The sequence below is a fragment of the Nicotiana sylvestris genome, chromosome 4 (genome assembly GCF_000393655.2).
Source record: "Nicotiana sylvestris chromosome 4, ASM39365v2, whole genome shotgun sequence".
NCBI lineage: Eukaryota > Viridiplantae > Streptophyta > Magnoliopsida > Solanales > Solanaceae > Nicotiana > Nicotiana sylvestris.
Window position 1 is genome coordinate 141843820 of NC_091060.1, and position 72089 is coordinate 141915908.

General features: G+C 39.3%; 1 protein-coding gene across 5 annotated transcripts; it reads right to left on the reverse strand.

Annotated features, from left to right (window-relative positions):
* Positions 1-22193: 22193 nt before the first annotated feature.
* Positions 22194-25906, reverse strand: LOC104211003 (uncharacterized). 5 transcript variants are annotated; one of them, XM_009759991.2, is made up of 7 exons: positions 25819-25906; positions 24172-24264; positions 23891-24088; positions 23251-23367; positions 22984-23148; positions 22731-22760; positions 22194-22617 (listed from the first exon to the last, which is right to left on the reverse strand). In XM_009759991.2, the coding sequence occupies exons 3-7, from the start codon at positions 23897-23899 to the stop codon at positions 22276-22278; spliced, it is 663 nt and encodes a 220-aa protein (XP_009758293.1). In that variant the 5' UTR covers positions 23900-24088; positions 24172-24264; positions 25819-25906; the 3' UTR covers positions 22194-22275. The 5 variants fall into 5 exon arrangements, with proteins under 5 accessions (XP_009758293.1, XP_009758294.1, XP_009758292.1 ...); XM_009759992.2 differs by lacking the exon at positions 23251-23367; XM_009759990.2 differs by having other exon boundaries at positions 23266-24088.
* Between the last annotated feature and the right edge of the window lie 46183 nt (positions 25907-72089).

Below are 72089 nucleotides of genomic sequence, written 5' to 3' on the forward strand. Positions count from 1 at the left end.
AACTTTTAGATTTTAGTGAAAAATGTAGACCATTTGTGTGTTGAATCTATTTGAACAACCATGTGGGGTAAATATGAAGTGGGTAGACTGGTAAAATGCTCTAAGGAGAATGGGTAAATTGATTTTCATGCTTAGATATTGTTTCCATGTCAAAATTTTGCAAAAATTTCAAGCCCTAAGTAAAAATGACAGTCTATTGTAATTGTTTGAAATTTGCGGCCGCATAAGAAATTGTGCGGTCCGCAAAAGCTGAAATTAGGGCACTTTAGTAAGGCATGATTCTGCGGCCGCAATGAAAAATGTGTGAACTGCAGAAATCCTATTGCGGTCACAGAACAACTCTTTTTCTGTTATCAAAGAGTTGTCAATTTGTTGACTCACATGTGCGACTGTAATAGAAAATGTATGGACCGCAGAAAACTGGTTGCAGCCACAAAATAGACAATTCTCATGTTATCAGAGAGTTGACAAATTGGTGGTATCTGAGTTGCGGCCGCAATGAGAATTGTGCGGACCTCAATCCATTTCTATAGCCACAATGAAAAAATTGTTCGGTCTACAATTCCCATTCTACGGCCGCAATGAAAATTCTGTGGACCGCAACTCCCTACCTTGCAAGAAAGTTTCCACTATGTTTTTCACCGTATCTTCTGGTATGTCCTTACATTCATTCTGTGTCTGAACTTGAATTGAAACTAGAAATCGCTTTTGCTTGGTACAAAACATGGTTCGATCTAGAGGCAAAGGCCACACTTCAAAGAAAGGGGTGACCCTTCTCGGGGACGAGGGAAGAGACCCTTACCTAGTGCCCAATAGCCTAAAATGAGAAAGAAAACAGCTGCGGGCAGAGGGAGAGGTGCAGACCCCTCAGAGACCAGTTCTTATGTCCCGTCAGGGACGTATCAGAAGGTAGCTCAGCCTCTGTACATGAGCAATCAGCCATCCAATCAAGGCCGCTAGAGAGATATCAGCTCAGGAATGAGTCATCATCATCTCAAAGCACCTCCGAGGGTCGGAGAGTGCTAGTTAGGCTTCTGAGCCTTCCACTCCACCTGTTCCACAAGCACCAGAGCGTGGGGGGAGGAGGGAAGGGGGAGATACCACAATTGTCGGCCTTGAGCGGTCGAAGAAGAAAAAGGTATGGGAGGATTGTTTTGTCAGTTTGGCCGCTTTCTCTAGCTTCCGTGAGTGGTTGCCAACGAGGTCGCTAACCCTTGGTGACATTTCCAGTTGAAAGATCTAGAAAAGTACAACCTTGCAGTTTTGAGGCAGTTTAGAGAACGCAACGTGTGGATATGGTTTACCTAAGGCGTGGTGGATGCTAAGGAGTACATTGTCTGGGAATTCTACGCCAGTGTGACGCACACAAAAAAAGGGACAAAAGTGAGAAACCTCAAAGTGCGATTTAACTAGAACACATTGAACACATATTTGGGGTTTGATGATGTCGAGCCCACAAAGTACTTAGAGAAGTTTGCACTTGGGGGGGCAGCTCGTCCTTGGTTGGCATAAATTTTAGCAGCTCCTGGACCACCACCACCATGGATCACAACAGGGGTTCCTATTCAGAGGAACACTCTGAACTTTGAGGTGAAGGGGTGGAAGACCTTTGTCTACAGCAGATTAGACCCGTGCTAGAATGAGACATATCTTTCGATTCCACGGGCAGTTCTAGTTGCTTCTATCATGGCCGGGTACTCGATCAATGTGGGTGCCGTGATGTCGACCAACATCTCTATGATTGCTAAGCAAGCAGACTCATCCAACTTGTATCCCAACACTATTATAGAGTATCTCATGGATGCAGTGGTAGAGCCAAGGGATTATGATACGAAGGTGCGGCCAAAGAAACCTTTCTCTTGGTATTCTCTGATGGGTGATACAAACCCAAAGAAGAAGGTTCAACCTCCTACTATAAGCCAGTTTGACAAGCCAGCTATGGTAGTTATGGAGGTAGTTGGTGGTCCATCCACTTCGGCCGAGCCTTCCTCCAGTGCCGCAGCAATGCCTCAACCACCATCTTCAGTTCCCATTGTATTTCCTGCTACAGGTTCCACCTCGGCTTTGAAGCCAGTGCCCATGACTACTGCTCCACTTTCTGCACTGTAAGTCTTCGAAACATTGGCGAGCCTCAACAATTGGATGCAGACAGCCACTCCAAAGCTATCTGACATATACAGTACTGTTGTAGCACAATCGTCCATTCCGGCACCTCAGGTTCCTCCTACAGTGGAAGATACATTGAAGAAGCTCCTAGAGAACTAGACTACTATCATGAACACTCTATTACAACATGGGTCGGTGATTGAGGAGCTGGGAAAAGAAGTAAAGAAAGAGAAAATCCTACGCTTCTAAGAAGTTAGTTAACAAACTCCGAAAACAGGTGACCAAGATTGCAGCAGTCGGAGATCTCCCATTTGAGATGCTGATTGATCTAGCTCTTATAGCACCAGCAACACTAGCAGCTCCATCGGCACCAGCTGGCTAGTCTGAGGAGCCAAACATGGATGCCGACACTGCCGAGGCAATGCGTAAGGTTCACTAACCTAGTTACTCCCAGAGTTGATGGAGCACCAGCAGCTCCATTGACACCAGCTGGCTAGTCTGAGGAGCCAAACATGGATGCCGACACTGCCGAGGCAATGCGTAAGATGTTCACTAACCCAGTTACTCCTAGAGTTGAGGATGATGAGATCCAATTGGAGGAGACTCAGGGCGGTGACGTTGTTGTGGACACAGAGATGTACAAGGAGCCATATGGAGTCTTCTTCACTCTTTCCCTTCCTTTACTCTTATTTTGTGTAAGGCCTCGTGAAAATTTCTACGCAAAACCCAAAAGCTTGTAGTGCTAAGTTAGGCATATGCGTTAGAGACCGCGGTTCGGACCCTTTGGATTGACCTGTGTATTAAAAAGTTAAGGAATAATATTTTCCAAAAAAGTGTGTTTCTATGGTCCATTATGCGACCGCAAAATAGCTATGTGGGCCGCATAGTCGTCGTAGAGTCAGGCAGTATGATGGTTAATTTGAGGTCAACTATGCGATCGCATAGACACTATGTAGGCCACATAGTCATCGCATAATCCCTTTGGAATTTTGTAAGGGGCAGTTCTACGGTGCATTATGCGACCGCAGAACAGGTATGTAGACCGCATTTCTGTCGCATACCCAGACAGTTTGTTCAGGTTTTGGGGCCATTTTTGCGGTCCATTCTACGGGCCACATGTCCATTATGCGATCGCAGATCGTGTTGGGGCTCCTATTTTCTAACTTTTAAAACCCGACCCCATCCCATTAAAAATACCCCATTAGACCATTTTTCTGTTATTTCACGACATATAGAGTGAGAGAGGGAGTGATCTTCATCAAGTCCCCACTCAATCCTTGCCCCAAATCCTTGAACATTGTCAAGTGAAATTGCTAGGTATTCACCCTAAGAGGTAAGAACTTGTACCTTCATCTATAATTTCGAAATTTCTATAAAAATAAGTGATTAGCAAGTAGGTTCATGGGTATAAGGGCTAATAATCTTGCATGCATAAAAGATAATGAGGTATGGGGAGGTTGTGAACCAAAAAGATAACAATTGTGGTATAGGATGATGAAAATCTCTCACAAAAGGGTCCTAAAAAATCACTGTGCACACTTAGTGCTTGATAATTTACTTAAATGAGCTAGAATCTTATTCATGCCTCTTATTTTTGGTTCAACTTGTAATTTTCATAAAATAGATCAAGGTTGCTAGGAAATTCCGGAATTTATTATAAGGATTTAAGGAAATGTCTATTAAGGTATGTATGGCTAAAAACCCCTGCTCTTAGAAATTGAGCCTCCATGGTGCCCGTGCAAATGTTGTAAGTCCGAAATTTGATTGGTGTAATACTTGTTATGCCAAATGAATTGATGTTGTGAAAATGCATGTGGAAGGTCCTTCTCTATGTGTTTAATGTGTTATTCTTTGTAAACTGAGGATATGTGGTGAACATGAACTATGTGCTAAATGCCTAAATGTCAAGTCAAGGTTACATTGTGATTAATATGTCGAACTAGATAAATGCTTCTCTATGCTTATGACTTAAATTGCTTTTGTGTGCGCCTATGATCTTAAATGGCAAGGTTAATGTTGAAAATGAGAATAATGGGAAACGTGAGTTATGAAATGTGGTAATTGTGGCCCCAAGTGCCGATGAACTAATACATGTGGAACCAAAGATTAAAGTGAGAATGATCTACGAAAAAGGTTAACGTCTTGGTAAGATGGCTTAGCCAATCGGGACGCGATCGGATGCCATGTTATACACACATGGTGGTAATGTATGGATAATTGAAACTGGAAAGTGAGAATGAAATAAGGGTAACATCTTGATAAGACAGCTTAGCCGATCGGGCCGTGATCGGACTCCGCTCAAGGAAGCGGTGGTAATGTGGATGATGATGCAATGATATGGAATGCCCCAATCTAAAATTTCAAAAATTATGTGAAAACTATGTGAACATCTTATATTGTTGATGTGGTGCTTAATTGAAGCTTGTTGTCCTTATGATTTCTTTTTACTCCTATATGATTGTTCTTTCTAACTAGAAGGTGTTTAGTTATACATACTAGTACTATTCCATGGTACTAACGTACCTTTTGCCGGGGGCGCTACATTTTTAAGTGAATGTAGGTGGCTCCATAGCGGATAGTGTCGATAGCGCGTAGCGGAGCATCCTTCTCTCAAATGCTTGGTGAGCCCCTTTCTCCTTCAAGGAGGTTATGTTGTACATCTTTTGTTATAAATATCCACTTTTGAGGTATAGTCGGGGCCTTGTTACCGGGTTATCATTATTGTCTTTTGTATCCTTAGAGGCTCTGTAGACGTTTGTGTGGGTTATGTACAGGTGTTGGATGGGTCAATGAACTATGTTGTAACTTGGTACTCTAGTTCTTTTATACTATAACTGTATGAAATCTTGAAACTTAACCATGGTTTTAGGTTTGGGACATGAAAATGGATTAATAATGTGAATGTTCGATTTTGCTATTGTCTAAATAAACAGAAGCATGGTTCCCTTAACCGTATTGAGTTGGGTAGAAATGTATGAATAAGGCTTGCTCAGATGGTGTTTACTCGATTGAGCGTCAGTCGCGCCTCCCGAGGTTGGGGCGTGACAAACTTAGTATCAGAGGCTAAGATTTTGAAATGTCCTAGGATTTCTCGAAGTCGTGTCTAGTAGAGTCCTTCTTATCGGTGTGTAGTCGACCACATCTATAAGTTGGAGGCTAATCGGGAATTAGGAATAACACATTTCTTTGATATTCTGGATCGTGCGACAAATGTGAAACTATTCCTCCTCTAACTAGTGCATTGTTCTATCTTTCAGTAAATGGCACCTAAGAAGAAAGCGAGAATTGGCCAAGAAGCCAATGCCACCTCAGAAGTGGCTGATGAATCACTGCTTGATACTGCGGGTGAGGGTAGTCGCCCTCTATCACTCTGCCTGGTTCTCCTATTCCAGAGCAGACTACCCCAACTCCTACACCTGCAAAGGGTACTACTATCCCTCCCATTGATACTCTTATTCTGCCTCCAGCCCCAACTTCCAGGTCCGGTATTTCTAATGTGGATCTAAGGGGAGCTATTCAAATGTTGACTCAGCTAGTGGTCTCTCAGTCCCAGAGGTCAAACATTGCACCCAGTTTATCTAGCCAGCAAGGGGATTCCACTAGTTCCAGGGTGAATAGATTTCTTCAATTAGACCCTCCAGTGTTTACGGGTGCCAATCCAGAAGAAGACCCTCAGGATTTAATTGATGAGATGCACAAGACCCTCAGGGACATGCGTGCAACTGAGACAGAGGGAGTAGAGTTGGCTGCCTATCGTCTGAAAGAGGTGGCTATGCGTGGTTTGAGTTATGGGAAGATTCCCGCGAAGAGGGGAGCCCTCGGCGAGATGGAGCGAGTTTGCCAATGCATTTATATCATTTCCTGCCCGCTGAGACAAGGGTAGCCCATGCAGCAGAGTTTGAGAATCTAAATCAAGGTAGCAGAAGTGTGTGGGAGTACCATATAGAGTTTTCCCGCCTGTCCAAATATGCCATTCACATGTTGCCCACAATGGAGGCTACGGTGCGCCAGTTTGTTCAGGGCCTTAATCCTTTGACTATTAATGAGGCTTATACAGCTTCATTAAATTTTGACATGAATTATGGAAAGATGGTGGAATTTGCTCAGGCCATAGAGAACCGCAAATTAAAGAACAGAATGGAGAGAGAGGGTAACAGAAAGACCCGGTCTACGGGCAACATGGATGAGTCACTAGGTGGGGGAAGATCAGCTTTCCGGGGAGGGACATCAGGGTCGTCCCAGTCTGTTTCACGGTCTTCAGCTAGTGCACCGTTATCAGGACCCAGTCAACAATAGCAGTGGAGTCGCTTCAGGCCCAGTCAGGGCAACGAAGGATCCTATCAGCGGGGTCGGTCAGGAAAGAGATCCCAGCAGCAACAGAGGGCCCCGTGCCCCAAGTGTGGGAAAATGCACTCATGGATTTGTTACTTGGAGTTACCCGTATGCTATGGATGCGGGATGAGGGGCCACATTCAGAGGCATTGTCATACATCCTGCCAGGGAGCGGGTAGGGGCACAACACAGTCATCTAGTCCAGTAGTTGCTACATCTTCAGTCCCCTCTCCAGCTCGAGGTACCCCAACACCCGCGGGGCGAGGTACAGCTAGGGGTAGTGCGCAGAGTTTGGGAGGACCCAGCCGGTTTTATGCCATGAGTGGTCTCCAGACTGCAGAGGCTTCTCCAGATGTTGTTACAGGTATTCTAACTGTCCAATCTTATGATATGTATGCACTTATTGACCCCGGTTCCATCTTGTCCTATTTTACCCCTTTTATTGCTATGGAATTCGGGATAGAACCAGAATAGCTTCATTAACCATTCTCGGTATCTACTCTGGTTGGTGAGTCAATTTTGGCTGCTCGAGTTTATAGAAGTTGTGTTGTCACGGTGCATGGTAGAGATACCATGGCCGATCTTATTGAATTATGGATGGTTGATTTTGATGTAATAATGGGTATGGATTGGCTTTATTCATGTTTTTCCAAGCTGGATTGTCGGACTAGAACTATGAGGCTTGAGTTTCCTAATGATCCCGTTTTTGAATGGAAGGGAGATAATGTAGTGCCTAAAAGTCGGTTTATTTCTTACCTTAAGGCTGCAAAGATGATCAAGAAGGGGTGTATCTATCATCTAGTCCGTGTCACGGTCACTGTTGCCGAGGCACCTAGCCTTGAGTCTGTACCAGTTGTGAATGAATTTCTGGATGTCTTTCCAGATGAGCTCTCTGGGATTCCACCAGACAGGGAGATTGACTTTAGGATTGACGTGATGCTAGGCATACAACCTATATCAATTCCACCTTATAGAATGGCACCGGCAGAATTGAAAGAGCCAAAGAAACAATTGAAGGATTTTCTAGCAAAGGGTTTCATCCGGCCGAGTGTGTCACCATGGGGCATACCGGTCTTATTTGAAAGGAAGAAGGATGGGTCACTACGGATGTGCATTGACTACTGGCAACTCAACAAAGTCATAATTAAGAATAAATATCCTCTACCAAGGATAGATGACTTGTTTGATCAATTGCAAGGTGCACGTGTTTCTCAAAAATTGACTTGCGGTCCGGGTATCATCAATTGAAGATAAGGGAGCAGGATATTCCGAAAACAGCTTTCAGGACTCGTTATGGGCACTTTGAATTTCTAGTGATGTCCTTTGGGCTAATAAATGCCCCAGCAGCTTTCATGGATCTTATGAATTGAGTCTTCAAGCCTTTTCTAGACTCCTGTGTGATAGTGTTCATTGAAGACATTCTTGTGTATTCCCGAAGTTGGGAGGACCATGCTGACCATCTCAGAGCAGTTCTGCAGACTCTCCAACAACATCAATTGTATGCAAAATTTTCAAAATGTGAATTTTGGCTTGAATCTGTCGCGTTCTTGGGTTATGTCATCTCCAGGGCCTCAAAAGATCGCGACAGTGAAGAATTGGCGTAGACCTACCACTCCAACAAAGATTCGTAGTTTCTTAGGTTTGGCTGGATACTACAGGAGATTTGTGGAGGGGTTTTCCACTCTTGCCTCTCCATTGACTAAATTGACGTAGAAAGCAGTTAAATTCCAATGGTTCGATGCTTGTGAAAGGAGTTTCCAAGAATTGAAATCAAGATTGACTACAGCACCGGTATCAGCCCTGCCAAAGGGTACAGAGGGATTTGTGGTGTATTGCGATGCTTCAAGGATCGGGCTTGGGTGTGTGTTAATGCAACACAGCAAGGTTATAGCATATGCTTCTAGGCAACTCAAGAATCATGAAAAGAATTACCTAACCCATGACTTAGAGCTTGCGGCAGTGGTATTTGCGCTAAAGATTTGGCGACATTATTTGTATAGGGTCCATGTGGATGTATTTATGGATCACAAGAGCCTTCAATATATTTTCAAGCAGAAGGAGTTGAATTTGAGACAAAAAAGATGGCTATAGGTACTCAAGGACTATGACATTAATATTCTCTATCACCCGGGAAGGGCTAATGTTGTGGCAGATGCTCTTAGTCGAAAATCTATGGGAAGTTTATCAGAGGCTGTTGGCCAGGGAGGTTCGCCAGTTGGCTACTTTGGGAGTTCTCCTTGCGAACTCTAATGAAGGAGGAGTAATTGTGCAGAATATGACGCAATCATCTCTTGTAGCAGAGGTGAAGGAGAAGCAATTTGACGATCCATTATTAGCACAACTGAAAGAGGGGATTCATAAACACAAGACCACAACTTTTTCCCTTGGCATAGATGATGGTACCTTATGGTACCAAGGCTGCCTATATGTTCCAGATATCGACGATCTTCGAGGAACGATCATGGAAAAAGCTCACACTTCCAGGTATTCCATGCATCCAGGATCTACAAAAATGTATCATGATCTCGCAGAAGTTTATTGGTGGAATAACATGAAAAAGGATATGGCAGATTTTATGGCAAAATGTCGAACTGTCAGCAAGTGAAGGCCGAACATCAAAGGCCCGGTGGATTGGCCCAAAGCATAGAAATTCCAATGTGGAAATGGGAGATGATCAACATGGATTTTGTGATCGGGTTATCGCACAATCCGTGCAAGTTTGACTCAATTTGGGTAATCATGGATTGACTCACGAAATCAGCGCACTTCTTACCAGTTAGATCTACCGACACAGTAGAACAATATGCTCAGTTGTATATCAAAGAAATAGTCAGGTTGCATGGCACTCCAATCTCAATCATTTCAGATCGAGGGGCTCAGTTCACAACCAACTTTTGGAAGAAATTTCAGCAAGGTTTGGGCACGCAGGTAAATCTTAGCATATATTTTCACCTTCAAACCGATGGGCAAGAAGAACAGACTATTCAAATGCTTGAAGATATGTTGCATGCTTGTAATCTTGATTTCAAAGGTAGCCGGGATGACCATTTACCACTCATAGAGTTTTCTTATAACAACAGCTTCCATGCTAGTATCCATATGGCATCATTTGAAGCATTGTATGGTAGGAGATGTAGATCTCCCATTGGGTGGTTTGAAGTTGCAGAAGCTGAATTGATAGAGCCAGACCTCATGCATTAGGCCATGGAGAAAGTCAAGATTATTAAGGAGAGGTTGGAAACTACTCAGAGTCGCCAAAAGTCTTATTCGGACGTTCGTCGGTGAGATTTGGAGTTCAAGGAGGATGATTGGGTATGAAAGGTATCATGCGATTTGGAAAGAAAGGGAAATTAAGTCCGAGGTATGTCGGACCGTACAGAATCATTTCGAGGATTGGTCAGGTGGCATACAAGCTCGAGTTGCCACCCGATATGTCATTGGTACACCCAGTCTTCCATGTGTCTATGTTGAAGAAGGTAGTGGGAGATCCGTCCGCTATTGTGCCAGTTGAAACTATTGAGGTTAATGAGGAACTGTCATATGAATAAGTTCCAGTTTCCATTCGTGACAAGCAAGTCTGGAAATTGAGAAATAAAGAAATTGCCTCCGTAAAATTGTTATGGCGGAACCAGCAGGTTGAGGAAGCCACTTGGGAAGCAGAGGAAGGAATGAGAAAGAAGTACCCACATTTGTTTGTATAGCCATGTAATATCTTTTTATGCATTTGGTCCTTATGAACTCTTATCTTTTGATTTGATCTATGTAAAACTATTCTATTTTGGTTATATGTTGCATATGCGGCCATGTTTAGTATTGTACAAGTTATGTTATGTCTGTGGTTGTGTACCTACTGTTAGGATATGTTTCTGGGGCTTTCTGATATGTGGATAGGCCTAGATACAAAGGAAACTCTGGCAAAATTTTTAGAAATTTAGGGAGTTAGCCAAATTTGGGGTTGTGGATATGTTCATGTTGTGAAAAGCTGAGGTTGCCTAAAAAAATTTCTAATAAGTGAACCTTGACCCTCATTCGAGGATGAATGATCTTAAGTGGGGGAGGATGTAAGTCCCCTTGAAAATTTCTACTCAAAACCCGAAAGCTCGTAGTGCCAAGTTAGGCATATGTGTTAGAGATATGTAAAATCCCGGTTCGGACCCTTTGGATTGACCTGTGTATTAAAAAGTTAAAGAATAATGTTTTCCATAAAAGTGTGTTTCTCCGTCCATTATGCGATCGCAGAATAGTTATGTGGACCACATAATCACCGCAGAGTCAGGCAGTGTGATGGTTAATTTGAGGTCAACTATGCGTCCAATTATGCGATCGCAAAAACACTATGCGGGTTGCATAGTCATCGCATAATCCCCTTGGAATTTTGTACGGGGAAGTTCTGCGGTGCATTATGCGACCGCAGAACAGGTATGCGGACCGCATTTCTATCGCATACCCAGACAATGTGTTCAGGTCTTGGGGACATTTTTGCGGTCCATTCTGCGGGCTGCATGTGCGATCGCAGATCGTGTTGGGGCTCCTATTTTCTAACTTTTAAAACCCAACCCCGTCCCATTAAAAACACCCCATTAGACCATTTTTCTGTTATTTCACGACATATAGAGTGAGAGAGGAAGTTCTAGAGAGAGAGGGAGTGATCTTCATCAAGTCCTCACTCAATCCTTGAACATTGTCAAGTGAAAATGCTAGGTCTTCACCCTAAGAGGTAAGAACTTGTACCCTCATCTATAATTTAGAAATTTATATTAAAATAAGTGATTAGCAAGTGGGTTCATGGGTATAAGGGCTGATAATCTTGCATGCATAAAAGATAATGGGGGTATGGGGAGGTTATGAACCAAAAAGATAACAATTGTGGTATAGGATGATGAAAATCTCTCATAAAAGGGTCCTAAAAAATCATTGTGCACCCTTAGTGCTTGTTAATTTACTTAAATGAGCTAGAATCTTATTCATGCCTCTAATTTTTTGTTCAACTTGTAATTTTCAGAAAATAGATCAAGGTTGCTAGGAAATTCCAGAATTTATTATAAGGATTTAAGGAAAGCTCTATTGAGGTATGTATGGCTAAAAACCCCTCCTTTTAGAAATTGAGCCTCCATGGTGCCCGTGCAAATGTTGTAAGTCGGAAATTTGATTGATGTAGTACTTGTTATGCCAAATGAATTGATGTTGTGAAAATGCATGTGGAAGGTGCTTCTCTATGTGTTTAATGTGTTATTCTTTGTAAACTGAGGATGTGTGGTGAACATGAACTATGTACTAAATGCCTAAATGTCAAGTCAAGGTTACATTGTGATTAATATACCGAACTAGATAAATGCCCCTCTATGCTTATAACTTAAATTGCTTTTGTGTGTGCCTATGATCTTAAATGGCAAGGTTAATATTGAAAATGGGAGTAATGGGAAATGTGAGTTATGAAATGTGGTAATTGTGGCCCCAAGTGCTGATGAACTAATACATGTGGAACCAAAGATTGAAGTGAGAATGATCTACGGAAAAGGGTAACGTCTTGGTAAGACGGCTTAGCCGATCGGGCCGTGATCGGACGCCATGTTATACACACATGGTGGTAATGTATGGATAATTGAAACTGGAAAGTGAGAATGAAACAAGGGTAACGTCTTGATAAGACGGCTTAGCCGATCGGGCCGTAATCGGACTCCGCTCAAGGAAGCGGTGGTAATGTGGTTGATGATGCAATGATATGGAATGCCCCAATCTAAAATTTCAGAAATTATGTGAAAACTATGTGAACCTCTTATATTGTTGATTTGGTGCTTAATTGAAGCTTGTTGTCCTTATGATTTCTTTTTACTCTTGTATGGTTGTTCTTTCTAACTAGAAGGTGTTTAGTTATACATACTATTACTATTCCATGGTACTAACGTCCCTTTTGCCGGGGGCGATACATTTTTAAATTAATGTAGGTGGCTCCATAACGGATAGTGCCGATCGTGCGTAGCGGAGCATCCTCCTCTCAAAGGCTTGGTGAGCCCCTTTCTCCTTCAAGGGGGTTATGTTATACATCTTTTGTTATAGATATCCACTTTTGAGGTATAGTCGGGGCCTTGTTGTCGACGTTGTCATTATTGTCTTTTGTATCCTTAGAGGCTCCGTAGACGTTTGTGTGGGTTATGTACGGGTTTGGATGGGTCAATGAACTATGTTGTAACTTGGTACTCTAGTTCTTCTAAATTATAACTGTATGAATCTTGAAACTTAACCATGGTTTTAGGTTTGGGACATGAAAATGGATTAATAATGTGAATGTTCGATTTTGCTATTGTCTAAATAAACGGAAGCATGGTTCCCTTAACCATATTGAGTTAGGTAGAAATGTATGAATAAGGCTTGCTCAGTTGGGGTTTACTCGATTAAGCGTCGGTCGCGCCTCCCGTGGTTGGGGTGTGACATTTTGTAAGCATTGAGGACAATGCTTATTTTTATTTAAGGGGGGAGGGGGAGTTTATTTGATCTTATTTGCTGATTCTTAGACATTTGGCATGTACTTAACTTGATATTATTTTCTTTCTCTTCTCTCATTATGTATATATTCTCTGTCTTCTCTCATTATGTATTAATTTTCTCTTCCTTTCTTATTATGTATATTCATTATGCTTTCAATAGTTTTTGCTTTGTAGCTTCTTTATGTTTGTTTTTTTATAAGTTAGTGTTTAATTAAGTATCTTTTTCTTGAATTAGTAGCTTATTTTTGATTTAGTAGCTTTTTTTTATGTTTTAGTAGATAATAAGCCTTTAGTTTTCTTAATGCCACGGTTCTTTCCAAAGGTAGTTTTCTTTGTGTGAACCGGGTGACTCTTCCTACCGATGGGTGGCGTGACAACCTTCTTAAGAGAATGAGTCCGTTTTGTGTTTAGGTAATAATAGTAGTAGTGATGAATAAAAAAGCCTGATTAAGTCAAACTCGAAGAGTCAAACATGCTTCATTTGGCACCAACATATTTAACCACTTGCTTATGGTTAGAGACAAGGATTTTTAAAAGGAAATAGCTCTAGTTAGTGACTTTCTGACTCTTGTGTTGACTTTGATACCATCAAGGGGTCTAATTAGACCATAGTGATCTTCAATTAGACCGTATTAGAGTGGGGTGGATGAAGTAGATGTTAGCATCTGGAGTCATGTGTGACAAGAGAGTGCCACCGATACTCAAAGGTAAGTTTTATAGAGCGGTGGTTAGACTGGCCATGATGTATGGGGCTGAGTGTTGGCCTGTCAAGAACTCACATATCCAGAAGATGAAAGTAGCAGAGATGAGGATGCTGAGGTATATGTGCGGACACACTAGGATGGATAAGATTAGGAATGATAATATTCGGAAGAAGGTGGGTGTGGCTCCCATTGATGACAAGATGCGGGAAGCGAGGCTCAGATGCTTTGGGCACATTCAGAGGAGAAGCCCAGATGCATCGGTAAGGAGGTGTGAGAGGCTGGCTTTGGAGGGCTCTAGAAGAGGTAGAGGGAGACCTAAGAAGTATTGGGGAGAGGTGATCAGGTAGGACATGGCGAGGCTTCAAATTTCCGAGGACATGGCCCTTGATAAGAAGCTGTGGAGGTCGAGTATTAGGGTTGTAGATTAGGAGGTAGTTGAGTCTTTCCTTAGTTCGTACCTTTGTGAGGCTAGTTTGGCAGGGGTTCTGTCTGAAACAGCTAGTAGCAATGTTGTGTCTTACTACTCTTTCATTTTTCATAGAGCCGAGTCTATTTAATGGTTACCGCTTTTGCTTTGCACCTATTTTTTGGCTTTCATGATGTTGTTATTTTTTCTTATGGTATCTGTTAGTGGTACTGATATTGTCTCTTTTATTTTCTTTTCTTATCATCTTCTTGAGCTGAGGGTCTTTCGAAAATAGCCTCTCTACTCCTCGGGTTAGGGGGTAAGGTCTGCGTACACACTACCCTCCCTAGACCCCACTAGTGGGATTTTACTGGGTCGTTATTGTAGTGTTCTTCAATCTTGAATGTGGTCGTTGTGGGCCCTCGACTCTATCCTCTTTAACAATCTAGTTGCATGAGGGGTGAGATGCTTTGTTGCTAGTCCAAGTACCTGTGCGAAAGGTCTATAACTTACCCTGAATGTGTTTTGAGGTGAAATCGTAAGTTTTGCTTGGCTTGAGAAGTGATTGTAGGCTTTCCTTGGCCCATTTGAGTTTTCTATTTACTACCAATGATGTCGTCCCTAGTCAACCCCTTCGAGTCTTTCTCATTTGAAAACCATGTTACAAGCCTTTACCCGTTCTATCATGACCTTCTCTTGGCAACCGAGCTTTTCTTAACACTCATGTGAAACAATTGGCTAAAAAGCGTAAGTTTGGGGGAGAGATGAGGAAATTGAAAAAAAAAGGTATCAAGGCACAAAAAGAGAAAAGAAATGATGAGAAGGAAAGGCAAAGAAAAGAAAAGAACAAAAAGAGAAATGCAAAAAGCGAATAAATGAAAATGTTGAAGGGATTCAAGGAAAGGCAATGATCCCAAACATGGAGAAATATGAATGTAATGATCAAGAAAGAGTGATGTTAAGTCTCTCTAGTCCCCAAGGAAAAGAAAGTACCTCAAGAATTCAGCAAAGTATGAGCCGAGAATTGAATGATGGAGTGCTTAAGGATGGTGTAACCACTTATCCATATTGTATCCAGCCCTAATCCAAAAGCTTCATTACATCTCGAAAGAAGTCCTACTTGATTTTGAGCCGAGTGAGCTACATTAGTGGTGATCTACATGAGGGGCATGATTATGGTACTGGAAGCAGTACTTGTGACATTCTCTTGAGAAAGATGACTGAACCTTTCATAAACCTTTGAACTGAGTGATATATCTAAGTGAGCTTGGAAAACGGAGAGTAGAGGATGAGGAGTTTGGGATCCACTATGACCTAGAGAGTCCTTGATGAGTAAAGTCAAACCTTAATGCTCGAATGTCACATTAGAGTTATATGTGCTTAAATGTTTTACTTGTCATCTTGTCAATAATGCATGAGTGGTGTGGGTAATTGTTGGTCACAACTGAGGTGTGAATGGCTCACCAGTGGCTAGTTGTAATGTCCTTTAACTTTTGGAGGTGAAAAATATTTAATTTGCTTGAGGACAAGCAAAGACTTAAGTTTGGGAGAGTTGATAAGTGGGGATTTTGACTACTTATTAGCACTTTTTAGCTTTTGTTTTAGTCAAAATGTATTGAATTATGTACCCGAAACTAATCAAATGTGTAAAATTGTAGGAATGCTGGAAGTTGGACTCCCGAGATGAAATCCGACTCAAAAATGAATTGTCTAAACACAAGGCAATAAAAGGCACAAAAGCTTACAATGTGCAGTCCGCAGAATTTTATCTGCGGCCGCAATCAAAGAAGGAAAACTCGGCAGAATTTTGAGCAAATTGCGGACCACACATGAATTATGCGGCCGCAAAAGCTGGGCTAGGAACAAAGATCAGAGAGATAACAAAAATCCAAGTCCAAAGTTTCCTCAAATTGTGGTCCGCACAAGATTTGTGCGGCCACACAAGATTATCTTGCGGCCGCAATCATACTATTGCGGATCGCAAAAGAGCGCCTTGCGACCGCAGTGCTAAATTTGCAGAATGCAAAAATAGTGCCTTGCGGCTGCAGTTCAGAATTATGCGTCCGCAGACCTCCAGTTCCTTACAAGATAAAGAAACATGCAAACCACACATGGAATTGTGCGGCTGCAGAACCTTCCGAGAGGCATTTTTGTCCGAAATTGTCAGCTTTGTATAAATAGAAGAGTTTCACGAAATTAGGTCAAGTTTTGAATTTTTCAAGTACTGTAGCCGCTTCTCTTTGTTGTTTTAGGAAACTTTAGCTTATTTTGGTGATTTAACATTAGATTTCTCTATTTTAATCTTTCAATATGAGTTTTGTTATATTTTCTTCTTTGTTTTCTTCTACACCTACTTTGAGTAGCTAGATTTTTACTAGAGTTGTGACCCAACCCTGATGTGTAAACCTTACGGGTGATTAATTTTATGCTTATTTATGAAGGGGTATTTATTATTTAGCTTAGTTCATGATTCAATTGTAGAATTAATGGTTGAAAATATTGATTCATGCCTAGTTGACTTAGTCTCTTCTTGTAAAGAGGGACCTAGTCTAGGTTAACTTAGCTAACAACGAATTGGGTCAATTGAGAGTTTGATTAACCCAATTAAGGATTCAACCTAGAGATAGTAATAACCCAACTTGAGCTCTTATCAACCGTTTTGGTAGATACCCATTTGGTCTTGAGAAAGCCAAATTAGGCAAAATCACTCTCTGATCGAGAGGTATTGAGTGGGGCAACGTAATGATGTGAGCTATAATATACCCCAGTCAATAAAACGAACATAAAAATCTTTATCCCATTAGGCAAACACATAGGTCATGGTCACATCCCTAGGCTTTTTACAAACTTGAAAAACAACAAAACTAATTATCCTAGTCTTACTTCTTTGCTTAGCATTCTTTAGTCTTAAAATAGAAATAGAAACAACACCATTTTGTGGAAGTGCAAATTAAGATTGTTCAAATTCACGCACTAGGATATATACTCTTAATCCCATCTTAGCTCCCTGTGGATTCGACCCCGACTCTTCGTTGGGTTTTATTATTGCAAACAACCATGTCATACCTCTTAGAGGCATGCATTTGGAAGTGATCACCTTCGCCTCCGCCTCTCCGTCTCTCAGCTTGAATAGAGCCGAGGTGCGCAAACCTCTAGTCCCAAATATGCAGTTGCTGCCTTTATCTCCTCCAAAGTTAGAGCATTTATTGTTGCTCCAACCGAAATAACCAGAACCTTGTGAGGGAGCGCATCTCTCACTTTTTGGAGCGCACTTATGTCACATATCCTCATCAACTTGAATACATTGTTGTCCTCGTATTCCCTAGCATATCTATCATAATCTCCCGGGCACTATTAGCACATCTCTTTGTAGCTCTAAGATTCGCTTTCAACCTGCCTTTCTCTAATAGCTTCTCCATTGCAAGCAGTACACAAGTCGCCTTTGTTACCAGTTGTAGCGCATATCTAGGGCGATGTAGCAAATGACGGTAGATGAAGGCAGCCTTTTGCTTCTCTGAATGCGCCTCTGAAACTACTGAATGGATCCTAATTCCTTGTATGCAGCAGTTAATGTCTTTACTTTCTTGCGATTTTTCCTCGCATTTTGATTGTGACGGAAGTACTTAAGCTCTAAAGAGTCGTGTTTGCTGGACATCAATCGAATTTGGCTCCATGTGATCTTCATAGTTCCAAAATATTCAACAAACACATAGCGTTATAGCACTAGTCCTTTTTGTTCGGCGTTAGGGGGCCCCACGAGTCGTCGCTAGCATCATCGATTGTTTAGAAAAATCTAACAGCTTGGTATCACAAATTATTGTACCACTGCTTATATAAGACAACACCTGAATCAAAAACGGGATTGCATCGCTTGGAAGTGGGTGGAGAAGCCAGGGATTGGACTTGGGGCTGGGTTGTATATTAATTCCACCTTTATCGACCATAAAGGAAATCAGATAAGAAGGGAAGAGTTTTATTTTGCTTTGCCTGCTAAAGGGAAAAGACTTGAGAACATAAATGAATAGACATGATCGAGTATGTATGTCTCATATTTACTTTTTCTTCTTTTAGCGTCTAGGCATTGTTTAAGCTTTTCATACTTGTTAAACCTGCCCATATAGATCATCCCTAAAAAAGAATTCGGAGCCTAAAGAGAAGAGAGTTCAGTATACAAGAAGCTGGCAGAGCTTTAGCCATCTATCTTGACTTCACCATACACTAAATAGTATAGATGAAGTTATGTTTAGATTACAACCTTAATCTCTAATATGTATATGTTTAGGTATGATACACTTAGATAATTTTGATATTTTGTTCCACTTGTGTTTAATTTGGTACATTAGATTGTCTTACAAAACTTTACTTATAAATATATTACAGTTTGGCATATTTTCTAAATAAAAAGAATATATGGCTCATTTGAGCTTTGTATCTCGTAACCTCGTGCATAACTATTCTTCACGATTTCAAGATAAACTTGAATAAAATATAAGATTTTAGACTTGCACAAGTGTTCTAAGCATATCACCTTTTTGTATGGCGCATTGATGTGCATAAATTCGTGTTGCTTTGAAAAATTAGAAAGGGTGATGAAAAATTTATGAGCTATGAGTGCAAAAGGTTACGAGTCAAGTGATTTAAAGGAGTTGAATATGAGCTTCACCTTAATTAACCCTTAATATTTATTCATCTTCGGTAAATCTTTTCTAAGTTACAAGTTACGAGTCTCCCAGTTGCACGCAACTGTTACAACCTTACTAACTATAAGACTTCTCTGGATTATTAGTTTACTACTACTAAATAATAGCTCAAATCGTCCGTAGTAGTCGGTCAATTAAAATACTGACCTAAAATCGACAAAGTCGTATGGAATTAGAAAATAGTTTATTTTTTAAAAAATTTTACGAAAGCAAAAATTATTTTTCCAACCGAGTAGGTCGATTATGCGTACCGAAAAATTATTTTTCAAAAAACTAACTGACCCAATCAGTTTCCTATTTAAAATAAATTAAATATTATATTTAAAAAATCGACCGGCTTAATTAGCTCTGCAGCCAACTTTATTAAAAAATCAACTGAGTCGATCGCTAATTTAAATCTTTTAAAGAAAACCAACCAAGTTGGTCGGTTAATTTCACGTAAAAATACGGTTGAAAAGTATAAATAAGAAAAATAAAAATCTTAGTAAGACTAACAAGTAACAAGCATCAGTAATATAGTGGTACCTTAGATGGTGCATTTTTATAATTGCATAATTTAAGAAAATCAATTGAATCTGTCGGTTTCTTAAAGTACTATTCCATTTCAACCAAATAGTAATTTAAGAAAATCGACTAACTCGATCGGTTGGTCTCTCACACTTTTTAAATTTATTTTCTCATCAATTAACCGATTGCATTAGTCGATTTTTCTCGATCGAGTGGGTCAATTTTTGTTATTGATCATCTTTTTTCCAACTCATCCATTTCGATCGATTTTTAGTCGGTAATCCTTTAAAACTAATCGCATTCCGTCAATTTTTTCGATCAAAAAGGATCACGTATTTAGTAGTGTCATTGTATCCTATTACCATCCCGATTCTTAATAGATATAAACTTGAACATTTTACAGTAATTCATTCTAAGTCTCAGGAGCAAGCAACTTATCGATGACTATTGGAAGTGTCACTATCGCGTTTAGTTCATGTAGTGAAATCTAATTATAGTAATCTAGTTAGATACACTCTCTCTAGGGGATCTTAGTAGCTCAATTGGTCAACTAGCTAGCTGAATTTTTACTTTGTTGGTGAGGGTTTGATTTTCACTTTTTAATCCCCTCCTCATTTCTCCTTCCCTACCTCGTATCATAATTATTATTATTTTAAAAATACACTCTTTTATATTTAGTAATTTTTTAATCTGAATATTCATATTTGCCTTTATAATACTGTCATGACATGTTTCAGACTATAGAATTAGCAGGTATTTTTTATATGTATGTACATTTTTAATTTAAGATTACAAGATTCTTATCTATATTCTTAACTTTGTGTTTAATCAAACTTAGACACATAAAATAAAATGGAGAGAGAGTAAGATCATCGGGTTATGTAATGCATGAATTATTCAGATCCCAAAATTGTATTTTTGCAAATGATATTTATTCGAGTTATTCTAGAAAGAATGTTACTATGATAAGTATTTAAAATATCGAATTTCATCAATAGAACTTGCCCTAAATTTATCTCAAAATATGATTAAGTCAATTAAGAGCGAGCTGGTCAGCACCTAAATTGTGTATATTGATGGATCCATACGCACATATTAGTAGTTTCATCTTTTTGCTTTCCAAAACCGATTTTCACACGGATTATGTCATCATAAATTATTATTTATAACTTATTAACAAATGTAAGTAGTATTTTACTTCTTAACTATAGGTGAATGGTGGAAGTTGCATGGTGGAAACCCCAATAGATCTTGGATATACCTATTAAAAGAACTTTATTTTCCTCAGTTTTTCTAAAATCTATACTATGAATTTCCAATATATATTTTTTGTTATTCACGCTTGTATCAAGTCAATTTATTGCTTTATCTTTGAAATGAGTACTACAGGTATTGAATTTATATCATAAAAAAAATTCAGTGTTGTCTCAGTGTTAGAAGAATCCAAATTGCTGTTATTTCACTTTTTCTCGTGCTAATTTTTTAACTGCAAATATTAATTACTTTGGCTTGATTTATCTTTTTTGCAGCATGTGTTTTAAGAATGATGGCCACGCAACATGTGTTTTAAAAGCGTACTAGTACTTTTTCTTGGCAAGTCTTTTTTGGCCTTAAAATACATGAAGGCATACATAACTTTTGTTTTTATATTGGCATGATATTTCGAAATGGAGATGAGGTTCAAAAAATCATCTTTTTCAAATAAAAATTGTGTTCCACTAATAAAACTACTGAAATGCAATTTGAACACAATTTCAATTTCAAATAGTACTTTTTTTCAATAGAAATTCAATGAACTGTTACACATGACATGAATTACTTACTTTATAAAGGTATTTTTATATTTCAGTAGTTAATATCCAAAAAAAAAAAAAAAAAACAAACAAACAATGCATATATTCCCGCATAACTCAACATGAGTAGTATTTCATACCACCGACCAAATGTTGCATTGGTTATGCAATAATTATTTTTGTCTTATGCGGCCAATTACACACTGTTATCTTTATGCGAATTTTATGCTAAGATTAATTACTCCAAGAGCACAGCCAAAGTTGTAGCCAAAGGTAGGATTGTGATGTTAAAGGGGAAGGAGAGAAGCTAACAACAAGGTAATATTATGGAATAATGCGCGTTTACGTGTTTCTAAAACTAAATTCAAAGGTTGAAACCAATTAAAAAAATAAATAAAGAATTTGAGAATATTGATAAACAAAGAGCAAAATGAAGTGAATTGTACATAGGGGTGGGCATTCGGACAGTTCAGATTAGATATGAAAATTTCGGTTTGAATTTTCGATTTTCGGATTGAAGAAATGACAATCCAAATCCAATCCAAATAAGCCCGAATTGGATAGGATTTTTAAAGTTCGTTTTCAGATTAATCGATTTGGATATTTTGGATTTTCGGGTTTGAACTTATAAGTTGAGATATTTCTTCTTTTTACAAAAATGAATATCCAAATGGCTACTCATATTAAATTGCCTGAAAAGTTCATCATCCTCACCGCAATTATCCAAATAAACTATTCAAGTAATGAAATTATTATCAAGAAAATGCAACAAGATACATTAATACGGCCAATAAGAAGTAGCAATAGTAAAACTATGTCCAAGTAGGAAGTATTCTGAGAGTAACTTAGTAATTAACATTGAATATATGAGATAATATCTAATGTGTAGAGTATTAAAATTATTATTGTTGGCATATAGGTAATGAACTAAATATAAAGTATAAAAATTTCGGATTCTCAGATATCTAAAAATCCGAAGTACCAAATCCAATATCCAATCTGAAATCCAAAAAAATTAAAAATTAAATTCAAAATCTAATCCGTAATCCCAAAATTCAAAAAATTCGGAATTCGGTTTGGATTTCGGGTTTGCCTAAACTATGCCCATCCCTAATTGTGCACTTCTCCCTTTCTTTTACTGGAGAGATTAGATGCGTTCATTGAATAATAAATATATATTCCGCCTTTCCATTTTACTATCACATATTGGCAGAGTAATAAACAGAGATCCCAACGTTTACATCAATAATTTAAAAAATACTTGAAATTGTAAGCCAAGAAGAATTTGAAACTATATAGCATCACCAGTTTAGCCCCCGGAGGCAACTTTGCTTCAAGCTGCTTGCTCCGCTTTTCGATTAATGTCACTCTCTTAATCTTGATGCCGTGACTGTCATTTGTAGGCTGTAGGATGATCTTCTTAAGAGAGCCTCGTCCAATTTCTAGCAAATGCAACGCAAGCTTATAATCAGTTCTACGCCCTGTAAAACCGATTAACTTCACCACCTTTAGACGTTTGTGAACAAAACCGGCAGTAGCCTCTCGAGCTGCACGTTCCAAGATACGCACACCAATACCGACATACTGCAATAACAACAACCAAAAAGACCTCCAATCCGGAGCAAATACACTGGTTATTATCTCCAATATGAAAAAGCTTCTGTGGAAGTGGAAGTGGAAGTCATAGGTAACATTACCTGCTTATGTAAGGCTGGAATGTATATTATCTGCCGCAACAGAAAAATAAAACCAAAACAAAAAGAAGAAACAAACGAGTATGAGTACTACCGATAGGGGCAGAGAAGAGAACGCAGGAAACGACCATCTCAAAATAGTAAGGCAAGTCTAAGACCAGCAACATTTAACTGAGTGAATCCATAAAGTCCAGAGGGCAGGGCATGTAGATGTAGAATATAAATGATATGATGAGAGTAAAGATGAGATACTTACCCGGGCTCTGAATCTAGACAGCAGAGAAGCTGCCTTGATAAAAAAAGTGAAGAAGAGCAGGCTTTCACCAGCTTCTAATGTAAGGTCCAATTCCAACTCCCTTAGATTGTTCGGTCTAGGGAAATTATCAGGGTAATGTAATGTGAGCCAACTTTCCCTCATAGCCTGGACCAAGAAATTTATAAGACGCGAGTCAATATCAAAAAAGCAAAATGCAACTTAAAAGGAAATTAAGGGGGGAAAAATGTGCTGTCAGAGTGGCATTACAATCTCACGAGGCACCTTTAGTTTAAGCTTCCTCAGCTTACAGGAATAGCTTTCATGCTTGTCAGCATTAAAAATAAAAGAATAACAATACTGACTTCCAGTTGTTAGCTCAGATAACTGCGGAAAATTTTGAAAAGGCAGAAGTATATCAGGTCCTATGTATTTAAAAGACATTAGATTTGGAGCATCAATCTCTAGACCCTTGACATTGCGACACCATAATATTTCCATGGACTTCAAACTTGTAAGCGGGCCAGTAACTTCCAAATTCTGTAAAGATTTACAACCTGAAACACAGACTTGCTCGAGACATGGACAATTGGAAAGAAAAATTTGAAGGATCTCCTCCTTGACATTGACACCAAACAGGCTAAGTGATTTCAGATTACAACAAAATCTGGAAAATTTGATCTTGCAAATATCCCCAGACAACAATTTCCCAATGTCAGGAAAAAAATAAGTGGCAAAATGATATCCCCAGCCAGCTCGTAAGTTCAATTCAAATAATTTAACTTCCTTTTGAATTGCAAATTCAATCCAGCGATCAATTTCAGTTGTGGAACAACCACCAAAAAAGTTAAAACCAACTCGGAATTGATCTAAAGTTGGACCCTGGTGCAATTTAAAAAACTTGATTTACCAACTTCATAATTTCGAGTGCTGCCTCCGGCCTTTTATCCACATCATAAAACTCAAGACAACCAGATGTATATTGCCATAAATATCTCCATCTACGAGAGATAAGGGAGGTTGTTGCTGCTTTCTTTAGGGATAATTATGAAAGAATGGCCACAAGCAACTCATCCGACAATTCGTCAATCTTACACTCCACCGGATCCTACACACATAAAAAGGCAACAATATTTTCAATAAAATTGTGCCCAAGAAAAAGGAAAAAAGCTAGGAGGAAACCAGAATTACCTGTCGAAGTTGAGCACGAGCAGTACGATGTTTTCCATAAACCATTCTTCTTCTGTTGTCATATCCACTAAACAGAGTTATGGAGATCAAAGACTGCAGAAACAAACACACAGTATTCAAAAGAAAGTAGGTAATTTGATATTTAACAATCAAACTTATTCAGCAGAAAGCTTCAAATATCCATATCAAAGGTGATAACACCCTCTTGACCAAAAAGCCTGGCCAGAAGATACGGAAAGGTTTTCTTCTTTCAGAATTTAAAATTAACCTCTCCCACGGCCCACCCCACAGAACAAAGACAGGCAAAGGTGGAGGGGACTAAACTTTGCCAAATTCATTATGGATATAGCAAAATATCATTAAACAAGACTCGATATTAAGCCCGCCCCGCTTATCAATTTTCATGTTTTCAACCCTCCCCGCCCTGCTTAAGTTTTTTTTTTTTTTCCTTTTTTTCACTTTGTTATTCATGTAGTCAAATTTTTTAAAAGTATTAAGAATCACTATTTTTACAGTTACAATAATTTAAATGTAGTTAAAAGATGATGTATCAACTAACAATTTCATGGATGAGTTACAGATAGTGGTGTGCAAATAAAGGATGCAAAACTATATTTTAGTGAATTGTTCAGGAGATAGTATTTCGTCCCAAGACCTTCCAAAAGCCTGAGATGAAAAAAGATGACAAGTTTACCGACTTGGCAATAAAGTCGTTCAATTGTCAAACATAGACTCAAAAATAGAGATATATATGACACGATCAATCCAAGGACATTTGGCAACAGAAAATACATTACTCATACTGGTCATATGCAAAGATCAATCCTAGGACATAATAGCATATATAACACTCTGATGGTGTTGATAGGTAAAACATTAGATTATAATGTATCTAATGAAGAGACAGACATCAGAGTGTAATTAGAACGTGAAAACAAAATGCACCTAAAAAAGAGACCGAAAAGAAAAAGGAGGAAAGGAGAAGGCAGCTATGAAGCAATCGTGCGCGAAGGAGAAAAGCACCCTTTCGGGCTTCCTTCTGAATGGCAGTCATAAGCCTGTTTGGATTGGCTTAAAAAGTGGCTTTTCAACCGAAATAGCTTTTAAGCCCTTTTGGCTTGTTTTAAGCAGTATTTAACTTATTTTAAGCATTTTTAAACTTCGCCAAACACTAAAGAAAAGTAAAAAAAGCTTAAAAGCTGATTTCACCTGCTTAAAAGCCAATCCAAGCACCTTCATAGTTTAATTGTAGAGCTTAGGAGCAAGGAGGGAGGAGAAGCTATACCGCCCCCCATAATTTGGAAAAACGACTGGAGTTTCAACACCCAGACGCTCGCCCCGCAAGGCCTTAGACCCGCCCCGAAAGGATCATTAAACAAGAACTGATAATCAAATTCTCGTAATTAATTAAAAGGATTTTATCTAAAAAGTGGATGTGAGCATTCTAAACATGAAAAGGGAATTGAACAAACTGCAAACAAAAGAGAAAATTAAACATCTGATGCACACAACAAAAATTAATAAAGTAGAGATCTTTTTTCTGTTCTGAATAAAGTAGAGAGCAGATTGAAAAGCATATATTTCATAATAACTGTTAGCAACACTTAGGCAGAGAGATCTATAGCGAGAGGGAAAGAGAGAACTTACAGCTCGATGAGGCCAAAGGTAATATTGTTTTAGGGTTAAAAGTTGGTGCTTTAGAATTTAGACACAGCTGACAGGAGGGACGACAATTTATCGACTTTTCCCCAACAATTTGAACTCATATAGAAGATTGTTTTATATCGTTTGCTAAATAGTTTATAAATGTCCCGTCCATCTATCCGTCCAAAAAAATATACGACGTTAGTTCTATTAACAAAAATACTTTCACGACTAACGACATAATTGGTGCATCTTTCATTTAATGACGTGGCAATTTTTAACTGGGCCACGCGACAATCTTTAACCAAGAATCAAATATGGGTCTTATTTTTACCCATTTATCTAGTCCGACCTATTTACCTATTTTTCTGTGTTGGGCTTAGCAAAATTAAAGTTCATCAGTGTTTTAAAGAGGAAATCATATCTATAGCTTTTCACTATTTGTTCCAAAAAGTTTAATTCCTTGTTCTCCATTCAATTTTGGTTCTAAATTTTGTGATTTATTCATTATCTAAGTTTGAACTACTGATTTGGAGCTTCAATTCGAAGAAGTTTGAATGAATTTTAGGCCACAATTGAAACCCGTCTGTGCCGAATTCAACGAAGAAGCTAAGTTTCATTTGAAATCAGAAAATTAGGGCTTCAAATTCGATTGGATGTTCATGATTCTAGTTGGAAACATCATTTTGAAGCCGAGTCTGACGGAGTAAGATCGATTTGAGTGATTTTCTAGGGTTTTGAGTTGAAATTTTTTGAATGGGTTCTCGTGAAAAAGACGAATTAGGTTCCTTCGATTCTGCGGGCGATTGTTCAAATTGGTTTCTGGGGTTTGTTCGGATTGTTGAGACGAGCTTGTGGTTACATTTTGAGTTTGGATTGAAGCTGGGTTTAAGCTTCTGGTCTGACCAAGAATCAAGAAGCCATTTTTGTCAATACTGCTATTTTTTATGCTTATGTTATCTCTGTCTATGTGATTTTGACTCAAATGGTGGGAGACAACATGGATAATGGTTGAAGATGGAGGGTCTAACATTTCTGATATCTTCTTTGATTTTTTAGACATATATTTCTTTGTTCATCCAAGAGACAAAAGGATAAAGTTTCACAATTTCTGGGAGATTGTTACAGGCAAAATTTGCAAAAAAAAAATGTTCTCTATGTGTTTGTGAATTGAAAAAGTAAATAAAAACAACTCAATTTTCTAGGAGATTATTTACACGCATATTTGCAAAGAGTATTATATTCTCCGTGTGTGTATGTATCTTCGCCCTTCACTTGTACTAGAGATGTATGTAATACGTTTCAATTTCCATTTACAGCAAGATTAACTCTATCACCGTATGTGCATTGTCACACCTCCTTTTTACCTACACCCCGGAAGGAAGGATATAAGGGAGTTTTTTCCAATTTAAGTGACAATCGAAGCGAGATTTATTTATATTAAGAAATTCAGATTCGCTACTTGGGAGATTTATGGTGTCCCAAATCACCGGTTCGAATCCCGAATCGAGGAAAAATATTGACTCTGTTTAACAGTCCGCGAACCAGAAATCCGGGTAAGGAATTCTGTTAACCCGGGAGAAGGTGTTAGGCATTCCCGAGTTCCGTGGTTCTAGCACGGTCGCTCAATTTTTATATTCAGCTTAATTATCTGACTTAAAGCATTTTGAACCTATGTGCAATCTTAACTTTAAATCGCTTTCATTTGAAAAAATTCAACATCACATAAAACACGTTTTGAATCGCGTCACATAAATGCACCTGCAGTCCGCAACACATTTTATATAACATTGTTAGGATTTGGATTTGGGTCACATAAATACGCACTCGAGTTTAGGAAGGTAATTTATTAAAATAACGCGCCTAAAGCAACTTCGCGTTTGCAACTTTGCGAGGGCCATGAAAATTCGCTAAATGGCGCCCCTCGATTTCTAAAGAATTAAGATTGATCAAGTGATGTCCATAGGTGAATGGCACCTATGTGTGAATGGCACACCTCAAAACTATTCAACTAAAAGAATTAAGAATATACGTATTTAAAACTAATTTTAAATTAGGTACCACAACTATGCCACGGAAACCGTACCTCTAGCTATGATAATTATTAATTAACGCTCCTAAAAGTTTGCCTACCCATTTTCAATCCCGAGTACCTTCTTTGTGAGAGTCTCAGTAATGTCTTTCATTGTAACTTTATCAAGTAGTGGTTTTCCAATTTGTCTAAAGCCATGCATTTCACATAATCGTTTCCCACTTTAAACAATATGTTCCTGAAGAAGCAACTTGGATAATTCTAGTGCTATGAATTGGTCTTTGTTTGGAGGCTAAGAATAGAAAACCAGAATCTGCAACACTACAAGCCATAGCTAATTATAGAGCAAATTTATCATTCAAGAATTCACAAAATTTGAAAAAAAAATCACTTAGCTAATATGACTCTTGAGTCCCTCGTTCACAACCCTTACCAAAATACCCAATAACGTATTTGGTTCTTTGAAGAGAAAGGGCGAAGGGTAGAGAAAAGACCAAGAAATTTATTTGTGTTGCAGCAGTAGCCTCCTTTTAATTTAGCATGCTAGCACTGGAAATCAAACTCAACTGCTAATTTAATAAAGGCAATAACTAGATTGATCTCTCCATATCAATAAACATACACAACATATTCAATCAAAGTAAGCAAAGACAAAACCAATCCCATTTAATCACAATTGTTTCCCTCGAGCTTCTATCATTTCCATTTGACTTATGCCTCCATATGTATTCATAGAACAAGAATTCACAAATTGCTTATACTTAAAAACTCAATCAAAATTCATCTCAAACATATCTAAAGGGAGAATCATATTGCCATGATAATTCAAACTTGCACAATTAACACAAAATGCAACCCATTTTATCATTTAATCTAGCTACTCGAACTTCTAATAGAGATAGCTATCTAGAATTTTCAAATAGACTATATTCATAGATCTTAAATTTAACGGACACTTCTAACAACAACAGAGCTTAAGAATTAAATAGATGAAAATCAGTAAATACTACATGATAATCTATTACAGTTTCAATGTAAAATTCATGATTCAAAGAACAACTATACTCTAAGCATATCGAAATAGAAATCGACAAGACAAACTGAAAGAAACTAAAAGAAAGAAACATTTGATGAAAGAGAACATAATCTCCATTTTTTCTCAATAAAGAAATACTTCGTGAATCAATCTTTACATGCTTAAAGTCAATGATATGTAGGGATGATAGCAAAGAAACACCAAAGAAAATGGAAGATCAGCAGTCAGTAGAAGCAGGAAAACAACCCAGATTTTATCCGAGAAAACAATGAATAGCCCCGGATATATCAATGTATCAGTTAACGGATAGAAAACTTGAACAAACAATTTCCGAAACCAATTCAAATCGTTTTTCAACAGTACAGAAAATCAGAAACTATCTAGGAATAGAAAGTTTCAAAATTCAATGCAGAACATCAATGGAACAGTAGTTTTCTCCTTTTCTTTTTCAGAGTATTGAGCTCTTCACTCTCTATTCTTCTCTCTCTAAACTCCCTCCTATCCTAGCTTCTTATATATCAGTGAGTATCCTCCTTTTAAGGTGTATTCTTGTTACAACCCATATCCACATGTGTTAGTTCATGCCATATATTAGTTAACATAAATCCAAGAAGGAATTATCTTTTAGATGATAAGAAGTCAATCCTATTGGTCTTAAGTGATACAAGAGTGTATAAGGGTGATTAACCAATATTAGAAGTTAAACGAATCAAGGATGTTGTAACTCGTATTTTCAGGTAATCTAGCGGTGCTTAATACACTCAAGAGGTCATTTATTAAGGTATTTTAATCATATAATATCCGTATCATAAGTCTTGAAGTCAAACGAGTTATGAAACAAAAGTCGACAAAAGTTGTCGCAACTTAGGTTCATAATTTTACTTAAACATTAGGTCAAATGTTTCTAATCTTTTCTCATAATTTACAAGGAATTACGGGGTGATCTACCCACCAAATTAAAGATCTATGAGTCTAGTTTCCAACGCATTAAACCGTTCATCGATACGATCTCGGAGTAGAGAGATATTCGCGTTTTCGCGAGACTGCGCCAAGCACCTCTCTATGGGGCCCACTAAGTCGGTTTAAGATATTTGGACTTATATAGGATGACCACAACCCGTTTTTAGTCATTTCTTTTCACTATTTTCAGAACTTAGAACCCTAGGAACATCCTCTCAAGGTTCTCTCAAGATTCAAGACCCAAAAAAAGGGCAAACAACACAAATCAAGTGTCGGGAATTCCGTGGCGCTAGTAAGTCTCTTGTTCTTCTTGTTGTTGCTCATTTTTGTGTCGTTCCAACTCGTGTGGGAGGTTGTTTTAAAGGGTATATGTTCTGTAAATACTCCCTAATGTTCTTAATATTAATCCTAGGTGATTTCAAGCCTTCTAAAGTGATTCTAGTGCCGAAAAACACTAATTGATCGCTAGTTTCATTTTTTTGTTGTTGTGGCAGCATTGGAGGGATATTTCTTGGAAATTTAAGGTCAAATTGGAGTTGTTCTTTCTGTATAAAGGTAAGGAACCTCTTACTCTATATGTATTTAAGATTATCCAAGTTGCGGCTAAGCCATTGAAGCTAGAACTTGTGAGATATATATCGAAAGGTTTGGTAGTAGTGTTATTGTTTTGTGGACTGTTTTGCGTTGTTGTTGGGCTGCGTATTTTACTACTATCTTGTGGAGTTTTGGAGGAGGAAGGGTGTGGAGAAACACCATATATATGTAGGTTTATGGGCTGATAGTTATTCGTAACATTTCCAGGTTGTTTGACACGACTACGGTGGTCGTCGTATGTATGGAGTGATTAGGCTGTGTGTGGACTATTTCGGGAGGCTCAATATGTTTATTATTGATGATGTTTGGGCTGTTTGGTGATTGTTTTGAATGGTGTGAGGTCATATATATAGGGGAGGTGCTGTCCGTTTCATCGTAAAATAGGTTGTGGTCGATACATAATAGTTATGACGCTTAAATGATAATGATAGTATCGTTTCTCTTATTGTAGACTAAGGAGTTTTGACAATTGCATAGCTTGAGATTGGGGCAGTATATACAAGGTATGTGAGGCTATCCCTTTCCTTCTTTTTGCACGACTCCGATTGTACATAATGTAATGAACGAGCTTCCAAAGATACTCTACTCTTAGAAGCTAGCAGTACTTACATTGTTTTCCCTCTTATGGAACGATTGATGTTAATGTTGCTTCTCTTATTCTTATGTTATCAATGTTGTTCATACTTCCTGAATCTTATAAGGTTCATAGTGAAGACTTAGTCCTAATAACGTGTACAGAGGATACCGACCTTACGTCACTCCGAAAGGTTTAGAATGTGATTCCATGAGTCGAGCATGCATTATATATATGTATCTATTTTACTCTACCGAGCCACGCTATAGTTGGCCGGGTACGGCACCTATTGTGCAACCACTGATCAGTTGGGTTTTACCGAGCTCCACGTGGCCGGGTACGATTCTACCGAGCCTATTATGGCCGGGTACGATATGATGATGATGATGCCCACAGAGGCGAATGCTTTAAAGGTTTATGTATTTATACATATGTATCATGCATTTCATGTAAGTAGCCCTCAGAGGTACTAAGATGTTACAGGTTGTATATTCTCTATCCTTGCTTACATTACTGATCGTATTTATGGTTCCTTGCCTTACATACTCAGTACTTTATTCGTACTGACGTCCTTTTATTTGTGGACGCTGCATGTCGTGCTGCAGGTCCTGATAGACAGGCAGGTACAGCTCCCCCACCACAGTAGATCAGCGGTGATTGGCAAGATCCCTTCTCCGGACTTGCCTTGGTCTTGGTATGCAATTTTTGTTATAGACATTATGGGTATGTCGGGGCCCTGTTCCGGCTATGTTGCAACACTTATGTTCTTTTAGAGGCTCATAGACAGGTGTCGGCTCATGTATAGTTTGGTATGCCTTGTCGGCTAGTTTTTGTTGTATAGTCTTTCATAGTAGCGTGGTAGCTCATACCTTATATGTAGTTTCTTGATTGTCTGGTCATCCCCTGCTATGTATATGCATGCCATCATATTTTATTGCTGGTTGTCCATGATCTAGGTCTACCATTTATATTGATCTCGTCAGCCTTAAAAGATAATAATGAAGGTTAGATGAAATGTACGTTGGTGCTCGGCAAGTGTGGTCGGGTGCTAGTCATGGCCCTTCAGTTTGGGTCGTGACAAACTTGGTATCAGAGCAAGTCTGTCCTAGGGGTTGTCTATGAGCCGTGTCTAGTAGAGTCTTGATTATGGATGTGTAGCGCGCCACATTTATAATCAGGAGGCTACATGACATCTAGGGTTGTTACCTTCTTCCTGAATCTAGATCGTGCGTAGAGTTGAGTCGTAAGTGTTTGTCTCTAATATTCACCTTGTTTTTTTTCAGTGATGCCTTCGACTAGGAAGCAAACGATTAGTAGGCGGCTTGATACAGCAGCGGGAGAGGGTACCAGTCAGGTGCCCCAAGTCAGAGCAGGACAAAGTGAGGCTCAAAGTGAGATGCCCTCTCATACCTCATCTACTCCATCTCCTCCAGAGGATATTAGAAGGCACCCAGCGCCTCCAGTTCCTTCGTCTGACACTCCAGACCAGGATATGCGGAGTGCTTTGCAGTTATTGACTAGCTTGGTAGCTGCTCAGGCTCAGAGGCAGAATACAGGTGCTGCTGAGAAACCAGTTAGTACAAGAGTTCGTGATTTTATTAATTTAGACCCTCCAGTGTTTACCGGATCAGACCCCAAGGAGGACCCACAGACGTTTATTGACCAGGTTCATCGTACACTTCGTGTTATGCATGTTAGTGATACAGAGACAGTAGAGTTGGCTTCTTATCGGCTACGGGATTTAGCGGTTCTCTGGTATGATAGTTGGGAGAGATCCAGGGGTCCGAACCCTCCTCCAGCTGTGTGGAAGGAATTTTCTGAGGCCTTTCTTCGTCACTACTTGCCAGTTGAGATACGACGAGCTAGAGCTGATAAGTTCTTGAACCTTAGACAAGGTAATATGAGTGTACGAGAGTACAGTATGCAGTTTGATTCTTTGGCAAGGTATGCTCCCCATATGGTGGCCGAGATGAGTGATAGGGTGCATATGTTCGTGAATGGGTTGGGACCACATCTGATAAATGAGTGTACGACAGCCTCCTTGGTGGAGGGCATGGATATTTCCCGTATTCAAGCTTATGCCCAGACCCTAGAGGATCGTAAGCGCCAGCAGAGGGCAGTTAGGGAGCAGGATAGAGGCCAGCATAAGAGGGCGAGATTTGCAGGGTATTCTGATGACTTCAGAGGCCGCATCAGGCCACAGTTTTCGAGGAGTTCGGCGCCACCTGTAGCTAGTGCTCCTCCACAGTTTCAGAGGCCTCGATATGATCGATCCTATTCTGGTCCAGGTCAGAGTTCGCGGGCATCTGGCTCGCAACATCACAGGGATACTAGTCAGATGAGACCCCCAACACCACATTGTGATCAGTGCGGCAAGGCCCACTTTGGACTGTGTCGTCGAGGTTCTGATGCATGCTATTCGTGCGGGCAGCCTGGCCATATGATGCGGGATTGTCCTAATAGAGGAGGTGATGGTATGGCTCAGCCGACTGGATCTGTGTCTGGTTCTTCCTCATCAGTTCGACCTCCAGCACGGGGTTTTCAGCAGTCGACAGGTCGTGGTAGGGGTAGAGGTGCAGTGCCGAGTTCGAGTGGTGCTCAAAATCGAACCTATGCTCTAGTAGGTCGACAGGATCTCGAGTCGTCTCCAGATGTTGTTACAGGTATTATATCTGTGTTTTCTTATGATGTATATGCGTTGATTGATCCGGGATCTACATTATCATATGTTACACCCTTTGTGGCTAATAAGTTTGGCATTGAACCTGAATTGATAAGTAAACCCCTCGCGGTATCTACTCCGATAGGAGATTCTGTGATTGCTAGAAGGGTATATAGAGGTTGCACTGTGATGATTTGTAGTCGTCAAACCTCGGCAAATTTATTTGAGTTAGAAATGGTTGATTTTGATGTGATAATGGGAATGGACTGGTTGGCCTCATGCTATGCAAATGTTGACTGTCGTACGAAGATGGTTAGGTTCCAATTTCCGGGTGAACCCGTCATTGAATGGAAAGGGAACATTGCTACACCGAAAGGTAGGTTTATTTCCTATCTTAAGGCAAGGAAAATGATCTCAAAAGGTTACATTTATCATCTCGTTCGCGTTAGGGATGTGGAGGCGAAACCGCCTACTTTACAATCAATCCCTGTGGTCAACGAATTCCCAGATGTTTTCCCAGATGAACTCCCAGGCCTTCCTCCTGAAAGGGAGATTGAGTTTAGCATTGATGTGTTACCTGACACTCAACCGATCTCTATTCCTCCATACAGAATGGCCCCGGCAGAGTTGCGAGAGTTGAAGGTGCAGTTGAAGGACTTGCTGGATAAGGGCTTTATTAGGCCTAGCACTTCACCTTGGGGTGCACCAGTCCTATTCGTGCGGAAGAAAGACGGGTCGTTACGGATGTGTATCGACTATCGACAGTTGAATAAGTCTACTATAAAGAACAAGTATCCACTTCCAAGAATTGATGACCTGTTTGACCAACTCCAGGGTGCCAAGTATTTCTCCAAGATTGATTTACGTTCAGGGTATCATCAGGTAAGGGTTAGGGAGAAAGATATTCCAAAGACAGCCTTCCGGACAAGATATGGGCACTTTGAGTTCTTGGTGATGTCGTTCGGGCTAACAAATGCCCCAGCAGCTTTTATGGATCTCATGAATACTATATTCAGGCCCTATCTTGATGTGTTCGTGATTGTATTCATTGATGACATTCTAGTGTATTCTCGTTCGGAGGCGGAACACGCGGGCCACTTGCGGATAGTATTACAGACGCTTCAGGATCGTAAGTTATATGCTAAGCTCTCCAAATGTGAATTCTGGCTGAACTCAGTAGCATTCCTTGGCCATGTGATATCTGATGAGGGTATTAGTGTCGACACTCAGAAGATCGATGCAGTAAAGAATTGGCCGAGACCTACAACACCATCAGAAGTCCGCAGCTTCCTAGGACTAGCAGGATATTATAGGCGGTTTGTAGAAGGATTTTCCTCTATATCATCACCATTGACTAAGTTAACACAAAAAGCTACCAAATTCCAGTGGTCTGACACTTGTGAACGTAGTTTTCAGGAGCTGAAGAATCGATTGACATCTGCACCAGTGCTCACTCTTCCTGAAGGAACAGAAGATTATGTGGTATATTGTGATGCCTCAGGTATAGGTTTGGGGTGCGTATTGATGCAGCGTGGGAATGTGATTGCTTATGCATCAAGACAATTGAAGAAGCATGAAAAGAATTATCCAACCCATGATTTGGAATTGGCTGCAGTAATATATGCTTTGAAGATATGGCGGCACTACTTATACGGCGTCCATGTTGACATCTACACAGATCACAAGAGTTTACAATACATCTTCAAGCAGAAAGAGTTGAATTTGAGGCAGCGTAGGTGGCTTGAATTATTGAAAGACTACGACGTCGAGATATTGTATCATCCCGGTAAAGCCAATGTTGTGGCAGATGCTCTCAGCCGTAAATCAATGGGAAGCTTAGTACATATTGAGGCGGGTAGATGGGGGTTGATTAAAGAGCTTCATCAGCTAGCCAATATGAGAATCAGATTGTTAGACTCTGATGACGGAGGTGTTACTGTACAGAATACATCAGAATCATCTTTGGTAGCCGAGGTAAAAGCACGACAATATGAAGATCCTATCTTAGTACGATTAAGAGAAAGCATTCAACAGTGTAAAAGTATGGCTTTTGGGATCGGAAAAGATGGGGCACTGAGATACCAGAGCCGATTGTGTGTGCCTAATGTGGCAGGGTTGCGAGAGAAGATTATGAATGAGATTCATCAATCCCGATATTCCATCCATCCCGGCTCGACAAAGATGTATCATGATGTCAAGGAGCAGTATTGGTGGGATAATATGAAGAAGTCTATTGCAGAATTTGTGGCCCAGTGTCCCAATTGTCAACAAGTAAAGATAGAACATCAGAAACCCGGTGGATTGCTTCAAAATATAGAGATTCCGACCTGGAAGTGGGAGGTGATTAATATGGACTTCATTATTGGATTACCTCGCTCTTATCATAAGTTTGACTCCATCTGGGTGATAATTGATCGACTTACAAAATGTGCCCATTTTCTGCCAGTGAAGACAACTTACACGGCTGAAGATTATGCGAAGTTGTATATCAAGGAGATTGTTAGGCTTCATGGTGTGCCCATATCTATTATATCAGACCGAGGAGCTCAATTTACGGCTAACTTTTGGAGGTCTTTCCAGAAGGGTTTAGGCACACAAGTAAATCTCAGCACTGCATTTCATCCGCAGACTGACGGACAGGCTGAACGTACCATTCAGACACTGGAAGATATGCTACGAGCATGTGTTCTAGATTTTAAGGGGAATTGGGATGATCATCTTCCACTCATAGAATTCGCCTATAACAATAGCTACCATTCCAGTATTAAAATGGCCCCATACGAGGCACTATACGGGAGGAGATGTAGATCACCAGTTGGATGGTTCGAAGTCGGTGAAACAGAATTATATGGGCCAGATTTGATTCACCAAGCTATTGAGAAGGTGAAAGTGATACAGGAGCGATTGAGGACGGCACAAAGCAGGCAAAAATCTTATTCTGATGTCCGACGTCGTGATCTAGAGTTTGAGGTTGGTGATTGGGTTTTCCTGAGGATCTCACCAATGAAGGGTATTATGCGTTTTGGGAAGAAAGGTAAGCTGAGTCCAAGGTATATCGGGCCGTATAAAATTCTTCGACGGATTGGACAGGTTGCTTATGAGTTAGAATTGCCATCCGAATTGGAATTTGTCCACCCGGTATTCCATGTATCTATGTTGAGAAAATGTATTGGAGACCCTTCTCGAGTCGTCCCTATCAAATATGTACAAGTTACAGAGGACCTATCATATGAAGAAGTGCCAGTGGCGATATTAGATCGGCAAGTCCGCAAGCTGAGAACAAAAGATGTAGCTTCCGTCAAAGTATTGTGGAGGAACAAAAATATGGAAGAAATGACATGGGAAGCAGAAGAGGAGATGAAGTCTAAATACCCTTACTTATTCCAGAATGAAGATAACAAGGATGCTGGTGGAAGACAGGATACATTGGAAGAAGAAACGGCTTTATGAGGTAAGCAATAATTTGAGAATACTCCTCCTTAATACAAAATGGTGATATGTAGATAATGTAAATACGCATAATGCTTTGTGTAGCCTTGTGAAGCCATATGTTGGGCTTAATTACATGCAAGTTTTGCTAGTGACCATTTTATAGGGGAAAATTGATCGGAAATTTCCATTGGAATCCACGGTGATTTAAACTCCCCCTAAACCCTTACATTCGAGGACGAATGTTCCTAAGGGGGGGAGGGTGTTACAACCCATATCCACATGTGTTAGTTCATGCCATATATTAGTTAACATAAATCCAAGAAGGAATTATCTTTGAGATGATAAGAAGTCAATCCTATTGGTCTTAAGTGATACAAGAGTGTATAAGGGTGATTAACCAATATTAGAAGTTAAACGAATCAAGGATGTTGTAACTCGTATTTTCAGGTAATCTAGCGGTGCTTAATACACTCAAGAGGTCATTTATTAAGGTATTTTAATCATATAATATCCGTATCATAAGTCTTGAAGTCAAACGAGTTATGAAACAAAAGTCGACAAAAGTTGTCGCAACTTAGGTTCATAATTTTACTTAAACATTAGGTCAAATGTTTCTAATCTTTTCTCATAATTTACAAGGAATTACGGGGTTATCTACCCACCAAATTAAAGATCTATGAGTCTAGTTTCCAACGCATTAAACCGTTCATCGATACGATCTCGGAGTAGAGAGATATTCGCGTTTTCGCGAGACTGCGCCAAGCACCTCTCTATGGGGCCCACTAAGTCGGTTTAAGATATTTGGACTTATATAGGATGACCACAACCCGTTTTTAGTCATTTCTTTTCACTATTTTCAGAACTTAGAACCCTAGGAACATCCTCTCAAGGTTCTCTCAAGATTCAAGACCCAAAAAAAGGGCAAACAACACAAATCAAGTGTCGGGAATTCCGTGGCGCTAGTAAGTCTCTTGTTCTTCTTGTTGTTGCTCATTTTTGTGTCGTTCCAACTCGTGTGGGAGGTTGTTTTAAAGGGTATATGTTCTGTAAATACTCCCTAATGTTCTTAATATTAATCCTAGGTGATTTCAAGCCTTCTAAAGTGATTCTAGTGCCGAAAAACACTAATTGATCGCTAGTTTCATTTTTTTGTTGTTGTGGCAGCATTGGAGGGATATTTCTTGGAAATTTAAGGTCAAATTGGAGTTGTTCTTTCTGTATAAAGGTAAGGAACCTCTTACTCTATATGTATTTAAGATTATCCAAGTTGCGGCTAAGCCATTGAAGCTAGAACTTGTGAGATATATATCGAAAGGTTTGGTAGTAGTGTTATTGTTTTGTGGACTGTTTTGCGTTGTTGTTGGGCTGCGTATTTTACTACTATCTTGTGGAGTTTTGGAGGAGGAAGGGTGTGGAGAAACACCATATATATGTAGGTTTATGGGCTGATAGTTATTCGTAACATTTCCAGGTTGTTTGACACGACTACGGTGGTCGTCGTATGTATGGAGTGATTAGGCTGTGTGTGGACTATTTCGGGAGGCTCAATATGTTTATTATTGATGATGTTTGGGCTGTTTGGTGATTGTTTTGAATGGTGTGAGGTCATATATATAGGGGAGGTGCTGTCCGTTTCATCGTAAAATAGGTTGTGGTCGATACATAATAGTTATGACGCTTAAATGATAACGATAGTATCGTTTCTCTTATTGTAGACTAAGGAGTTTTGACAATTGCATAGCTTGAGATTGGGGCAGTATATACAAGGTATGTGAGGCTATCCCTTTCCTTCTTTTGCACGACTCCGATTGTACATAATGTAATGAACGAGCTTCCAAAGATACTCTACTCTTAGAAGCTAGCAGTACTTACATTGTTTTCCCTCTTATGGAACGATTGATGTTAATGTTGCTTCTCTTATTCTTATGTTATCAATGTTGTTCATACTTCCTGAATCTTATAAGGTTCATAGTGAAGACTTAGTCCTAATAACGTGTACAGAGGATACCGACCTTACGTCACTCCGAAAGGTTTAGAATGTGATTCCATGAGTCGAGCATGCATTATATATATGTATCTATTTTACTCTACCGAGCCACGCTATAGTTGGCCGGGTACGGCACCTATTGTGCAACCACTGATCAGTTGGGTTTTACCGAGCTCCACGTGGCCGGGTACGATTCTACCGAGCCTATTATGGCCGGGTACGATATGATGATGATGATGCCCACAGAGGCGAATGCTTTAAAGGTTTATGTATTTATACATATGTATCATGCATTTCATGTAAGTAGCCCTCAGAGGTACTAAGATGTTACAGGTTGTATATTCTCTATCCTTGCTTACATTACTGATCGTATTTATGGTTCCTTGCCTTACATACTCAGTACTTTATTCGTACTGACGTCCTTTTATTTGTGGACGCTGCATGTCGTGCTGCAGGTCCTGATAGACAGGCAAGTACAGCTCCCCCACCACAGTAGATCAGCGGTGATTGGCGAGATCCCTTCTCCGGACTTGCCTTGGTCTTGGTATGCAATTTTTGTTATAGACATTATGGGTATGTCGGGGCCCTGTTCCGGCTATGTTGCAACACTTATGTTCTTTTAGAGGCTCATAGACAGGTGTCGGCTCATGTATAGTTTGGTATGCCTTGTCGGCTAGTTTTTGTTGTATAGTCTTTCATAGTAGCGTGGTAGCTCATACCTTATATGTAGTTTCTTGATTGTCTGGTCATCCCCTGCTATGTATATGCATGCCATCATATTTTATTGCTGGTTGTCCATGATCTAGGTCTACCATTTATATTGATCTCGTCAGCCTTAAAAGATAATAATTAAGGTTAGATGAAATGTACGTTGGTGCTCGGCAAGTGTGGTCGGGTGCTAGTCATGGCCCTTCAGTTTGGGTCGTGACAATTCTATCCTTTTTTACTTCTGTTCCCCTCCCTTTCCAGACTGTATACCCTTTTACACCTGTATTTTTTAGCCTTTTAATTACATCCCCCATGTTCTCTGATTTCCAGCTCCTAAAAGGGCATTAAGCCAGCCACTACCAGTCCCCTTTTTATTTTTAATTCATTCCACTACTTAGTGCGTATAATTTAATTCAGTAGTGCACCACTACCCGTTGTTAGCAGACCCGTTGAGTTAAAACCCCTACAGTTCTAATTCATTCAGTTTGGAAGTTCTAAACATTTACAGACTCAAAAACAAAATCATTTGGGCAATTAGAATCAAATGTCAAGTGCAAACATTATTGATTGAATACAGAAGATAATTAATAGACCTAAAATCAAAGTGCAGACACAAACAGAACCAACTACATTGAAGCGGGAACTAAAATTAAGGGAACTACGAATAGACGAACATCACCTAAGTCAAAGAAATTGAGTCTGAAGCTAATCGCAACTTCAATCAGAGAATGGACCAATCAAAACATGTAGAAGAAAAGAGGAAGAGGCAGAGGTAAAGCGAGTTTGAAGATGAGCAAAAAAAGTAAAGGGAATTCACCGATTAGACTCTGAAAACATCGCTTGCCATCATGATTCACACGAAACTAATACTAATCGCTTGTTCTTGTAAAGAACAAGTGAGCAGTATCAGTTTTTGTGAGGAATCAGTCTTCTAATCATGGAACGGTAAAGACCTGGACCAATATATGTCACTGGGTTCACGAAAAAATCAAATTTTGAACCTCTAGGGCTCAATCTTAGATTCAATATTCGAGCAGTTTTGTTAAGATTCGAAGGAAACCAGTCTAGGATTTGGAAAGAGGGGCTCAAGGTGTTTCTATGGTGTAAAGATGGAAGGGATTAGACCACCGGAACCGTCGTGAGGCGATTTACAGTGGCGGAAGGCGGTGGAGCTAGGCGGTGAGACAGGGTGTCTCTGAAAAGATGAGAGACGGAGGAGGGGGGATTCTGAGAGGGGTAAGGGGTTTGGATTTGGGTATATTAAAATGGGTGATTTAATTTGAGCCGTTGGATGATTGAAATCCAACGGCTCCAATCAAAGCTTTTAATCAAAACGGGGTAGTTTTATTTGACTGGGGCTAGACCGGTTCAGGGGCGGGTCAGGGTCGGGTAATGATGAAGGCTTTGGACGGTTCGATCAAATGAAATCGATGGCCCTGATCAAAGCGTGTCCAAAGGACGTCGTTTGGTTGTTGTAGGGGCGGACCGGGTAGGGACCAGGTTTGGGCTGGACTGGGGATTAGGTCTGGGGTGGGTTTTTGTTTTTGGGCCTGGGATTCTGACCAAATTGGCCCAAACCAGATTTTCCTCTTCTTATTTTCTTTTTCTTTTCAATTTTCTTTCTAATTAAAATAAAAATACAAACCTAAATTTAACCTTGACCAAATTATTCTAAAAATATTAATTAACTCTAAGTAGTTATTATCACAAATAACTAAATACCTAATTAAAAGAAAATCACACAATTTTGACATTAAACACTAAAATGCGAAGTACGTTATTTTTGTGATTTTTTCATTTTTGTAAAACAACTTACTTAACTAATCCTAATTGTAAAATTAAATTCTAAATGCAAATGCAACATATTTTTGTATTTTCATTAATTTAACAAATAAACATGCACAGACAAATGCAAACAATAACAGAAAATACCACAAAATCCACAAAATTACAAACAACGGAAAAATTATTTTATTTTGAATATTTTGGGAGTAATTCTCATAGGGAAAAAATCACATGCTCACATGCGTCATGCCTAAAGACCAAAGTCTCGTGTCCTTCACTGTTGCAGGAGTTCTTGGCATGTTCATTTCCTAAAGATAGGGTTTATGATTGGAGAAGAAGAAAGGGGGAGGTCAGATGAGTGGGAATGGGTGTGATAGATACCACCCATTTTTGTAAATGGGTTGGATAAGGTAAATGGATTGAAATAATATCCATTTTTTGTTCCAGTCAAAGATTTCCACATGGCCAGTTAAAAATTGCCACGTCATTAAATTAAAGACCCACCAATTTTGTCGTTAGTCGCGGTGGTATTTTTGTTCCCTGTTCTCTAGGTGGACGCCTGATTGCTGATACTTCAAATGTTGTTCCTTGTTCTCCAGGTGGACGCCTAATTGCTGATACTTCAACTGTTGTTCCTTGTTCTCCAGGTGGACGCCTAATTGCTGATACTTCAACTGTTGTTCCTTGTTCTCCAGGTGGACGCCTGATTGCTGATATTTCAACTGTTGTTCCTTGTTCTCCAGGTGGACGCCTGATTGCTGATACTTCAACTGTTGTTCCTTGTTCTCCAGGTGGACGCCTGATTGTTGATAGTTCAACTGTTGTTCCTTGTTCTCCAGGTGGACGCCTGATTGCTGATACTTCAACTGTTGTTCCTTCTTCTCCAGGTGGATGCCTAATTGCTGATACTTCAACTGTTGTTCCTTGTTTTCCAAGTGGACGCCTGATTGCTGATACTTCAACTGTTGTTCCTTGTTCTCCAGGTGGACGCCTGATTGCTGATACTTCAACTGTTGTTCCTTATTCTCCAGGTGGACGCCTGATTGCTGATACTTCAACTGTTGTTCCTTGTTCTCCAGGTGGATGCCTGATTGCTAGTACTTGGTCACGCTCTTATCTTTAATATCCGTGTTGTTCTCCTTATTCTTCAGATGGGCACCTGACTTCAACAAAAATAGACAAAACAAAAGAAAATTTTCTGCCCCAGTTTGGTAGTTGGGCGCATCTGTGAGTGTTAAACTGAATCATATTACCAACTATTAGTAAGAATTTGAAAGCTAGGTCCCATTATCCAGGGGGTCCTGACAACTCTTAACTAAACGACATTTTTAAATCTAAGCTATATCTTGTTATCTAAGCAGGTCTTAAACTACTCCCCATTATCCAGGAGAGTCCTGACAATTCTTGATTAAACGACAATTTTAAAGCTAAATTATATCTACTGAAAGTATATCTTATGTTAAATCTTGTTATCTAATGGAAATCTCAAAGCTCGGTCCCATTATTCAAGAGGGTCCTGAAAACTCCTAATTGAATCATATCTTAAACATGCGAACTTTAAAACCATCTTATATTCCTTGGGATACATTTATGCTAGATTTTACTACTCATGACTGTTTTAAATTTTAAACTAGGTCCCATTTTCCAGGAGGGTCCTGACAACTCCTAACTAAATTCTATCTCCAGAATGAAAATTTTGAAACCAACTTATATTCTTTTGAGGTACATTTATGCCAGATCTTGCTACTCAGTCGTGTATTTTGAATTTTAAACTAAGTCCCATTTTCTAGGAGAGTCCTGAGAATTCTGCAATCAAACATGCATGGTACTTGTTTTCCTTACAGGGTGCTTCCGGAAATAAATGCCATCTTTGCCCCTGTTTTAAATCAAAGAAAATCTTGTCAGTTTAAACGTGGCGATTAGTTATGGCATTCTTGCTGGGGGTGGTTTTCTCTTTGCTAGGCTTTGCTTCGTTCTGACTGCCTTGAACATGGTCGAAGGATTGTTTTGACCTTCTGACTGATCCTTAACTGCAGGATCCCCAACTGTTGTTCTCCATTTCTGACCTTTCTGTCTGAACTCGTATATCTCCCACGACATTACTGAACCATTCCACCGATTTAACTTTTGCTTACACCATATGTCCCACTTTTCATCATATCATCTCTGGCATGTTCTAGCCGCATTTTACTTTGTGAAATTTCAAAACTGATAGTAAGCTTTGAAATTCCTTCTTATTTGTTGAAACAAGGCTAAACTTGGAAAAATTAACAGCAATGAAATGCAATGATTTTGGGAATTAAGAATAAAGAAGAAAATCCAAATTTGGATGACTGTTGGAGATAGGAAAAAGGAACTTATCTGAGTGGAGTCACTGACACCAGTGATCATGGTATGCATTTTGGATTAATCGGCCCAGTCTATTTAACCAATCTCTTTTCCAATTGTTTTACTTTGTGCTCCAAGATGTTCCACAACCCAATTTACTTTTCGCCAACTTTACGGATCTTGTTCGACTTGCAGTGCCCTGAACGGTTTTCACCGAAAAACCTCTCTCATCTGTTGATTCCTCAATTCTTTGTCGCCTGATGGTTCCCGTGAAGGTTTTCACCAATAAGATTCTCTCATTTTTATTTTCTCTCAGTTTTCGTCGCCTCATGGTTCCCGTGAGGGTTTTCACCAATAAGACTCTCTCATTTTCATTACTTTCCCTGCTTGGACCAGAGTGTTACCCTGATATGAATCACCTCTATTTGCTCGACTTGGCATCTCTCAAAAACTGATCGGAAGGTCTTTCTTGGACCGTAATGTGGGCTTTTGGATGGGGTTAGAAAGAAAGGGTATCAAAGGCTCAAAACAATCTGACATGGGTTTAAAATTATAACTTTTGGAATCACATTTCTTATTACAAATACAACCTCTGCCCTATTTTCTTGCTTGGGGATCTTTTGACTTTTATTTTACTATGACCGAACCGTAAAGCTGCCTACGTATCCTTAACAGGAATCAGGTCAAACGTAGTTCAAACCTGAATTTCCTTGTTGTTATACTTTTCACTTCTTTTTTTTCCCTTTTTCTTTTCTTTCTTTTTCGTGATTGATTCCAAAAGAGGGGTATGAAAGAAATAAATAAGGCTCAAAAAAGGGAAACAAAGGGTAAAGTGTTTAGATAGCAGAACAAATTGCCTTCATCATTTCAATCTTTGAAATAATGCCAAATACAAACAATCAACAATTATAACAAAGAGATCATACATAATATCTTTTTACTACATCAGAATTGATAGCCATATCTATGCATTTTCCTTCGATATCTGTTAAACATAAAGCACCATTGGACAATACTCTGGTTACAATGAATGGCCCTTGCCAATTCGGGGCGAACTTGCCTTTTACCCCAGCCTGATGTGGAAGGATGCGTTTCAGCACTTGCTGGCCCACTTCAAACTTCCGGGGACACACCTTTTATTGTATGCTCTTGCCATTATCTTTTGATACAATTGGCCATGACACACAGCTGCCAATCATTTTTCATCAATCAAGCTCAACTGCTCCAAATGGGTTTTGATCCACTCATCATTATCAATCTCAGCCTCAGCGATAATCCGAAGGGATGAGATTTCAAATTCCGCAGGTATCACTGCTTCGGTTCCATATACCAACAAATAAGGGGTTGCACCTACTGAAGTACGGACAGTAGTGCGATAACCTAGCAACGCAAATGGTAATTTTTCATGCCATTGCCTGGAACCTTCTACCATTTTCCGAAGTATCTTCTTTATGTTTTTGTTGGCTGCCTCAACTGCTCCATTCGCCTTGGGACGATATGGGGTGGAATTGCGGTGTGCAATCTTAAACTATTGACATACTTCTTTCATCAAATTGCTGTTAAGATTAGCACCATTATCCGTGATGATCACCTTTGGGATTCCAAATCGACAGATGATATTTGAATGAACAAAATCGACCACTGCTTTCTTAGTTACAGACTTGAAAGTTTTGGCCTCAACCCACTTGGTGAAATAATCAATGACTACCAGAATGAATCTATGCCCATTGGACGCTGCTGGCTCAATTGGTCCAATGATATCCATGCCCCATGCAACGAAGGGCCATGGTGCCGACATCATGTGCAATTCCGATGGTGGAAAATGAATTAAATCTCTGTGTATCTAGCACTGATGACATTCGCGCACAAAACTGATACAATCTCGCTCTATGGTGAGCCAATAATAACCTGCTTGGAGAATTTTCTTTGCCAGCACATATCCGCTCATATGTGATCCGTAGACTCCTGAATATACTTCGGACATGACAGCCGTAGTATGTCTAGCATCTATGCATCTTAACAATCCAAGGTCTGGTGTTCTTTTATACAAAACTCCTCCACTTAAGAAGAATCCACTTACCAACCGTCGAATTGTTCTCTTTTGATCCCCCGTGGCTTGCACTGGATATATCCTCATTCTGATGTACTCCTTGATATCATGGAACCATGGTTCGCCATCAAGTTTTTCTTCAATCATGTTGCAGTAAGCATGCTGATCTCGTACTTGAATGTGCAAAGGATCGACATAGGCTTTTTCTGGATGGTGCAACATTGACGCTAGAGTAGCCAAAGCATCAGCGACCTCATTATGGACCCTTGGAATATGCCTAAACTCCACTGATCGAAACCGTTGACAAAGATCATGCAAACATTGTCAGTATAGTATGAGCTTCAAATCGCGTGTTTCCCATTCTCTTTGAATTTGATGTACTAGAAGATCCGAGTCTCCTAAAACCAAGATTTCTTGGACATCCATGTCTGCAGCTAGCCTTAAACCCAAAATGCATGCTTCGTATTCAGCCATATTGTTGGTACAATGAAAACGAAGCTGAGCTGTAACAGGATAGTGATGCCCTGTTTCAGAAATAAGTACGGCTCCTATTCCCACTCCTTTCATGTTAGCAGCCCCATCAAAGAAAAGTTTCCAACCTGGTTTTTCGGCATGTTATAGCTCGTCAATATGCATCACCTCTTCATCGGGAAAATAAGTCCTCAGTGGCTCATACTCTTCATCGACCAGGTTCTCAGCTAAATGATAGGCCAATGCTTGGGCTTTCATCGCAGTCCGAGTCACATAGATGATGTCAAATTCTGTGAGCAAAATCTGCCACTTCACAAGTCTTCCTGTCGGCATGGGCTTTTGAAAGATATACTTCAATGGATCCAAGCGTGAAATGAGGTAAGTAGTGTAGGATGACAAATAATGTTTCAATTTCTGTGCCACCCAAGTTAGGGCGCAACATGTCCTTTCTAGGTGAGTGTACTTAACCTCATAAGCCGTGAACTTCTTGCTAAGATAGTAGATGGCCTGTTCTTTCCTGCCTGTGACGTCATGCTACCCTAGTACACAGCCAAATGAATTTTCTAGGACAGTCAAGTAAAGAATCAAAGGTCTCCCTGGTTCTGGTGGTACCAGCACAGGCGAGTTAGACAAGTACCCTTTTATCTCGTTGAATGCTTCTTGACACTCATCAGTCCACTTGATCGCAGCGTCCTTCTTTAGCAACTTGAAAATAGGCTCACAAGTTGTCTTGAGCTGAGAAATACACCTGCTGATGTAGTTCAACCTTCCTAACAGACTCATCACTTCAGTCTTGTTCCTCGGAGGTGGCAATTCTTGTATGGCTTTGATCTTTGATGGGTCCAATTCGATGCCTCGCCGACTGACTATGAATCCCAACAGCTTTCCGGATGGAACACCAAATGCACACTTGGCAGGGTTAAGCTTGAGGTTGTACCTGCGAAGCCTCTGGAAGAATTTCCTCAAATCCCCAACGTGGTCGGCCTGACGCTTTGATTTTAAGATCACATCATCTACGTATACCTTAATCTCCTTATGTATCATATCATGAAACACGGTAGTCATGACCCTCATGTAAGTTGCCCCAGCGTTCTTCAAACCAAATGGCATTACCCTATAGCAATAAGTCCCCCATGGCGTGATGAAAGCCGTCTTTTCTGCATCTTCTTCATCCATTAGAATCTGATGATACCCGGCATAGCAATCCACAAAAGATCCTATCTCACGCTTGGCACAATTATCGATCAAAATGTGGATATTGGGTAATGGGAAGTTATCCTTCGGACTTGCTTTGTTGAGATTGTGGTAATCGATGCATACTCTGATCTTGCCATCCTTTTCGGTACAGGCACGACATTAGCCAACCAAACAGGATATCGAGTGACCCGAATAACCTTTGCATCCAACTGCTTGGTAATTTCTTCTTTAATCTTCACACTCATATCCGTTTTGAATTTCCTCAACTTTTGCTTGACGAGAGGGAATGCTGGATCAATAGGCAATTTGTGGACCACTAAATTAGTGCTCAAACCCGGCATGTCGTTATATGACCATGCAAAAACATCTTTGTACTCGATGAGTGCTTTGATTAACTCTTCCCGGATCTCTGGCTCGAGGTGGACACTTATTTTAGTCTCTCGGACATTGTCTGTGTCCCCTAAATTGACGACTTCTGTATCATTTAGGTTGGGTTTGAGTTTTTCTTCGAAGTGAATTAACTCCTTACTAATCTCTTCGAAGGCTTCATCCTCATCATTGTATTCTGATTCGTAATCACAATCTACTTCTTGAACTAATATTTCAGAATCAGATTGATTTTTAAGACTGGGCTGAGGATTCCTTATGCATGCCATGTCATTAGAACCAGCGTAAAAAGAACTGTATAGAAAAGAAAAGAAAACAAAAAGGAAAACCATCAGGAATGATGAAGAAAGGGAAATTGTATTTCATTGAATGATAAAAGATAACAAGGTTTGCACACTTAAACAGACTGGAAAAAAAATGAAATTTGGATTACAACCCTGGAATAATCCGTACAAACTTAAAGGAAAATCAAAGTAAACTACCAAGACTCCTTCCGAGTAGGGAGAGGAGTAGCCTTCCAATTATTAAGCTTTGTTTTTGGCCCGACAAATTGCACTTCCCCGTTTCTAGAACCTTCTCCAATTTCCACAATGTTCACACTATCGAACAACTTCTCAAATCTTTCAATTAACTCCTTGTCAGGATCAATCACAGAACTGGGAATTGCTGTTACTGGGCGACTTCTCGTACCGGACTTGACAAATGATCTAGAAAGACGTGGGACCAGGTTTGGAAGGACCCATGCCCTTTGTTTCAATTTCCTGGCTCTTTTTATGTCTGCGACTGTGGGCTTGAATCCCAGACCAAATGTTCCTAAGTTTTCAGGAAGAGACACGGGCTGTATGATGCCTTGCAGAGCTGATCCCAAACCCTTTCCTGGTACAAAACCATTCTTCAGCATTTCATACGCTACCATGACTGATGCGACAGTTATCTTTGGATTTGGGATACACTTCCCTTCTGGAACTTTCTCGACTGACATTGTGTCAGAAAGTTGGTAGACCTATGGTCCCTTGTCATCTTCCATTTCAATGAATGGCACAATGGTGTTGCTGTGACCGCAAAAATTGTCTTCGCCGTGCACAACTATTTCCTGTCTGTCTCATTCAAACTTGACCATCTGTTGGAGTGTTGATGGTACTGCTTTAGCGGCGTGAATCCACGGTCACCCTAATAGAAAATTGTAGGAAACGGCTATATCCACCACTTGGAATTCTATTGTGAATTCTACTGGACCTATAGTCAGCTCCAACATTATGTCCCTGATGGAGTCTTTGCCCCTGCCGTCAAATCCCCGCACACAGATATTGTTCTTATGGATCCTCTCATCTTCTACTTTCAGCTTGCTTAGAGTGGAGAGAGGATAGATGTTCGCACTTGAACCATTGTCAATCAATACCCGGGTAACCACGGAATCCTCACATTTCACTGTAAGGTAAAGGGCTTTGTTATGCTCAGTACCCTCTACAGGCAATTCATCATTAGAAAAAGTGACTTTGTTTACTTCAAAAATCTTGTTGGCTATCTTTTCCAGATGGTTTACCGAGATCTTGTCGGGGACATGGGCTTCATTCAAGATTTTCATCAGCGACTGACGGTGCTCATCTAAATGGATTAGCAATGAGAGCAATGAGATCTGAGCGGGCGTTTTCCTCAACTGCTCTACAATAGAATAGTCATGCACTTTCATTTTCCTAAAAAATTCCTCTGCCTCTTCTTTAGTTACAGCTTTCTTTACCGGCATTGGATTATCTTTGGCTCTTCTTAACTCCTAGGGAGTGAAACACCTTCCTGAGCGAGTCAAACCTTGTGCTTCACAAACTTCTTCTTTGATTTCTTTCCCTTTGTAAATCACTGTCACCCGTTCATAATTCCAAGGAACAACCTTGTTGTTGATCACTGGAAGCTGAGTTACTGGTTTTATAATAACAGGCTCTGTGCGAGCACCCTTCACGACCACAACAGGTTTACTTGCAACCCCTGGTACTACCATTTTAGCTTTCTCTGGTTTCACTGCAACAGTGCTTGACGACCCTTTCTCGGCTACCACAGCTAGCTTATTGTCTACCCCTTTCAACTGGACCACTGATTTCCCACTGGTTACCTTCTCCTTTAAACTGGTTTCGCTGGAATGGATCATCATTACCATCTGCGAGGGTTTCTTAGGCTCCTCTCCTTTGTGTACCAACTCAATCATATGGGTCTCATGGTGAGCTGACAGTGGATTATGATTGATATTTGGTGCTTCTGGGGCCAGGACCTCGATCCGATAAGTATCAATAAGCTCTTGCACAGCTGTTTTTAGTTTCCAACACTTCTCTATATCATGCCTAGGGGCCCCTGAACAGTACTCACAACTCACCGAGTGGTCAAGATTTCTAGGAGGGGGATTTGGCATTTTAGACTCAATTGGATTCAGCATGCCCAACTTCCTCAACCTATGGAAAAGACTGGTATACGATTCCCCCAGTGGAGTGAAAGTCTTTTGCTCCTGTAACCTCTAATTCTTGAAGGCTTGGCGTGGTCGAAAACCCGTTCCGGGGGGATTTCTGTAGGCTCTTGAGGGTGGATATGTGTTTTTTGGAGCTGGGTATGGATTTTGTGGAGCCGGTGCACGCTATTGTGCGTGTGTCGGGGTTTGGGTATAGGTTTGTGCCTGATGGACGGAAAAATGGGGATCTGACGGTGGGTAGTATTGTTGTGGAGGGCTATATGGAGTGTGGGGGTAATTTTGGTGGTAGAGTCGGGGTTGGTTATAGTAGGGTGATGGGCCTCTAGATCCGAACCAGGCTTCGGACTCAATTGTCGCAACATCTTCTTTCTTCTTTTTCCCAAGTACACCCCCAGTGCCGTTTTGGATGGCCTGGGTGGTTGCCTTGATTGATAAATAACTCATGATCTTATTGGACTTAAGTCCCTCCTCGACCATGCCTCCCATTTTTACAACCTCATTAAAAGACTTGCCGATTGCGGACACCAAATGACCAAAGTAGGTCGGCTCTAAAGCCTGCAAAAGTAATCAACCATCTCGCTCTCTTTAATTGGAGGATCTACCATTGCTGCCTGCTCCCTCTATTGGAAACCATATTCTCTGAAGCTTTCACTGTGCTTCTTCTCCAATTTAGTCAAGGACAGTCGGTCTGGAATGATCTCAAGATTATACTGGAAGTGACAAGCGAATGCTTGTGCCAGATCATCCCATGTGTACCATCTTCCGTGATCTTGGCGGGTGTACCATTCCAATGCTGATCCACTCAAACTCTAACTGAAGTAAGCCATTAACAATTCATCTTTTCCTCCGGCTCCCCTCATCTTACTGCAAAAACCTCTTAAGTGTGCTACTGGATCACCGTGCCCATTGTATAGATCAAACTTGGGCATCTTGAAACCTGGCGGCAATTGCACATTTGGAAACAGACATAGGTCCTTGTAGGCCACACTTACTTGACCTCCTAATCCTCGCATGTCTCGGAATAACTGTTCTAGGCTCTTAACTTTTTTGAACATCTCCTCATGTTTGGGATTTTTGGCTGGTCTCTCAGCTTCTCTCGGGAGATCAGAACGTGGATTATAGGGGTAGGTTTCGGGAGCTTTGAAGGTGGGATCCAGGGGGTAGTACTAGTTGTCCTGAGCTTAGAACATAGGCTCACTCGAGGATCTATGGAGTGCATCTGGTGGAGATGCCACAAAGACAGGGGTGACTGGCGGAGGGGGGTATGTAATTGATTTTGGTAGTGGAGCTTGTGGCATATGAGTAGCAGTGCCATGGTAATGTTGGTAAATGGGAAAGCTTGGATCGATGGCAGGATGATCCTGAGCCTGAGCCGGTGGTGGGGTGGAAGTAGGGTTAGCAGGGTAAGCTGGAGTGATTGTCCTTTAGACCAGGCCTGATACATCTAGGCCATCTGTTTCTTAAGTTTGAGCATCTCCTCTTTCATTTTACTGACGTCAAACTCCTCTACCTCAACACTTGTGTCGACATCCGGGATAGACATGATTTCTGGTATTGGTCCTTTTGATCTGGTTTGGTAATGATAATGTGCCAGTATCCTCTAGATAAACTAACTGCTTGAATTTCTCTACAAAACAACAAACTTGTTAGTTTTTAGAGTTTAACACATATGCAATTACACGTTGGGATGCAATGCACCTAGGCAATTAACCATTTTCTATCATGCATTTGCTTCGGTTGCGTGCGTCATTCCGGCCTCTCATAATTGTGCCCCTTCTTTTAAGCTTCCTTTATTCTATCCTCCTTTATTTATTTTTCATTTCCCCCTTTTCTTTTTAGTGGTGGTCGAATCCTATAGAGATTGCCTACGTATCATGTCCCCGCATGAATCAGACCGTGCGTAGTTCTGGCAGATAAGGGCACAAGTAAACAGCTCTAAAAAACAAATGCTTCCATTACAAAACTCAAAACTAACAAATTCCAAAAGAGTAACAGATTCTAATGCAAAGACGAAATACAGACTCCGAAAATAAGCTATCATACTCCAACAAAAGGAAATACAGAACAAAAAGAAAATACAAACTCAACATGACTGACAGGCTTTAACCGAAACGGAAATACATACTTCATGAGAAATCATGAATACATCAATGCTCCTAGTGCCTGCGGGACATCATTCGGTCTCGTCGCGGGCCTATATGCAAGATCCCTTTGAAGTCGGTCCAAGTCACTCATTATCTGCTTAACAAATGTCATCACTGCTATGAAGAAGGTAGTGCGAGTCATATCCTCACAGATCTGGCACTTTATAACAACGTAGTCGGCGATTTTCTAATTCTCTCTTTTATGACGCCTTTTTCTTGTAACAAACGCCCAATCTGCTGGGCCCTGGCTTCCAAAATTTGGTCGGCCACATGATTCTGCTCCTGAAGTTGTTGCAAGTCTATTTCTAATTGCGCCAAGGCCGTATAACAATGTTCCCTTTCAACCCTGAAGTCTTTTGCCTGTTTGATCATTTTGTTTTCTGTGGCGATGACCCTTTTCTTTATCCCTACAACCTCATTGTCATACTTTTCTTTCAGCTGCTTAACCAGACGTGCTCGTTCTGCCGAGTTTTCGGCCAATTGTTTTCGAGCCCTGGTTAATTCACTTTCTGCTTTGTTCATATCAAAATTATATTCGCCCACTTTCCGCCTCAGGTTATCTATAAGTTTTTCATCTTTGGCACTTCGGGCGGGGTTTTTTGTAGCTATTTTCATCTTTTGAATTTGGGCTCGAAGGGCCTCATTTTCTTTAGCTAGTTTATTTTTCTCCCCCTCATCTGCGGCGGCTTGCAGATCTTTCTCAAACTGCAACTCCATGACTTGCTTCTCCAATCTGCCTATTGTGGCCCTGTACTCATGTTCTTTAGCCTAACCAATCCCACTGTTCTTGCGGCGCCCCGACGAACTCCTGGAGATGGGGTCTCTTGGTCGGCCTCCCAAACTCGATTTCTCTCCTATACCAAGCAAGGTATCCCAGCGAAACTTCACCTTTGGACCGATCACATACACATGTATTTGCCATTAAGTATTGACACTCGCTCCAAATTTGGCGGACTGCTGCTTCGTGAAATTGTCTGTTAGGCCCGATCTCGACCACTTGGCCACTAAGATCTTCATCTTTCGAAACTATTTGGTATCTCCCCAACTGCCTCAAAACTCGACAAGGGGCATAGGGCTGGATACTCCTGAGTCCCATCAAAAGGAAATGGGGTTCAGTGGCTGGCATAGATATGATTTTATCCACAGGCAGCCATCCAAATGTCCACTCTATTTGGCTTGCAGTGACGGAACGGAGGCGCGCTATCCACTATGTGACCCCTTCTGGCAAGCTGATTCCATCAACCCTCGTAGAAAATTCCTCTATGCATGTTTTCTCTATCGACCCATAACTCATAAATTGAGGACGACGACATAGGTGTTCGATTATCCACATCTGCAGCAACACGTTGCACCCCTCAAAAAAGTCTCCCCCGGTTTTGCAGGCTGTGAGAGCGCGAAAGATTTCAGCTACTATCATGGGTACGGGGGTGCTGTTGGCCTGAGTAAACAAAGTGCTGACAACCTCGGCTACTCGTATGTCAATATTCCCATCTTTTATAGGAAACACCAAAAGTCCCAAAAAGACCACCATAAATGCAAAACATCTGTGTTCTTCCCACTTAAGGTGGTTTCCCTTGCTGCAGATTTTGTTTTCGGCTTGTTGAACCCCCCATATATGACCATATCTATTGTATATAAACTGCAAAGTACAAAAACTAGCTGCCAAGTCTGGGTTGTGGACCTCCCTACTAATTTTCAAAGAGTCTAGGAACCTGTGAACGGCTATGGCCCTCGGAGCAATTAGGTACTGGTGTCTTAGAGGAACTTTGGGACCCCCAATATATTCGGCTATTTTTTCCAATGTTGGGGTAAGTTCAAAATCTGAGAAATGAAATATGTTGTGAGCCGGGTCCCAGAATGTGACCAATGCCTTTATGATATCCCCTCTGGGATTAATTTTCAGCAACCCAATGAGGCCTCCCAAGTATAGATTGACCGTGTCTCGCCCTGATTTGCCCAAGTCATCCCACCACATGTGCAACTCCAAATCTTGTTTACAATTGTTACTGGTAAATTCTGACTTGTGCTCATTCTGCACATTTATTAAGGTGATTAATCATGATTTACTCTATTTTGAATCAAAACTGACCCTTTTTTCAGTTTTTTTTTCTAAAACCAAAAGCCCAACTTTGCAAATACGGCCTTTCAGCACTTCTGGAGGGAGAATTTAAGGCTGTGCCTGCTAACTGGCCAAAAATTGGAAAAAGACCAAAGGTGGCTGTTTATGCGAAATCAGCCTTCCGGCGTCCCTTTTGGGAACATTCGGCTATTTTTGATAAAACGACATCACCTTACCTATTTACATTAAAATAAATTATTATTATTTTTTTTCGTTTCGGGCTATTTTTGGCAAAAAGAAGTTGGACCCGATGAGGGTTGCCTACGTATCCCACATCCTGTGAGAATCAAACTGACGTAGTTCGGCAAATAAAACAAACTATTTTTGAAAACAAGACTCTTTTTTTTCATTTTATTGGCAAAATAAACAAACTATTTTTGAAAACAAATCTTTTTCTTTCTTTTCCTTCTCTTTTTTTTTTAATTTTCTAAAAAATTCGGCAGAGTTTCGACACTATTTGGACATTGGTTTTTTCAAAACAGGCGATTAACTCTCTTTAACCCTTATACTGCTATTTCTCTTTCCTCAAAATATTCAAAAGCTGGTCTGCATGCAAGTCCGAAGCAAATAAATGCACAAGTAGCAAGTAAGATGCATCAGGATGGTCTTTTTTATTTTTTTATTTTTGGTACACCTGTCCTAGACATACCCAACCCCTATGTTGAGCCTCCAAAGTCAAATGCACATGATGCAAACAAACGTTCCTACTAGGGATCCGGCATGTAGCTGAGTTATTCTAGGTTCATAACCTGGGTATTTGTTCTAGACTCTGTACCCGAGCGGACAACTCGAGTCATGGAGGGGGCTACGTACCGGGAACCAAAAGGTCATCCAGCTTAGTAACTTGTCCAAGCCTCTTTCTTATTTAAAAGTATGACACTAACAGAATAGGGAGTCTTTACCTACACCTCGGAAGGAAGGGTATAAGGGAGTTTTTTCCAATTTAAGTGACAATCGAAGCGGGATTTATTTATTTTAAGAAATTCAGAATCGCCACTTGGGAGATTTATGGTGTTCCAAATCACCGGTTCGAATCCCGAATCGAGGAAAAATATTGACTCTATTTAACAGTCCGCGAACCAGAAATTCGGGTAAGGAATTCTGTTAACCCGGGAGAAGGTGTTAGGCATTTTTGAGTTCCGTGGTTCTAGCACGGTCGCTCAACTGTTATGTTCGGCTTAATTATCTGACTTAAAGCATTTTGAACGTATGTGCAATCTTAACTTTAAACCGCTTTCATTTGAAAAAATTCAACGTCACATAAAACACGTTTTGAATCGCGTCACATAAATGCACATGCAGTCCACAACACATTTTATATAACATTGTTAGGATTTGGATTTGGGTCACATAAATACGCACCCGAGTTTAGGAAGGTAATTTATTAAAATAACACGCCTAAAGCAACTTCGCGTTTGCAACTTTGCGAGGGCCATAAAAATTCGCTAAATGGCGTGCCTCGATTTCTAAAGAATTAAGATTGATCAAGTGATGGCCATAGGTGAATGGCACCTATGTGTGAATGGCACACCTCAAAACTATTCAACTAAAAGAATTAAGAAGATATGTATTTAAAACTAATTTTAAATTAGGTACCACAACTACGCCACGGAAACCGTACCCCTAACTATGATAATTATTAATTAACGCTCCTAAAAGTTTGCCTACCCATTTTCAATCCCGAGTACCTTCTTTGTGAGAGTCTCAGTAACGTCTTTCATTGTAACTTTATCAAGTAGTGGTTTTCCAATTTGTCTAAAGCCATGCATTTCACATAATCGTTTCCCACTTTAAACAATATGTTCCTGAAGAAGCAACTTGGATAATTCTAGTGCTATGAATTGGTCTTTGTTTGGAGGCTAAGAATAGAAAACCAAAATATGCAACACTACAAGCCGTAGCTAATTATAGAGCAAATTTATCATTCAAGAATTCACAAAATTTTAAAAAAAAATCACTTAGCTAATATGACTCTTGAGTCCCTCGTTCACAACCCTTACCAAAATACCGAAGAACGTATTTGGTTCTTTGAAGAGAAAGGGCGAAGGGTAGAGAAAAAACCAAGAAATTTATTTGTGTTGCAGCAGTAGCCTCCTTTTAATTTAGCATGCTAGCACTGGAAATCAAACTCAACAGCTAATTTAATAAAGGCAATAACTAGATTGATCCCTCCATATCAATAAACATACACAACATATTCAATCAAAGTAAGCAAAGACAAAACCAATCCCATTTAATCACAATTGTTTCCCTCGAGCTTCTATCATTTCCATTTGACTTATGCCTCCATATGTATTCACAGAACAAGAATTCACAAATTGCTTATACTTAAAAACTCAATCAAAATTCAGCTCAAACATATCTAAAAGGAGAATCATATTGCCATGATAATTCAAACTTGCACAATTAACACAACATGCAACCCATTTTATCATTTAATCTAGCTACTCAAACTTCTAATAGAGATAGCTATCTAGAATTTTCAAATAGACTATATTCATAGATCTTAAATTTAACGAACACTTCTAACAACAACAGAACTTAAGAATTAAATAGATGAAAATCAATAAATACTACATGATAATCAATTACAGTTTCAATGTAAAACTCATGATTCAAAGAACAACTGTACTCCAAGCATATCGAAATAGAAATCGACAAGACAAACTGAAAGAAACTAAAAGAAAGAAACATCTGATGAAAGAGAACATAATCTCCATTTTTTCTCAATAAAGAAATACTTTGTGAATCAATCTTTACATGCTTAAAGTCAATGATATGTACTTGATGATAGCAAAGAAACACCAAAGAAAATGGAAGATCAGCAGTCAGTAGAAGCAGGAAAACAACCCAGATTTTATCCGAGAAAACAATGAATAGCCCCGGATATATCAATGTATCAGTTAACGGATAGAAAACTTGAACAAACACTTTCCGAAACCAATTCAAATCGTTTTTCAACAGTACAGAAAATCAGAAACTATCTAGGAATAGAAAGTTTCAAAATTCAATGCAGAACATCAATGGAACATTAGTTTTCTCCTTTTCTTTTTCAGAGTATTGAGCTCTTCACTCTCTATTCTTCTCTCTCTAAACTCCCTCCTGTCCTAGCTTCTTATATATCAGTGAGTATCCTCCTTTTAAGGTGTATTCTATCCTTTTTTACTTCTGTTCCCCTCCCTTTCCAGACTGTATACCCTTTTACACCTGTATTTTTTAGCCTTTTAATTACATCCCCCATGTTCTCTGATTTCCAGCTCCTAAAAGGGCATTAAGCCAGCCACTACCAGTTCCCTTTTTATTTTTAATTCATTCCACTACTTAGTGCTTATAATTTAATCAGTAGTGCACCACTACCCTTTGTTAGCAGACCCCTGAGTTAAAACCCCTACAGTTCTAATTCATTCAGTTTGGAAGTTCTGAACATTTACAGACTCAAAAACAAAATTATTTGGGCAATTAGAATCAAATGTCAAGTGCAAACATTATTGATTGAATACAGAAGATAATTAATAGACCTACAATCAAAGTGCAAACACAAACAGAACCAACTACATTGAAGCGGGAACTAAAATTAAGGGAACTACGAATAAACGAACATCACCTAAGTCAAAGAAATTGAGTCTGAAACTAATCGCAACTTCAATTAGAGAATGGACCAATCAAAACATGTAGAAGAAAAGAAGATGAGACAGAGGTAAAGCGAGTTTGAAGATGAGAAAAAATAGTAAAGGGAATTCACCGTTTAGACTCTGAAAACATCGCTTGCCATCATGATTCACACGAAACTAATACTAATCACTTGTTCTTGTAAAGAACAAGTGAGCAGTATCAGTTTTTGTGAGGAATCAGTCTTCTAATCATGGAACGGTAAGGGCCTGGACCAATATATGTCACTGGGTTCACGAAAAATCAAATTTTGAACCTCTAGGGCTCAACCTTAGATTCAATATTCGAGTAGTTTTGGTAAGATTTGAAGGAAACCAGTCTAGGATTTGGAAAAAAGGGCTCAGGGTGTTTCTATAGTGTAAAGATGGAAGGGATTGGACCACTGGAACCGCCGTGAGGCGATTTCCGGTGGCGGAAGGCGGTGGATCTAGGCGGTGAGACAGGGTGTCTCTGAAAAGATGAGAGACGGAGGAGAGGGCGTTCTGAGAGGGGTAAAGGGTTTGGTTTTGGGTATATTAAAATGGGTGATTTAATTTGAGCCGTTGGATGATTGAAATCCAACGGCTCCGATCAAAGCTTTTAATCAAAACGGGGTCATTTTATTTGACTGGGGCTGGACCGGTTCAGGGGGGGGGGTAATGAGGAAGGCTTTGGACCGTTCGATAAAATGAAATCGACGGCCCTGATCAAAGCGTGTCCAAACGACGTCGTTTGGTTCTGGTAGGGGCGGACCGGGTAGGGAACGGGTTTGGGCTGGACTGAGGATTAGGTCTGGGGTGGGTTTTTGTTTTGGGCCTGGGATTCTGACCAAATTGGCCCAAACCAGATTTTCCTCTTCTTATTTTCTTTCTAATTAAAATAAAAATACAAACCTAATTTTAACCTTGACCAAATTATCCTAAAAATATAAATTAACTCTAAGTAGTTATTATCACAAATAACTAAATACTTAATTAAAAGAAAATCACACAATTTTGACATTAAACACTAAAATGCGAAGTACGTTATTTTTGTGATTTTTTCATTTTTGTAAAACAACTTACTTAACTAATCCTAATTGTAAAATTAAATCCTAAATGCAAATACAACATATTTTTGTATTTTCATTAATTTAACAAATAAACATGCACAGACAAATGCAAACAATAACAGAAAATACCATAAAAATCCACAAAATTGCAAACAACGGAAAAATTATTTTATTTTGAATTTTTTGAGAGTAATTCTCATAGGGCAAAAATCACGTGCATATATGCGTCATGCCTAAAGACCAAAGTCTCGTGTCCTTCACTGCTGCAGGAGTTCTTGGCATGTTCATTTCCTAAAGATGGGGTTTATGATTGGAGAAGAAGAAAGGGGGAGGTCAGATGAGTGGGAATGGGTGTGATAGATACCACCTATTTTTGTAAATGGGTTAGATAAGGTAAATGGATTGAAATAATATCCATTTTTTGTTCCAGTCAAAGATTGCCACGTGGCCCAGTTAAAAATTGCCACGTCATTAAATTAAAGACCCACCAATTCTGTCGTTAGTCGCGGTGGTATTTTTGTTAATAGAATTAACGTCGTATATTTTTTTGGTCGGATAGATGGACAGAGGATATTTATAAACCATTTAGCAAACGATAGGGGTAGTTTTGGCCTTTTTCCATTATCATAATTACAGGTTCCCCTTAAAACCTTTCAAATATACGGTCATTCCCTCAAGATTTTGGAATGGTTGCTTGTACAAGTAAAGAAAGGGAAAAGTGTCAAATTTACCCATCTCTACTTTCAAAAATAGTTTATATTTAACATCTATTATACTTTTCATTCAAAAATATCTATATTGTACGCAAAGTTGTTAAAAATAGCCCTTACCCTAACAAAGCCATATTTTAAGAATTACATGTAGCACCCCTCACTTACTTAAACTCCATTAGAACTCCCATTTTGTCTACCATTGTTGTAAATTTAAGATTTTTAAAAATAAAAAACAAGGGTTCTCCCCTGATTTCATCGAGTCTCATCGAATGGATTTCAATTTTATTTATTCATCTCATATTCAAAGAATCATCTTTTTGTTCCCATCTCATGAATCACCACTCTTTTGAGCAACCTTCTATAACGATCCGATCTGTCATTTTGAGCATTTGCATTCTGTTCGATGGTTCGAGGGCATGAGTAGCTTCGTATGATGCATTATGACTACGTGTATTATTGATTTTGGTTTTCGAGTAATTTAGAATTGATTTGGAAGAATGACTATCATTTTAGAAGCTTTAAATTGGAATAGTTGACCAACTTTGATTTTTGTGTATTTGACCCTGGAGCAGAGTTTTGATGGTTCTGTTAGGTCCGAATGATGTGTTGGACTTGGGTGTATGCCCGGATTTGTATTTGGATGTTTCTAGAATGTTTTGGTGCTAATTGGTGAAAGTTGGCAATTTGAAGGATTGGAAAGTTCATAAGTTTGACCGGGAGTTGACCTTGAGGATATTGGGTTCGGATTGTGGTTCCGAGAGTGGAATAGGTTCTTCATGTGATTTAGAACTTGTGTGCAAAATGTAAGGTCATTTTGAGTTGATTTGATGTGGTTCGGCTCAAGTTTTGGAAGTCGAATATTTATTAGTTCATTAAGTTTGATTTAAGGTATGTTCATTGTTTTAATGTTATTATGTAATATTTGAGGCCTCGAGCAGAACCACATTATGTTTTGGAACTTGTTGGTATGTTCGTACGGGGTCCCGAAGGGCTCGGGCGAGCTTCGGGATGGTTTCAGATCATTTCATATGGGTTTTGTGTTGCTAGTTTTCTGATGCTTCCGGTCGTCTTTGCGATCGTGAACGTGAGGACGCTATCGCGATGAGTATTTGGTCAGCTGACTTGGTTGTTAATCGCGTTCGCATATAAGAATGTGGCAGGCGTGGGATTTGTGAATCGCATTTGTGCAAGTGGATACGCGTTCACGTAGTATAGAGCTAGGCTGGGTAGGTCTTCATGTTTTCTTCTTCGCGTTCACGCTAGAGAGTCCACGTTCACGTTAGAGCGTCCATATTCACATAAGTCTATGCTGGAGCGGCCGTGTTCACATAAGGATTCTTCGAGGCTGAGCAGTTTTGTGCTTCGCGATGGCGAAGTTTGTCCCGCTATCGCGAAGGGTACCCCTGGGCAGTGTATATAAGTACTCTATTTTAGACCCTTGAGTTATTTTATCATATTTTGAGTTATGGAGCTTGGATTTGGACGATTTTAGAAAGGATTTCACCACATAAATTGAGGTAAATATTTTCTACTCGGTTTTGAGTATCTTCCATGATTTCATCTTCGATTTTGGCATTTGATTGATGATTTTTTAAAAAAAATTGTAGGGGGGAAAGGGTTGTTTAAACTTTCCTAAAGTGAAAACTTGGGTTTTGAACATCGATTCAGAGTCGGATTTGAGTGAAATTAGTTTGGTTGGACTCGTATTCGAATGAGTTGTTGGAATTTGTGAGTTTTGTCGAGTTCTGAGGTGTGGACCCAAGTTGACTTTTTTGTTGATTTTGAGCTTTTGATTAAAGATTTGACCTTTTTCGTTTGGGTTTGTTTCCCTTAGCATTATCTGATGATTTTGAATTTTTTTGGCTAGTTTCGAGCCGTTTGGAGGTCGATTCATACGGGATGGCATTTCTAGAGTATTGCTTGGCTTGCTTGGTATTTGATTTAACTCGCTTGAGGTAAATATCTTATCTAAACTTGGTTGAGGCACTAGTTGTCTGAGTTATTTGTGATAGCTACGTGCTATGGGTGCACATATGTGTAGGGATTGAGCCCATGTGCGAGCACCGAGGTATTTATCCATACTCGGGGTAGTGGTCAGGCTATGATATCCCTTGAATTGACTATTAAGCTTTAAGATGTGATATTTTTCATATTTGTAACATCATTGTGAACTATTTTATCCATATCTAAGGTTGCATAGAGGCCAATTCCTTGAATGAACTTCATAATAGCTATTTTTGTGATGAAACTGCCGACTGAGTTATGATAACACACTTTAGCATGTCATTATACCAGTCTAGGAGCATAAAATCTAATATTCATTCATCATGTACTTGTGTTCTTGTATATTTGCTTCTGTGTGATATGATTTGGACTGGATGCCTATGACCAAGTTGTTGGATTAAGTTGTTATGCATGTGACCACGTTGGGCGGATTGTGATATTGAGCATGTGACCATGTCGGGCAGATTGTATTTTTATGCATGTGACCATGCATGGCGAATTGTGATATTGAGCCCGTGACCACGCCGGACGGATTGTGTTATTATGCCTGTGATCCCACCGGGCGGATTGTGATTATTAACACAAGAATTGTCCGTACAGTACATGAGTTGTCCATGCAGTTGCTATTAAGCCTGTGACCACGCCGAGTGAATTATGATATTAAGCTTGTGACCACATCGGGCTGATAGCACGCTGTGGCTGTGCTTGCGTATGAATACAGATCCATCGCCTTAGGGTCACCCTCTCATGTTTCTCTCTTGATGGTATACACGCAAATTGTGATAAATCGACGGGTTTCTGGTTGATGTAAGCTATGGGAGAGCTGGTTATTGATATTTGGAGCGGGTTGCATGCCGCAACAAGGCTTATTGGCTTATTGTTATTTGGATCGGGTTGCATGCCGCAACAAACTGATATTTGGTTATTGATTTCATCTGTACTTACACTTTTCATGATTGTTACCTGACTTACTTGCATATCTTCCTAATATGCTAGATTATTGATGGAGTAGAACACTTTAAAATAAAGAATTGTGAGCACCAAGGTGGTTTTACCTATGTTTTCTTGATTTGATCATATATATGTTCTATACTTATTGGATTTAAGAGCATGTACATGTGACTAGTGAATATCATTTATAGTTCTTGCTTTTATTGCCTTGCCGAGGATAGTTACGATACTTATTGAGTATATGGGGTGGATCGTACTCATGCTACACTTATGTACCTTGTGTGCTGATCTTAGAGTTGATATTGTAGTACATGACGAGAGTTGACATTGAAGATATACCCGTTATTCGGACACGTCTACCACTTGTTCCTGATAGTCTTATATTTGAGTTCTATTTATGTATATTCAAACAGATATTGTATTACTTCATACCAGCTTTGTAAATCTAAGTTTTAATAGCTCGTGACTTGTACTATCAGTCCTTGAGTTATTGTATAAAGTTTCAGTTGTTTCATTAATTGATCCCTTATGATTCTCAATTGAATTGTTGTTAACTGTTGGTTGGCTTAACTAGCAGCTTGGTTAGGTTCCATCACAACTAGTTGAATATTGGGTCGTGACACCTTGGTACAAATTACGGTTATCTGCTCCACCACAAAGCTAATTTGTTTCATCATAATTAATCTTTGTTAGAGATTCTAACGTCATAGATAATGTTTTGATGTACCTCATTTCATTTAGACACACAATAGAGTTGGGTTTTTAATGTAAATTAAAGTAGGTCCAAAAGGTTTTGAAGAAATTACTATTTTGATTTATGGGAGACGCTGCTTGAGGATGTAGTGTTGATGGTCATTTGATATGCCTGTTGTAATATGAGTACATCCATAGATTCAGCAAAGTTAATCATTTTCTATAAATAAAAAATGTGAGCCAAAAGAACCAAATCCAATCCCATAAATTCAACTTGCAATTGATTACTTGACTTATTCTGCAACAACTAAGTATCAGAAAGATAGCGAGCCTTGATTTTTGGAAAATTTTAAGCTTACTCGAAAGGCGCAAAAGAAAGAACAACGATAGCGAAAAGGCTGCAGAGAAAATGGAGGTTCTAATGGAGTTTAAGTTACTGAGAGGTGCTATGTGTAAATTCTTAAAATTTGGCTCAGTTATGGTAAAGGGTATTTTTAACAACTTTGCTTACGGCAGGGGTATAAGTTTAAATGTAAACTATTTTTGAAAGTAAAAGGGTAAATCTGACCCATTTCCCTAAAAGAAATATTGCCTCCATTCAAGTGTCCTATTAGTTCGTTCCAACAATATGAACACTTGTAAATTTAAAAATAAGTAATTTTTCACCTTTTTATCCCTAATTAGGGAATTTTATAACACCACATATATATTATGATACTTTTAATAAAACAAATTCCAAAATACGAACTATGACATATGTTTAGACCTGTGGCGGATGCACCTTAGGCGAAATGATGTGTCACGATCCAAAATCTCACCGTGAAGATCGTGATGACACCTAATTTTTAGGACTAGATAAGCTGATCACTTAACAACAATAATTCAGCAAAATATGATATAATAAGACAAAATTTAATATAAAAGCGAAATAAGAGTTAACACAAGCCAAAATGGCAGTACTCAAACATCTCCCCAAAACTAGGCAGTACAGATTCATGAACTCTAACCGGAATACATAATAAAATCTTAATAAGTACAATAATGTTTGAACAGAATACAACAACATGAAAAGCAATAGAAGGAAGCTCCGGGCAACTACGACGACATGCAACACTACCTTGGATCCTCTAAGCGACAATCAGCTCACTCACAGAGACCGCTACCTCCAGTACCTAGATTTGCACAAAAATGTGCAGAAGCTTGTATGAGTACACCACAATCGGTACCTAGTAGTATCATGACTAACCTCGGCAAGATAGTAACAAGGTTCAAATCATATAATACTTACTAGTCAAATAACATGTGCAACATATCAATACCGGTAACCAAATAAACAACGGAGGCAAAGCTGCAAATGTTATAACATATGATGGCAATATAACATATAACAAATACCTTTGTGACAACAATTCATCAGGTGAAGACAGAGGCATGTAGTAGCATATCCAACAAAATCCATATTTGAAATACAAATACGACGTTTCAAGGAAACATGTACATGATCAAACCCATCATTTTCTCTCCATCACAGCAATATCATCAAGAAAAGTCACCAGAAACATCACATAAAAATAACACCCTGAGACATCATGTAAACATCATCACAAATACTCTTCTTATATAGTCTTATGTGTTATAATCAAGTAAATGCTCGCCTTCTCTCGCCACATGCGCATAAACAAGATTATCCCACCTTATTTCACCATATGTGCAAGCCCGATATTGCCCTCCTTATTTCGCCACTGTAACGACCCGATCAGTCATTTTGTGTAACTGTGCCCTGTTACCCCCTTTTTTTGCTTCACACTCGTTTTGGGAAGCTTTCGAGTTGATTTGAACTCTTGATTCTTGACTTAGAAGTTTAATTTGAAAATGTTGACCAAACTTAGACTTTTGTGAAAACAAACTCGGAACTATATTTTTATGACTTTGTATCGTGATTTCAGACTTGGCCGTATGCCAAAAATTGATTTTGGACGTCTGTAGGTTGATTTGTGTCGATTTACTGAAATTTGGCAATTTAAAGTTGAAAAGATTGACTGTAGGTTGAATTTTAGCTATTGAGCTCGGAATTTGATTTTGGGACTTGGAATAGATTCATTATGACATTTTGAACTTGTCAGCAAAATTTGGTGTCGTTTGGAGTTGATTTGATAGGATTCTGACATTTAGTTGTAATTTTAGAAGTTTTGGAAAATTTCCTTGAATTTCATGCATTTTAGAGTACAATACGTAGTTTTTGATGTTATTTTATTGTTTTGATCGCGCGAGTGAATTCGTATTATGTTTTAAGACTTGTGTGGATGTTTGGTTTGGAGCCCCAAGGGCTCGGATAAGTTTCGGACATATTCCGAAGTGGTTTGGATTGAAAACAGAAAAATCTGGTGTCTGGTGCTCTGGTGTCGCAAATGAGAATACCAAGCGCATTTGCAAAGGTGACAGGTGAGCAGCAGTTGTCGCAAATGCGATCTCCCCTTCGCATTTGCGAAGCCAGCAGAAATTGGACAGTGTTCGCAATTGCGAACAATTGTTCGCTTTTGCGATGTTCCCTAGTTCGCGCAATTGCGAAGACTCTATCGTAATTGTGATGTATGTTGAGTCTGTCAGGGTTCGCAAATGTGAGCCCCGATCCGCAATTTTATTTGCGAACCCTGTATTGCAAATGCGACATCTACAACTGGTTAAAGGGCTGGGGGACAGAATTTTTGAACTCATTCTCATATTTTTGAACTCTAGACTCGGTAGAAGGCGATTTGGAGAGGGATTTTTCACCTACAAACCTCGGATAAGTGATTCTAATCATATTCCATTAGCATATCCTAGATTTTAACATCAAAATCATGTGAATCAAAGTGAAACTTTGTGAAACTTTGCTAAGTTTTTGAAAAATAAGAAATTGAGTTTTGAGAGTCGATTTGGACTCGAATTTTGAAACTAATTACATATATGAACTCTTGGGTTCATGGGTAGACGAAATCTACCATTGGACCAGGGTTTTGACCGGACGGGTCTCAGGTAGACTTTTGTTGACTTTTTGGAAAAAGTATAAAGATCTTAGCTTTATCAATTGCAATTGAATTCCATACATTGTTTAATAATATAGAGTCGATTTTGGTTAGATTTGAGCCGTGTAGAGGCAAATTTTAAGGGAAAAGCTTTTTTTCGAGTGTTGAATTGTCCATAACTTTGCATGGGGGAAACTACCCCCTTAGAATTGGTATTGTTTTACTCAAATATGCTAAGTGAAATCTGTGTACGCAAGGTGATGAGTGGGTATACAGGTTCTACATGGTATTTGACTAGTTTAGGCTACCTAGACTATTTCTATGCTTTAATTGAATGCCATATCATGTTCTAATTCTCTTAATCAATCTATTCTTACTTGTATTAGTCTATCCTTACATGCCTTAAATGATTTCGTTAATACTTGTTCTACCTCCCAATTGATCATTTGCTCTCATGCTTTAGTTGAACTTGTTGCCTCTTTTATTGTTACACACTATCTCTTTATTGTAAATTATCATTATTTGAAGTTGTTGATCATGTTATCTCTTTCCTTATTGATTATAATTTACTTGAAGAAATTGTTCGTGTTATCCCTTTCCTTGTTGATTTCCATCATTTGAAACTCATTGTTATCTCTTTTATTGTGAGTTGGTCATATCTAATTTCATGGTTATACATTATTTCTCTCATTGTTGAGTTAATTGGTGTTGAAGTTGTGAAAGTCATTAACACATTGAGGCGAAGTTAGTTATTGTTGAGACCTCTATCTTATTGACCATTTTACATTCATTGTGTTGTTATTCTTGTATACGTTGTGGTGGAGCCATGGGCTATTGTTATGAAAACATTGGTATTATTGTTGTTGTTAGCATGTTGTGATATACGGGCATCTTGTGGTGCGAATTGTTATTGTGATATGATATTGACACGCATGCAGTGGTATAAGGCTTGGGGTTAATGTGCATACGGCAGTATAAGGTGAGAATTATGTACGTGTTGCTTGTAGGGGAACTACCTGAAGCCACGCGGCGTCATGAGGTGGGCTAAAGTGCGTGTAGCTATTTCAGGAAAACGTTTTTAAAAAAAAATCTATTTTCAAATATAAGGCTCACACGATGGTAGAAAGAAAGTTTGTGATTGAAATTGAAAAATGTGAATACGAGGCGGTACCTCGGTTGGTATTCTTGATTATACGAGGAGGTACCTTGATTTTGATTTCATTATAAACGAGGCGGTACCTCGTTGTGATTCTTGCTGTTTATTTCAAGTTGCAAAGTGTTTTGGTGAGAATATTTCTTGTTATTTCATTCTTTATTGTTCTATCAGTTGCTGTCCGTACATGATCATTGTAGCCCCTTTAGTTGCTTCTTTTATGCTATTTCTATTGTTGATTTCCGGTACTAGTTCATGCTATTAACTTGTTTCATATTAGTTGTTTCTTCACTTTCCATTGCATATCTGTATTACATTTTCATATTATTTATTTATATCCTAGTAGGTATTTTAATATAGCCTCGTCACTACTCTGCTGAGGTTAGACTTGATACTTCCTAGGTACCATTGTGGTATAGTCATACTACGCTTCTGCATATTTTTTGATGTGCAGATCCAGGTACATCTGCTCATGCCGGTCATTAGAGTTTACCTGCTAGCTGCTTCTATCAGAGACTTCAAGGAATGCCTGCTTGGCGTCCGCAGGCCTCGAAGTCACCTTCTCTTATTCTCATTTAGTGTTGTATTTTCTTTCGGACAGTGATGTAGTAGTACTCTAGTTATACTCTGTAGAGCTTAGTTCCCCCAGTTTTTGGGAGCATAATATTGAGACAACATTTGTATCGGAACGTTATATCCGTATTCAATTTTGTTAGTATTTTGATAATTATTTCTACCAAGTTATTATTATTTGTTAGGCTTGCCTAGTCGTAGAGACTAGGTTACATCACGACATCCTACCAAGGGAAATTGGGGTTATGACAGAAACATTGTCACGACCCAAACTGAAGGGCCACGACGGGCACCCAGTACCTTACTCAACTGAGTACCAACGTAACATATCTTTCTTATTGTACTATCATTGGTATATGGGACAAAAGGGTCGCCATGAGATAATCAGAATAAAACATAAGAGAATACTAGACATAGGATGACCCAACATGATATAGAAACTTATACATGTGACATACGGGACTATAAGGCTGACATAATCATTTGTAAACTCAAAACGTAAGCCGACAAGGCCATACAAGTATCTATATACCTGACATCTGTCTGCTAGCCTCTAAGAGTACATAAACATCTTAAAGTTCGGGATAGGGCCCCGCCATACAGTCAATACATGTCCAAAATCATACTGATCAAATAGGCAACTCCGGAGCAAGTGGACTGCACCAACACCTTTCACTGAGCTGAGCCTACTAGGAGGACTGTCAACCTCTCTTTCAGGACCTGCGGGTATAAAATGAAGTGTCCCCGACAAAAGGAACGTCAGTACAAATAATGTACCGAGTATGTAAGGAATGAAAAGTAGTATATGAAAGACATGAAAGAAATATGGAGTAAGCACTCAACCTGTAAGTCTGAGTAGCTCTATTAATCATAAAATATTTATAATGTCATGCATATGCAGGTAAATGTCATATCGTGCATAAGTATAAGCGTACATATCATCATTAAGCCTTTGAGGGCATCCTATCATATTATCTCAGCCTCTGTTGGCAAAATCATTAATGTATACCAGCTGATCAAGTGGTGATGTGTATATAACGCCGTAACCTTTTCCCATATTCCATATACATATATATATATGTACATATATACGCATATATAACGCCGTCTGAGTCATGGGTAAATGCACATATAAATGAATGCAATTCATGAGAAGTACGTCAATAAAATCTCTTAGAATGTCATACGACCATTATGCCTCTGATTAATATCATAAAATAAACTTTTTTCAAATTACGTATTTTTCTGAGACCCATAAACAAAAGATGTAATAATAAGACACATGGGAATTCAAGAGCATAGACACCTCTAATAATTCTATGAATAGAGTTATTTATGAAAGCTGTGCGTTTGCTTGTTTCATTTGAATCATGCCAAAAAGAAAGAAGGGATAGCCTTAACATACCTGCATGATATCTTCCTTATTACTCAACCAAGCTCCACACAATGTCTTGCATCTACAACAAGTGAAATGATATTGCCATTAACATATAATATCGTACCATCGTATTTGGCTAGTCATATGGCTTAAGAAAAATCGGGCCGAACCTCCTCTATTCTTAATACATCCCAAAGACCACTAAGGGTTATCAACAACCCAACAACAACAACTCGAACCAACAATAGCAACAACAACAATGCAATCCAATATGAGTTTCTCCGATTATCTTAACAATCATATTGAGCAGTAAGCTTGTTTTTACTCATTAGAAGATATGAATTGAATCCAACGCTTATTTCATAAATTAGTTTACAACCTTCAGAACATCATACTTATATGTACTATATTATTTCTAGTTTAAAACATCCACAAAATGCCTTCCAAAACTGCCCCATACGTCTAACACCTTAATTTTTACCGTCAATCACTTGTTTTTCATCTTTTCTTATTCAATCAACTTAATTAACACCTAGAAAAGCTTAAAAATAGCAGACACAACATTGTCAAATTATTTCTCATAATTTTCAGTCACCACAAACCATATATTTAGCCACAATACAGCCCAACCAAAGAGACAACCATATCTCATGTTCTTTCAAGTGGTATCTTATGGTTTTTCACTCAAACAACACAACCAACACAAGATTAGCCTTAGGCACAATCATGAAGATGTTATAAATACCTTGGAAAACATCTAAAACTCGAAACTCTACCTAAAATGTAGCTCACAATAGCCATTAACCACACCACAACATCATAGAAGCATTCTCTTGTAGTCTTTAACACCTTTGATGATGATTTGAGTTGATTTCCCTTTAGTTTAGTTCTTGGGATCTTGGACCAGCTCTCAAAGAGAATTAAGAGTGTTTTGGTGTAAGTTTCTGAGATATACAAGGGAGAAGATAACTTATAAGCGCACCACCTCAATTCTCCAAGTAGGTGGGTAAGCTGCCTGCTTGGCTGCTTGAGTGGTGCAATTTCGGATGCTTGTATCTATCTAATTCGATATTGTATTGACAAACGGTTTGTAGTGTTGGAAGCTAGACACATAGGGATTTAATTCTATATAAATATATCCATGTAACTCTCAACATATTGGGATAAAACTGCGTCATAAATGACCAATAAAACTGCCAGTTTCTCCGAAGTGCGGCGACGTGACTTGGCGACCCTATTATATAAATTCATATTTCTCTACCCGATGTCGTATGAATAAATGGTTTGGACTGTTGGAAACTAGGTTCCAAGACCTTCATTTTGGTATATATTATGTCCCAAAATGACCTCATATAACAGATAAAATATATTGCTCAAAATGCTTCATTACAAGGCAAATCCTTAGTCGGTTTTTCCGCAACTTAAATTTGATTTTTCCCAAACTTTATATTTCATATCCAAACATCATATACAGTCATATATTGAATTTAAACTCATTTAAATCATGATTAACAAGTCTCATATTCATCTTAACTTGCTTAAGACTTCAGTAAACCTTTCTTATCCTTGTAGAAAGATTTCGTCCTTTTTGAGTTTACATTAGATAATCCTATAATGACAATGACGTCTGAAGTACGGGGTGTAACAACACTAAATCACTTATATATACTTTCAAATAAGATCTCATTTCCGAGCTTATATCAATTGACTTACGACATACTTTCACATACAAAAATATGGGGTGTAACATCATTCCCCCCTTTGGAACATTCGTTCTCGAATGTTGACTGATGTGTTTATTAGACTCATATCCTATAGGTATCATGAATACTTTAATATTGTCCACCATCTAGGCAATTGTTCTGTGAATAAATCCAAAGACCAGGGCATTCCCCCCTTTAGGCCTCTTCTCACATCATGACTTGTGATTGGAATTCTTCCAATCCCGTAACTTTGACTACTTTCTGTGTTATAGCATGTATGACTCTGTCCTTTTATGTGTAGATCTTCTCTCTTTTTTTCCAGCTTTTTGCCAATCTCTTTACCTCACTTTGTGAACATATACAAAACTATGAAAAGATGTCCCTCGTAGCATATATAGGTGTACTGAAGTTCTTCGCTTGGTACTTTACCGAACTTACAACTATTTCTGTATTTTGTTTCCTAGTCTTGGTTATCTGTCCTTAT

Excerpts from the sequence above, each read along its gene's own strand:
- LOC104211003 (XM_009759988.2), bottom strand. The coding sequence starts at position 23,481 with ATGGAAATATTATGGTGTCGCAATGTCAAGGGTCTAGAGATTGATGCT. Across the intron at positions 23,149-23,250 it reads TAAAGGTGCCTCGTGAGATT|GCTATGAGGGAAAGTTGGCT; the intron begins GTAATGCCACTC and ends TTCTTGGTCCAG. Across the intron at positions 22,618-22,730 it reads TTCCAGCCTTACATAAGCAG|TATGTCGGTATTGGTGTGCG; the intron begins GTAATGTTACCT and ends TTGTTATTGCAG.